This window comes from Dicentrarchus labrax, unplaced genomic scaffold (genome assembly GCF_905237075.1).
Source record: "Dicentrarchus labrax unplaced genomic scaffold, dlabrax2021, whole genome shotgun sequence".
NCBI lineage: Eukaryota > Metazoa > Chordata > Actinopteri > Moronidae > Dicentrarchus > Dicentrarchus labrax.
The window spans coordinates 15,633,644-15,694,591 of NW_026136701.1; the positions used below are offsets into that span (position 1 = coordinate 15,633,644).

The 60,948-nt window shown below is 39.7% G+C and overlaps 2 long non-coding RNA genes across 3 annotated transcripts; one reads left to right on the forward strand and one right to left on the reverse strand.

Annotated features, from left to right (window-relative positions):
* Nucleotides 1-33,530: 33,530 nt before the first annotated feature.
* On the forward strand, nt 33,531-37,457 carry LOC127368198 (uncharacterized). Its single transcript, XR_007885594.1, has 3 exons — nt 33,531-33,761; nt 36,440-36,671; nt 36,865-37,457. It is a non-coding gene; the product is annotated as an uncharacterized LOC127368198 (long non-coding RNA).
* A 2,222-nt stretch (nt 37,458-39,679) lies between these two features.
* LOC127368193 (uncharacterized) lies at nt 39,680-48,237 on the reverse strand. Of its 2 annotated transcripts, XR_007885590.1 has the most exons (3): nt 48,118-48,237; nt 43,382-43,404; nt 39,680-41,224 (listed from the first exon to the last, which is right to left on the reverse strand). It is a non-coding gene; the product is annotated as an uncharacterized LOC127368193 (long non-coding RNA). The 2 variants fall into 2 exon arrangements; XR_007885592.1 differs by lacking the exon at nt 48,118-48,237 and having other exon boundaries at nt 43,382-48,111.
* Between the last annotated feature and the right edge of the window lie 12,711 nt (nt 48,238-60,948).

The following is a 60,948-nucleotide window of genomic DNA, read 5'->3' on the forward strand; positions in this document are numbered from 1 at the left end:
ATTTAGGTAAAATACCATATGTTTGACAATGCGGTCAATCCCAGAATAGTAATATATAATAGTTTTCCTTTGATGGTCTTGTACTGAACAAAAAAAATAAACACTAAAGTTTATAACAAATACTTTCTATATCTTCAATAGTTACTGGTTTTCTTAATATAACCCGTTCAGAATTTGTTTCAGTGACCTTCTGAAATCATTTTATTCCAGCAAGGGCAACAATATTGCAGTTGGCATAGAGGGAGTGCTGTGATTGCAGTTTAATCAGGCCTAATTTAACTAATTCTGGTTGTTTAATCACCATAGGACAGCTCAAAAATGATGCAATTAACAAGCATCTTGCATTGCAGGACATTTTATTCTCTAACCAAACAAACAAGCAGTATTTCAGTCAGATCTCTGTGTGTGACTTTATTTTTAGACCAAATAACTGCCAGCTGACAGGTGATGAACTACAGTGTCCCTTTTACATCAGAAAAACATGCTAATCATCATGGATTTGTTCATTCACACACCACCTCTGTTCATCACACCCTAGTGGTTAGTAGCAGTGGCACAGTCCACAGAGGACAAACTGAACTTGGATCATTCACATAACAACAGCAACAGTATTGAACTGCAAAAGTGAACACTTTCTATTAAATTTGATTAGTAGATGTCTCAATATGGTTCAGCCTTTTGTCCTACAGGCAGGTGAAACAGGTTCACTCTCTGGCTCCTGGCTGCAGGGTCCGTGCATGGTTTTATGTTGTGGACTTTTTTTCTCAGAGAGAGTGACCTCTTGTTAGCCCTCCTTCACTAATGAAGACCAGACATTCACATACAGTACGGTGTGTGCATGAACACACACACACACACACACACACACACACACACACACACACACACACACACACACACACACACACACACACACACACACAAAATACACACATCAAATCTGAGAAAACATATACAGTTTGAATGCATTTCAGAACTTTTGTTCTCAATGCCAAATGTTGAGTTGTTCCTTTGAGAAAACTTTAGAAAACATGTTTAATATTTCGTGCAACAGTGGCGTGTAGTATGACTAGCAATCGCAACCATGGCTGAACAGAAAAAGAATAGAATAACACCTACACAAACTTTAATGTCATGAACTGAAAATCATGTGGAAACTACTACACAGGGATAAAAACATTATAAATATCTGCCATGTTACCAGAGATTTACCAGAATAAAAAACATAGCACTGATTGCTATGAACTTAAACATTTGAACTTATATAGCAGACAAAATGCTCTCACAGAAAGGAAAGGAATGTTTTTTAAGGGTTTGCAACATTACCTAAAAAATAAAAAATAATAATAAAACCATTTGGTTTTCTTTTCTGTAACTGGGTGTTTTTATCAGACTTTTTTTTTTTTTTTTTTTTTTTTACAGCTAATGCCAAGCAGGTCTCCACATAAGAGTGTTTTTATGTGTAATTCGTTTGCATTTGACAGAAATGGCCATATGGAAGACTCCATTTAGTGACTCAAATCACCATTTAGTGGCAGATATCTGTTAAAGACAGCTGATGAGCATTAAAGCCTTCACACATTAATTGTTTAATCCTGCTAAGTACCCAGAGGGGTGCTGGGTAGTTGATGATAATCATGTCCCTGCTGGGTGCTGCTAATGATGAATGGTGTCTGTCAGCAGACTTTAAAGTTAGAGATGCTTCCTAAAGGGATGATAAAGATAAAAAAGACCTATAGAATGGTATGTAGGGTAAAGCGCTTTGGGTGGTTGGAAGACTAGAAAAACGCTATATAAGTACAGTTCGTTAACCGTCATGATTTGGATTAAAATAAGTACGTTATGTGATTTGCATGTCATTTTGCCATTACTGCAGCAACAATTCAGGTATGTTTAATGACTTTTCGTTTCACACGGGACACAAACCTCAGTCTTTTGGGTAAAAAGTCCTGTGTTTGTTTGACCCATTCATCCACCCCAACCACCTCACATGGACTTTCTCGCATTTTACACTACACCAACTGACGCAGATGGGTTACATTGGAGTTACTTGACAGTCCACTGCGTCTCAAACAAACTCTAAATGGTTCCTTGTGAGTGTGTATGGGGACTCCAAGGAGCGTGAAAAAACATTGGTACTGCACTGGGAATGACAACAGGCTGTGTAATAACGTGTAAATAATCCAGTGGCTCTTAAATTAGTTCCATTTCTTTCCATTTTGAGTTTAAAGTGTAAAATTAAAGATGAATTTGGCTGATAGCATTTCTTTTCCAAATTTTAGATATCACAATAATATAGTTATAATGAATTCTTTTGGCCACAATCATTGTAGTGAAAATCTGATATTGTGACAGCCCTATTAAACACTGTTGAAAACCAGTTTCCCACGGCTGTTTATGTCAGAATGTTAAGTGTGTAAAAAATTTGCTCCCATGTGAAACTGCCACTGGAGATATGGAAACTAGAGTAGTTAGATTAAAATGTGAGTGAAATGTAAAAACACTTACCTGCTGTTTTTAACTATTACACATACTTACTGTAATTGCCTGATTGGCCTGATAGTATTTGACAGACTTTCAGTTAGAAAGCTTCTGGTTACACAATCAGTAAAAAACAAGCATCTGTTTTCATCTTACTCTCAGCAGGGAACACCTTAAGCTGCCTAACCTCTCAGCCTATGGTGTTTGTGTGTGTGTGGGAAACTGCTGTCATTACCCCACCTTCTTTTTCCCTCTTTACCCTCCCCTCCCCCAGAGGTAACTTCAGAGAGATGCAGCATCACATCCTCTGAGCTTAGATATGCTCCGTGCTATTCATGGTGTTCTCTCTGATACATTACAGCTATCAGCAGTGTATCTGTTACAGAAAGCGGGGCTTTGTGTCCATGGGGTGCAATGGGGGCTCTTTGCATTTAACTGCACTGCAACTTCATCATCAGTTAAATGCCAATGCTGCAGGGCTACAAGGTTTTGACACTGATTTGCTAATGGGCCACTTGATTGTGCCTGTAATTGCACTATTCTTTTGGAAAACTTTTGGTATTTTTACCCATAACACACACTGGCACATACTGGAAATGATCTGAGTAGAGAGATAATCTAATTTCAGATAGGATGGCATCCAGATGTCACGTGGAAAAAAAAGTTCATGGGAACTTTGATGAAAAACAGGAGATATGATTTGGCAAATCTCCTTATCATTTGCATCTTTTAAAAAATGTGGACTCAAACACACAAATCATAGCCCGGTCAGTTCTATAATCCATGGCTTCAGAATGATGTCACATGTGTTTGTTCTACTCCTTTATCCCCTGCAGGACATGAGCAGAGGGGTCAGGGCTGTAAGGACACACACATACACACTCATGTCTACTATAACTTTGCAGCCAATGTGCAAATCATGGGAGTCGACGTCAACCATCATTTAGTTGTCAGGGGTGGAAACAAAATAGATGAGAAATGAAGTGCTGAGACTGGCCTGACCTTGTGGATGATTGCCGCCTAAATAGCTGGGACTGAAATTGAGCATTTTACACCCTGGCAGCTACCCAAGACACAATTTGTCCCAGTATAGAGGGCAACATGGCCTGAGTAGCATGCCACGTCAAATACCAGTTTCCTGGGAACTCTCAGGTCCTGGTTTGTATAAAACCGTGATTAGAAAAATACAGTGTTCATCAGAAAATTATATCGAATCACCCTCGCTTATACAATCATGGCACAGTGTTTATATTGAAAGCTGGTGGTTAATGCCTACATAGTTTATTTTTTCTATCAGTGTAAAATCTCTTCCAGCACAGGAACATGTAAATACTGACGAAAGGCCTATTACTAAATTTTTGTTTTAAATTTGTACTGCCTAAATGCTACTTCTACCCAATTTCTGAAAATCTATTTGAACGACATTTGTCAAACACGGAGGTTACACTGGAACGCAATATACAGTGTGAATTGAGTTGTAATGCGGTAAACATATAAAAAAGAAAGCACACATGAGCGCATGCTGTTACCAAGTAAGACTTCTGGTGGTACAATAATAATAGCAGTCCTAATCGCCCCTACAGTAAATAGTTCTGGCAAAGATAAAATGGTACGACAAACTTAAGCAGGTTATGTGCAATTTCCTCTCTGTGGCCAATGTTGGTAACTTGTCTATATGTCAGCTCATTTGTTATGTGTTGTAGAATATGAATACTTTTTGTACTGCCAAAAAGGCTTTTAATGGAATAGTTAGACTATTTTGGCAATAATATGGACAGAGCCAGGCTAGCTGTTTCTCCGATTCCAGTTGCTAAGCTACACTAACTAGTGGCTTGTAGTAGCTTAATATTTACCATATAGACATGACAGTGGTAGTGATCTTTTCATCTAACCCCCAGCCAGAAAGTGAATCAGCATATTTCCCAAAATATTGGACTATTCCCTTACACAAAAAAAAAAAAAAAAACTGCTGTTTGTATTTTGCCCTGCAGTATTTTTCTTCTGTATCATGGTTCCAACAATCTCTACCAGTCCAGAAACTGTATCAGCCACAGGTATTTGGGGCTGCTACTGTAAGGCATTCTGTATGTGGCCCTTACCTCAGTTATTTTGTTAGTTTAGGAGCTTAATCCAGAGGTACACCTCAGCAGCATCTGCCTGGGACTGGCGAGCTTAAGACTCTGAGCAGGGATCACTTATAATGGAATCCAATCCCTAGCTGTCTGTTTGAGAGGGCTGGAACTAATCGATCAGAGGGGGAGCATCTGTGAAAGAGATGTTCAGAGAGGCATCTTTGACTGCGCTGGAGCCAGAAGGGCTACTGTCTGATGCCCCGGTTCTGGCATTACAGCGCAGCATTACCACTTGATATGCCGGTCAAGCTGGCTTTGATGATGAGATGAAAATATGGTGAGTTGTGAAATGGTGAAGCTGGCACATTTCTCGCCTGACTTCTAATTTTGTCATCTCTTCTGTCTTAGGAGTGATCATTTCTTGCCTTCTATCTTTAATCCTCTGGCCATGTCCCTCTCCTTTTCGCTCCCTTGCATATTTTCTATCAGTTTCTGCGTTAAGTCGTTCCCCTCTGAACTCAATCCCCAGTCTGGCCCTCTGCTTGAGCCCCTCAGCTGCTGGTCTGCTCTCACACTAACCCCCTTGTTTATATCGGGGACGCAATTAAGTCGAAGCCAAGTAGAGGAGTCCCAGAGAGAGAGGCAAGAGTGCAAGCTTGTGAGTCAAATTTCAACTTCTACTCTCACATACTCCTCCCTCCCTCGCCTATTTCACTCATTTTCTCTTCCCCCCATCCCTCTCACTCTGTCGCTCTTCCTCACTTTAAACATGCAAAGATATCTGTTCCTCTTGAAAACAAAGGAAATAAAAGGTAAAGCATTGCTCAATTAATGCCCAATAAACCTGGTACTTGTTGGATTTATTTGATGGAACTGGAAAAGGCTCACTGGGAGAGAAATATGTGGCTTGAGATAGCCAAATGTAGCAAGACATTACCTCATCTGTGTGTGATGTAATTTCAAATGCAGATTTATTTATTCCAGCAACTTTTTGCACTCTATGTTGTGATTATTGCATACTTTTATGAAATTAAATCATTTTAAGTAGTTGTTTTACTGTCTACCTTTGACTATACAATTTCTTGTTTTTCCCTTTTTTTGTCATGGAGGAACTGGATTCGAGTGCTAAGTTCACGTTCTCCACATGTGTGGTCCATCGGCCCAGGGGACCTATCCCAGAATCCCAGACACACGTGTGCAGGCAGAAAGCAGTAGTGCAATGCAGAGTAGATAAACAGTGCTCTTACTGGCCACTGGGCACACTCCACATCTAAACAATGCCAAGTTAACTACTTTGCAGGAGTATATAGCAAAAGCAAACACAAAAACAAGCAAGTTCATCTCAAGAAAGTCATTTTGGTGACAACTTTTTTATACCACTCACCCACACACTGAATAGGAGTCATACATTGCAGCATACATAGGTTTCACATGTGTAGCCATAAAATATGTTTTAAAACATCACTCCTTCCTCGTTGAATTTAGTGTCAAGCCTCTTGATTGCCCTAATTCAGCATTCCAGCCCAGCAGTGCAAGTGTGCCTCTCTTTCATGGGGGAGATGCAGGAGAAACTCCAGGGATGTGTGCAGCGTTGATGGACAGGGGGATAAACAGAGGGATTGTCCCTGACCTCCCAACACCAGACTGGAGGAAGACGAATAGCCCCCCAATGGGCCCTGAGCAGATAAAATACACCCTACCGTCTTCAACACCAGGTGTGACAGCCATCAGGGGTGGCCTATCAGCAGGAGGTACAGAGAAGGGGAGGTAAGGGTGAGGGGGCACATTAGGAACATATCAGCAATTACTCTCTGGGTTTATTTTTCTTCCTGCTTTAACGCCTGGATACCAAGTTACATTCATCCTGGGTGTTGATTGTATCTTAAGGTCTAAGTGAGAACACTTTGCAGAGTCATTTGTCGATTATCTGATAATACACTCAAACATGTTAATGTTATGTTATAGCAACGTTTTAAAAGCCCTACAGTTTGTTTATTTGTCCGAGTTTTTCTTCAGTGAATTCTGTGGCCTTGGCTTATCAAGCTTTGGGGCTTATCTGGGAAGTTCAGTTCCATCTTTGCTGTTAGTGTACCCAGAGTTGCAAATCAACTTCTTTATGTAATGGAATTCACAGGGTCGAGGACATGTTTACCCCTTTTTCCAGGCCCATTAGGCACCAAGCGGCTATATCATATCTGACACGAGAGAATGGCCTCAATCTGTTTAAGCCATGATCTCTGACTGCATGGGCCCCACATTTTCAGTCTGGCCTCTGCAACCAGAGATATGAAGAAGGATGATAGTCATTTATATGTCCTGAACTTATAACAATAAATGTGTTATGGGTGCAGACATCCCACAGACCAGACAAATAAATGGGCTCCGCTGTGTGTAGTTTGAGCAGTGGAGCAGGACAAAGGTTTTGCAGACACTCATGTGACCCCAAAAATTGCTGGAAAGTAGCTCCAGAGAGGTGAAATTTTAGTCTATAAAATGACATATTTTGTCTCATGAAACAGCATATGCTAATTCTGTGAAAATAGTCTTTTGTGCATTGTGAAGTGTCAAACGGATCTACAAAAATAAAAGAAAGAGGCTGTGTGCAAGAGGAGCTCGTGTGAAAAAGGGAAGCCCAGACCTCTAATTTCCTGTATGAGCATTTGCCGTAGAACGGGAAGGCCAGACCGCTCTGCGGCTATCAGAAATCAACCCAATAGTCCCCCGAGCCACCCCTGCCCTTGCGATACCCTCTCCCACTCACTCCCCTTTCCTCTCAGCCCAGGCCCCAGGGCCACTGTGAGTTAACCTCGCTCAGCCGTGACCAGAAAACAGAGTGATATCTTACTCATCTAATCCCCCTCTCAGTCATCATGCAATAAAGTATGCCTTGCAACCCTTGACCTCACAAGTCAGAACAACCCCTCCACCCTCCAGCAACACCACCCTGCCAACCCCCACCAAGGGACCTAGGAGAAAAGTCAAATAAGTTGGAACCACAATTAACAGCCTCAAGAGCATTGTCATTGCCAAGGTAAAATGAGTAGTAAAGTATAAACTTTTCATCTCTTTTCTAATTTTGTTATGATAGAAATTTGCTTGATACTGTAGAGATGTGAAGAGGCAGGAGGTATTTTTACTATTGTAGATCACATTTGAGCATTTTGTTAAAAAAAAAAGGATAGTTTAACAACCAAGTATACCATAGCTTTAAGTTACAACCTATAGAGTTTTCATTCATTTCTACTTAGTTTCAGAGAAATCTTTTTTTTTTTTTTGTGGAAGTTTTGGCAGATGGCCGTAAATACTACAATACAGTACTACAATACAAATGAGCCATTGTTGTTTTGTAGAAGAAACCAGCCAGTAGCACCAATCAGAGTTTCGGGAAATTCACAATACTGTGTGTTGCAATTTGGAACAAAACTCAGCCACAAAATTGATGAATCCATGAAAAATGTACCCAAAATTGGACTGGTTTCAACAGCTGAATGGTTTAATAGGACTCTACAAAACATTAACTTTAACATCTCTCCACAGTCAGCAGTGCACACAACAAAATTGTTAAGCTTGGTAAATGTTTCTTAACCAAAATGCTCCATGCAAATCAGAGTTGACTTCCCTCCTTATGTAGAGAAGCTTATAACTTTGCATTTTTATCAAAGAATCACATAGTTTCTAATGTGACTGCTCATCTTGATGATTAACCCAGGAGACTTTCATGCTCATTCAAGCCTTGGAAGTGCTCCACCTGATCACCAAACTTTGTGGGAAATGGATGGGACTTAAAATAACTCTTTCCACTTCACTTCTTAGTACCTCCAATTAACTAATGGTGCACATAGATCTCCGACTTCTCCATTAAAATTTGTCATCCTGCCCCTTTTCTCCAGAGGTGCATTCTCCAGCATCTGTGCATTTAGATGCTTTGGACAGATGCACACTCAAGTAGGCAAAAACATACAGCAAATACATCTGCTATGGCTCCACCTCTATCCCGCCTCTACTCACGTTAAGTAGGAATACCACAGGGGGAGGGCAACTTTCTGACAGTGAGGACATGAGTACAGAGGACATGATGAGCAAAATATGACAATTACAAGAAAGACATAGAACCATGTGGAGACCTTTTTTCCACTGTGTCTGTGTGTGTAACTGGCAGCGTGCCTTGGAAGGTGCATGCATGCTCCCTTTGCTTACCTTGTGTGTGCACATAGTACACAGTGCATGCATATGTGCATTGTGTGCATGTGCAGAGAGAGAGAGAGCGAGAGAGAGTGAGAGAGAGAGAGAGAGCCTAAAGCTGCTCATAGAGGTTCAGGGCTCCCTTGCTCCAGCACATCTGGGCTTTATATCAGGCCTTTAATTAATCCTGAGTGAAGGCCAGGCAGTGACAGGCTGACTGGGCAGGCTCCAGTCCAGGACAGGGCCTGATTTATTACAACTGAGCTCCAACCAGCATTGATTTATTTCAGACTCAGGAAAGGGGAGAGTAGAGGGGGTGTGTTTAAGGGGATTGGAGATGGGGGGTGGACACAGAAACAGCAGTGTTACACAGTGAAGGTAGACACTGAGGTTGAGAGTGACTGAAAAAGGTAAGTAACACACTGATAGGCCGGGAGTGAAGACAAGGGGAGGTGGTGGTTCTGTGATGTTTTGTTTTAAGGCAAGCTTTGTGTATAGAGACTCTTTTTTACTGTTGGTAAGCAGTCAAGCAGTGGAGGAAGAGAGAGCCAGGGATGATGAATGTGATGGAGGAAAAGGGATATATTATGAAAGTTGAAAACCTCTTTCCATCAGGTGGGTTATGTTCCCTCCCAGGCATGTGCTGTCAGTCAGAGTGACTCCTCTCGCCTTATCTCCCCGCACAGGGGGACTGTAAATCCTCCTCTGCTCATTTAACTTAATCATGACAGTCATCTGAACTCAGCAAAACACAGGAAAGCATATCCCTTCCCCCTTCTCACCTCCCCCAGGCCTCTTTGCAGGACGGCAGGGGGAGAATGTAAAAAAGGATGTTCTTTTTATTATCTAACACATGCATCAAGTAGCAACAAATGGTCCACATTGTTGTGGAATGTGATAGCTGTGTGTGTTTTGTGTGTTTGTCTCGATCTTATATGCACAAAGTTATATTGCTGACTCAGTAATCCTCATGTGTTGTGGAAAAGAAGTGTGGATGAGTTTTTATGAGCCTCAACATGCTTCCCTCTGATAAGGACTTTATGACAGTCAGACAGCTGAGAAGTTAAAGAGCTTGTTTAAAAGGTATATGAGAAAAATTCACCAGAAGATAATTCTTTCCAAATAAATATTTTTTTCTTTATTGTACACAAATCACCCATAAAATGAGGTTGTACTCATACTGTGTATTTTTTCAAAGGAAAGTTTAGCTTTTAAATCTTGTTAGGTTTCTGTTGTTAACTTAAAGTAAAAAATAAAATGTAAGAAAAGTGGGGTGATACATGAAAACCCATTACACTTGGAAATAAAATAAAAGGCTTAATTTATATTTGTTACATGTAGAACAACAGGTAGCTGGCACCACTTTTAAGAAAATAAAAAGATATTTCACTAGTGGGGTATTGAATCTTCAGTGTAGTGCTGACTTCTAAAACTTGCCCATTTCAAAGCATAATGCTTTTGTAATCAGTAAATCTCCATGTTTCCCTTTGTGTATCTCTGCCTTTGAATGGTGATTGGCTCTGAATCCAACACTCTGCTGTGATTAATGGGCCTTTTAGCACTATCGTCTAGACGTCAAATCCCAAAATACCTTTGGGGCGCGAGGACACATCGTTGTTGTTACAGGGCTGCCACCCCACCCCTCCCCTTGCTTATTTCAGCATTTGTGTTTGCTATTCCTCAGACAAAAAGTAGGGGAGAACTCAGTGAATCTTTGTTATTGGCTGTCATATCAACTTATTATGAGAAGCTGGTGTCTGAATCTTAAACACTGCAGCTGATTCTTACTTGCAGGAAGTCTGTCAAGATGTGTTCACACATACAGCCTCTTCATTAACAGCAGTTTATTCTTAATTTGACGCGTTTGAATACAAGAAAAATGCCAGCAAATCAGTTCAGCCCATGATATTATGATATTTTTACATTTTCTTTACAAACCATACCATTTGTATATGCAAATACCTTTCTTATGACACTGTTATTAATGGATGAACCAGGGTTAAAAAGAATTCAGTTGATACAGTATAATGAAATGTATAACTAATTAAACCATTTAATGGTAATGCCCAAATGTTTTAACTTTTTTGCATTTTGCAGAGGTTTTAAGTGTGAATGAATGATGAAAAGCCAATTCTTCCAAATTAACTGACTGTAATGAATCATGAAGTGGCCTTATCAATAGCTTTTAGCAGTGAAGCTCCCGTCACTGGTTACCAAGCATTGATAAATTGCAGTAGGTTACAACCTCATTAAAGCCTTATTAAAGAGAAATCCACAGAAACAATCAGGATGTGAGCTATCAACTTTATATAGAGCTGCCGGTGTGCCTGAACTGTGATACGAGTGAAAAATGCAGTAACAACAATAAAATTGGAGTGGTCATGAGAATTTAGGGAACCAGAAACAGAGAAACTCGAAGACCGAAACTTTACACCTGACAACAGAGAATTTTCTTGTTTGAGGTTTTTCTGTCTGAATGATAACACGATTTTAAAGATGGTCATACGTTTATTAAGTGAACAAGATAAACTGCTACTTTTACAAGGAAAATAGTGAAGCTGTTTTTAATGCATGAAAGCCTGTAAAGAGCTTAAATCAGTGGGCCAGAAGCTGGTTGGAGAGTGAACTAAGGATTCATGGGAAACAGGAAATACCCTCACTGGAGAGACCAGACATGTTACTGCCAACATCTTTCAGTTTCTGCAGCAGCACTACAATAAAGTGATTATGTCTGACTGGTTAAGGACACTCAGCCTTCAGTGTCAGAATCTGAGGAGGTCACAAATGAAAGAAGAAACTACAACCCAGTGGCCACAACCTGAATTGCTACATTATAAATTTGGTCTAGAAGCCAGCAGGGTTCATGTTGTCCCGAATCTTCCTGCCAGCACTTCACGGTTGCCAGAGGGGAAACAGAGCAACAGAGTTTAAGCTCTTGCCAAGAGTGGAATGAGCCTGGGCTGTTTGTGAGGTCGAGGCTGGGGCTTTTCAGTACCGCAGACTCATATCTCCCTCCCTATCCCCTTCCCTCACATCGGCCAGAGACGGCCACTTTCAGTGCACCCATGGGAAATGGGGAATTCAGTCTGCCACCCCCTAAGAACATATTTTTAAGCAAGACCTCTTTTCATAGACATATAATCGCTAATATTGTGAGGAATGTGCTTTTTAAAATAGAAAATCCTAAAAAAAGAGGGGAAGTTTAAAAAAAAAAAGTTTAATCTTTTGCTCAAATATCTTTGTTTAGATTGTGGGGGTTTGTGACATTAAAGACAGCAAATTGAGACTTAAAAGGTTATTCGGCTGAATTTTAGGGATCCATTTTAAAGTCATTCAGCAAAGTGTATCATGACACCCTAGCAGTGTTGGAGCAAATATTGTAAGACAGCTTGGACTAACAAACCTTTTTTCATTATATTCTAATAATCATAAAAGTGACCAAACCCCGGGCAGCAATTGGCCAATTGTAACTTAACTTTTAGGGAGGCATTTCAAGCTTTGGATTTTATAATTAAATGCTGTGTATGGACAGCCCTATAAATTACATTTGTATACAACACATTTTCTATTAACAATATAGAAATGTTATTAATTAATGTACCTGGTAAGTCACAAAAAAGTTACGTTGTCACCACAATGTAATTCTGAAAACAATTTAGTAATGTATTGTAATTTCTAGGAAATAGGGTTGAAATAAATAATAACACATGCAATTACTGCTTATATTGCCAGGGGCACGGCCAAAGAGAAGAATCTTTGAGATAGTAACTTTATATTTTCATACTACATTCTGCTTGCAAAGTTATAATTTCCACTGAAAAGTCCACCGTTTCTACAAATTAAATTCCTGCTTTTGTTTACTGCTGTGCGACATCTAAGAACCAATGTCCAAAAAAATACTTTGAATTTGGAGTAGCAAATGTGCCATTGTTAGTTAATCTATGAACAGTAAGTTGTGAATTTTACTAGAGGGTAAAGAATGTAAAACACACACAGATCATCATCTTTGTTATCATTGTCATCACCACTGTCTTCATCATCATCAACAACATCATCATCCTTACCATCATTATAATTAGCCGCACTCATCACAGTTATCATTAGTGCGCTCATAGTAGCCTATCTGGTGTTCATTTGGTAACAGGCTACACAAATAGTTGGTCTGTTCCCCTCAAAATTACAGAGATCATATTTCTGTTTAGGTCATTTTTACATGCTTGAGGAATCGTGTAAATCACATTTAAAAGGCATATACACCTCATTATACCACTGAAACTCTAATTCGGCAAAGTGCACTGGAGAATATTCAGACCTCATTTGTGGTGTAAACATGTCTTTACTTATCCAGATTAACTCTGCAGATCAGATTACCCTTCCTTCCCCGACGTCCCTCAACAGCGCAGTTAAGGAAACCAACCCCAGTATCCCAAAGCAACTGGTGGCCCTACAATATTTTCTCTTAATTAGATGTGTTTTAAGTCATCACAATCTATTTCATGCCGTGCTCATGTTACAGCGGTTAAGCATTTTCTTGTGTATGTTATGGTGAAGTGTGCTTGGCCTGCTTGCTGGATGTCTAGTGAAGCCCAAGGCCACAAGCAGCGAGACCCGTCCATCAGTGGCAGTTATTAGGGGAGACCACCGGTGAACCAGGGCCATTTGGTGGGCCTAATAACAACGCGAATGGGAGAGCGGAGGGACAGGAAGTGCAGCCAGACAGGCCGGTGCTGAGAAAAGCACTTTTCAGTGAGGGAGGCCTCCTTGGAAAAAACAATGACAAGGCCTATTTCAGCCTGAAACACTCCCATGGCTTACTTCCAGATGACAACCCAATGCTATCACTTGATGCTTTTTCTCAGAGATTGAAACCGTCTGAGCAATGATGGTGGAAAAAGGCCTGGAACATAATGGCAAATCTATCTCTCTATTTTACAATGATGACCAGAAGCAATCATGAAAACAATTGCCACTACAGCAACAACTAAAATATTTTATCTGTCCTCCTCTCCTGTAATCCAGGTGCTTGGTTAGAACCAAAACCAGTCTGACAGTAAAGATTTGGGACCCCACGTGTTTTAACTGCCCATCAACATGGGAGGCTTTCACTTTACAGCCCGGGGTTTACTGCGCGACAGCTTAAACGTAGCTCAGGTTTCACGCAGGACTGTTTCACTGTTCCGCTTCTCCCCTCTCCTGACTGAAGGATGAATGGAAAAGAGGCATCTTGGCTCAGGGAATATGAATTTAGTGTAAAGACAAAACAATAACCAAGAGTTGACACTTTAAGTGATCTTTGACCTAAAAAATACAATAAACTGTGATAAGCCTGATGATTTCTACAGTCAAGTAGCCGCAAGTGATGTACAACTTCGAGAATCTGATAAAAATAACAGTATATAACAACTTTTACTGCTTAAAAACCCGACTTACTATATAATACCAATGTGACTACAAGATGCAGTGTAAAATACACGTTCTAGGGGTCATCTAAATGAAGTCTAAATACTGTGAAGGGATCAATTCCAGGAAAAAGTCATTCTCATATTTGAAGATATATGAACTGAGCGGTTTTGCACCTTGCAAAAAAAAAAAAAAAAAGAGTGGCCAAGCTATACAAATTAAATATTTTCATTCTATACCAACCTATAAATATCAGTGCTTTGCAGGGTCATTTAACAGTTTGTTTCCTGTGATATGTCTATGTAAAAACACTGAAAGCCAGCAAAGTCATTAGTGGCTCTGACATCAGACTTGTGTGAGGCCTGGAATAACTCCTTATCTGGTTAAATGGACCAATGGCTGAGACAGATTTACTGTTCAGCATAAAGGCAGCCCTGAAACAGGAGACATTACACCAGTGTTTTTCAATCACTTTGAGGACTGTAATTGCACAGAAGGGAACAAGCAGCAAAACGATACTCTAAACTACTGAGGGAGTCACAGTTTAGGAATTCCCAAGCTGTCATTATGAACAAAGGTGCATTCATTTCTTGTATATGTGACACGGCAGCATACTGTTCATTTATTGATTGTAAATATCAAATATTGGTGTGGAATTTCCATTACAGAAGATAATAAAAATCTGTATTGTCAATAATCAGACTGTTTTCATTTTTTATACTTGGTCACTAAGAAACAGGTCTGGTTTGTAGGTATTGCTCCAACTATTTGTTATATCTGGGGAGCTCATTGAGTTGATGTCAAGTCTGCTATGAGAGACTGAGGAAAGATGAAATGAAATGATGCTTGGCCAGACAAAGATCCAAACCAGCAGCCATAACGCTGACCACTACGACCATCTACCATAAAATCAGACACAGGTTTTCATTTACCATGAAACCTGCGAGACAGAGATGCTAAAACAATAACAAACAGGGAGTTTTGCTTGCATGTCAACATTTTGAGTTCCTACTATTAGTCACTTAAAAAGTGTCTGCTTATGACTATAATCTATAATATTTTGTTACTGTACGTTCTGACTTCCTGAGTCTGTGGCACCCAACCCCAAGTCCATTTGTTCCTACTGAAGACTTAAAACTTTAAAAAACTTTTACACCAACAGCAGTAAATTGTACATTTATTGGAGTCTATTTGTGACTATAGATTTGCTGCACCAGTGAGTATTAACAGCAGTGGGATGGTGTATGTGGTATCAACTCAAAATAAAATTCAGTGTCCATGTTCATTGTAATAAAGGAACACTGCAACTGTGTGTCTCATCTGTTTCACACAGTTTCTGGACAACAATGGAGGCCTATGGCACAGAGTATATCAGGCTTTGGCTACACAGACAATACTTGCTAGTAGGATTAATTCATAATTGCTTCTTTATGGGATTTGTTGACAATAAAAAAATGGCATATCAGCCTTATCATGAGATTAATAAGAACAAAAAGATAGAGCAAAAACAAATACAAGCCAGCTGACAATATTTTGCTGTACATTAACGATCCAGCCAACCATAATTCAACAGAATTCAAAGAACAATGAAAACAACAACCGTTGACCTCTCAAAGATAATGGCTTAATTCCGTGCCACACTCTGTGACGTAAACCATCTATTTGTCTGACCATTTTTTGTTTCCTGCGCAGCATTACTATCTGGAACAAAAGTGGGTGTTTTTGGCCCTGCTGAATTCTGGGAATTTTGGAGTTGTTGTCTGAGGGTCTCAGCAGTTCTGTACTCCCTCTTGGCAGAACTTCATAAGAGGACTCATGCAGCTCAAATATTTCGGCTTCAAATGAACTAGAAAAACACATTCCCACTGGGTGGTTAAAAGTGGGCGTGCACTGTATGTGCACTTGTGAAGGATGGGAGTGTGTGTGTCAGTGTGTCAATGTGTGTGTGTTTATGAGCTATTCTGTGTAAGACTTTATTTGTCTATAACTTCTGACTGGAGTGACTCAGAGCGCTTCAGATCCTGCCGATTTCAGATACTCTTCCAAACGATTTATCTATACTGTGATTATTTTCCTGATTAAATGAACCCAAACAAGCCCTTTAGCAAATTAAAATTGAAATATTTCAGAAGGAATGAAATCATAGACAATGAGATTAAAAAGCCCTCACGGCACACATCAGCTATTCCCGGGACCAATCGTGAGAGAAAGTCCAGAGACCTCATCACATAACGTCAAAGCTAGACATTCTCACTTGCATGATTCTCGTCCAACTACACAATACATTTGTGTAAGGTCAGTATCAGCCTTTGGGCTTGTGGCCAAAGAAAATCTGATGGAATTTAAGTTTATCAACAGAAAATGTACAAAGTTACACAAATGGCTTTGTGAGGGGCTGCTGGGTGGTGAGTAAATCAGAGGCTATATTGCTGAAGGCCTGTAAGACCACCCTGGCTTTCAAGCTCCTAAAGCCTACCCACAGGCCAGAAAACAACCAAGCAGCCCGACCGCTGAACACCCCTATTTCTTACTAGAACAAAAAGCAAAAAAGCAAAGTCCATGGGCAGCCCCAGACCAGAAAAACAAGCAGCCTGATCTGCACACTCAGGCTGCTAAAACTAACAGAAGCTCCTTTCTACCAACAAACGCGTAAGAAGACAAACTGTCCTGTGAGGAGGTGACTGTGTCTGATTTGAATGCATGACCGATACCAGAACTAAGGTATTAGTATTAAGGTATTCTATTTGATTTATATTATCATATTTTGCAAAGGGAAAGTATAATGGTATAGTTACGTCGGTAGTCATTCGTTGCAATAAATGCAAGTAATTGAAGTTAAATAAAAGCTAAATGGAAGTTAGATTGTGGAAAAACATGAAAAATGGGTAATATCATCTTTTTATCATGTCCAAAAGCTGTAAATTATTGTCTTTATTATTGAATATTGAATTCTTTTTTATGTATCTGTATCCTTTTTTGATTAGCTATGTTCTTTTTGTAATAAACAAAACTACATTCAGTTTGCATATAACAGGCGCTCACTGATCACTGCTGAGGATTATATTAGCTGTGACAATTATTTATAGTACTATTAGTTTCAAATAGTCATCATTAATTTTTCCCCCTGTTTTGATAGAGGGATACTGGGATACATTATCATTTTTATTATTATACAAGTCTATAGTATTTGTTTGCAGAAAATAAATATTGATTTAGTTTCTTTCTTTATGATTGTCTTTATTTAAAAAGACTTGTCAAAATATGCATGACAAGACCGACACAGACATAATTGAGATATTCATATTTCAGTGTAATTGTGTGGATTCGGTTCAGGACCATTAGATTAGTTCAAAACTATAACATTACATTTTGCATTTATATTCTAAAAAGCTAAATCTGAATGAAGAAAAACTGAAATAAATTGTGTTTGTTTTGTAACAGGGACATGCGGTATCTGTCAGTAGTCAAGCAGATGCAACGTCTATTGGGTAAATGTTCCTTTATGCATTGATGGAGGCTACTAAACATGTGTTTTATATCTAACGACTTGGTTGTCCAGATACAGAAAGAGAGCTGTGGACTCTCATTGCTTTATATTCTGAGCAGCATTCATCCAGACACACACACCAGAGGATATTTTATAACTCTCTGTTGGATTAGAGATAATTATGTGCAGTATGTACTTGGAACCAAAAAATAATTATGCTTCACCGGAGGAGCTTTCTATTACACACACAACACGTGTATGAGTGCACTTGTGTGTCTTTGTTCTTGTCTGCGCCCTGTATCAGTTTCAGTGTACATGTGTGTGAGTGCACATAAGAGTACTTTACAGTATATATGAGTCCTGCTGGAATAAAGAGAAATACTGAAAATGTTATGGCCGGAGATTTGGACTGTAGAAATCCCAAGACATTAGAAAGAAGACACTGATCATTTGCTGTTTTACTCTGCCAAAGCCAACACTACTGAACTTCAGGTAGTCACACAGTAAGGGACCTTTGATTTTCTTTGATTTTAATCGCAGTCAAACACATTTGAATCTCCCACAATTCCAATATAAATATATAGACTTTAGACAAGATAATAATATTAAAATAAAATGTAAATAAAGCCTAAATGTGAACATTTAAGTTCCAAAATGCCCTTTGAAGCAGCATTTCTATGCTAAATGAAACTTAAGCCAACCTTTGTGTGTTTGAGTAATTGACATAAAGTATGTGTTCAATTAACATACAACTTTGTCACCAGTGTTTTTAAAATCCTCACTGTAAATCAGTGTAATTACTCAAAACCTTTGTTGTTTTCTCTGCTGGATGTGGCGCTAATTTGCTTCTTTTAGGGGCCTCAGCTGGTGGCCATATTAATGACCTTATAGACAAGTCTACAGATACTGTAGAAATAATAGTAGTATAGTAATAGTTTTCAATGATAATTAGAAATGTTGATAAAAAAAAAAAAAAAAAGAAAGGCAGAAGTGAAACAGAAGTGACACAAAGTCTAGGTACCTATACAAAATACAGAAAAACTGCCTTTTAAAAACCTGTTTATACAAAGCATTTCCCTAATGTACAGCACATTCACAGTTCCTATAGCAACCAGGTGTTGTAACAAAAATACAGGTGTAGGGACCTGGGAGAGCTCACAAAGTCCTTAGAGGTGTCCTTTACTTATGTTAAATGTCTCGAGCTGTGATTGAATGTGCCAGCCTCACGCTGACCACCTCCCATGGGTAAAACTGGTAAACAGGCCTTGTGCGAAAACTGAGAAGATGAAGTAATTTCCTGATCTGGGCTATGAAGTCTGGCAACTGTGTGGCACCGTACTTCCCCAGCATTTCTGGAGACAATGATGTCATAGCTGTTACCTCAGCCCTACAGGCTAAGTGCTGTAAAGTACCACTGAGGCCACAGGCAGGTGACTTCTAGCATCACTAGTGGCCCCAGCTGGGCTGTAATAATATCCTGACTTTCATAAATACTCTCCCTCCGGACTTGTATTTTCTAGATTGAGACAATTATGTGCTTAAATTTAAAGTTGTGCTGTATTGAGTCTCTTAATCTTCGTGCTGTGACATATTCTGTTTGTGAGCACTAATGGCAGCTCATAATAAAAGTTACTGAATGTTTATGGTGTGAATTAGCATTTAGAGAATATTTTGGATACGTTTAAAATCAACATTTACATTTGAAAATGATTCACTCAACACTTTTTTCAGAAAGATTGCAAAAAAGATTGCGGACTACACTGAAAATCTGAAAGTCGTTCTTGTTCTTGCTTTCTCTTCAGTTCAATGGCAGACTATAAAGTTACTGTTAACCTGATATGGGAAGCGCTGGATGGATAGACTGACAGTCATGCACTCAACTTACTCTTAAGGGTAAAGCTTCACATATGTTTTCTCTTTTTTTGGAAAGAGTCTTCAAGAATCTCCTTCAGTTCAGCTCTGTCTGTGTCAGAAGACGTCACGTGTACCATAATGGGCTCGGACAGCGAGAGATAAACATGTGCACAAGGACTCACAAGAGGGTCCCTCTTCACAACAGACAACAGCGTTAGTAGACCTTCAACAATCATACCAAACCTATTTGGAAGCGAAAACAGAGACGAATGGTAAAATTATCACTCAAATATCCAATGCAGTTCACAAACTTACTGGTTCAACATTGACTTACAGTACGTGCCACAGTTTTTCTGTGCAATAAGGAACTGTTATAATTTTTCTAATTAACTACCAAATATATTGGTTCATACAGTATAATCGGACTTAACTGTTTTTCTTGCCCTTTCAGATTCTCGTTGTTGTTTTTTAAAACTGGAATACATCTTCCTTAACAGCAACAACATTTTTAAAAAGTGTTGCCAGAAATGTCATACACTGGTCATCTGACGGTTTCATTACTTTGTCAAAACTCCATATTTAAGTACTGAGGTCAGAAATGGTCTACTCTGCAATGCATGCACAGGCGTGACTCCTCTCAAAATCCCACAACGAGATGAGTTATCAGGCCGGCCTGATCCAGGCTGGTCTGCTATTGCCATTATTTACAGTGGCTCCACTCTGCTTGAAGGGTGCAAAGTGCTTCTAATAAACGGTTTAGGGTTTCCTCATCTGCTTGCTGCTTGCCAGCCGCTTTACAAAAGACTATCACAGTACTGACAGTAAATGGAGGAGCTGGACCTTTCCCGAAGTAATAGCTGTATGTTGGGTGAAGGTGGGAAGGCGAAAAACTGCCCTATGAAACAGATGCATATACATAAAGAGAGAGAGAGAGAGAGAGAGAGAGAGAGAGAGAGAGAGAGAGAGAGAGAGACAGACAGACAGACAGACAGACATAGAGTATAAATAACAGGCAAGTCATGGCATCCATGAGTGAAACAAGAGAACTATTAGGCCTCGTTGAAAGAGCACTTGTGTGGAGACAAGCCAGGCGATAATATTTCACAGGTAAAAAGATGTCCACATGATGATAACACCCTCTAGCAGAGAGGATGAGTGGGGGATGAGTGAGAGGTCCCAGGCCCTTGGTGCCCCCCCCCCCAACTCATGGTTGAGAGGAGATACCAAAGGAGCAGGGAGGCTGTTATTCTCATGACTGCCTGGTTCATCAGCAGATTCTTATCATGCCTACAGACTCAATGTTAGCTCCAGTTCAATGATATACACCCAGATATTCCTTTAAAATGCTTAAACTGTGACCAGCAATGTCATCCCAGGTCATCTTTAATTAGTGAGGCTGTCATGTATGAGACTGAAGTGAGGGAAGATGGCATATGATCTCTACTGCTGGAAGAGTGGAAATTTTATCTAGCACAGGCTCTTCACTATACTGTAGTCTGGCATGTCTCGTATCGCTGTCGTCATGCACTGCCATTAGTGGTGCATTTAGCCAACAAAGAATATGAAACCTTATCGTCTCCTTGGTTTTATCTCCTTAAAACATCACTTGGCTATGGAATTAGAGGTTTAATATTTGATAGCGCTGGCGTCATTTCCATTCATGAGAACTCTGAACTCATACCATTTAATATTTCTGGACTATGTCCAGAATTTCCACATTTTCTAAATCCCTGTGCCCCTACTCTGGTACTCTTTAGTTAAGTTGTTTAAAAAAATGTAAAACCTATTTAAAAAAACAGCACACTCGTCTTTGAAGGTCTAGTTTGACATCTTGGGAGAAACACTTCGCTTTCTTGCCAAGAGTTGGATGATACAGATCAAAACCCCTTAGTTGGCTGTAGGATAAATATAAAGCTCACGCCAGCAGCCAGTTAGCTTAGCTTAGCCCATAGACTGGAACCAGGGGAAAACAACTAACCTGACTCAATCCAAAGGCAACAAAATCCATGAAGTCTCCACTGGTTGCCTGGCAATGTCATGAAGACAAAGGAAGTTATTGCACCTGGCCAAGAAATAGTCTCTTTTTAATTTTTTGTGTTGGTAAATAGATTTTGTTACCTCTGGATGACCCAGCCTAGTTGTTTCCAGCCTTTATGCTAACTGGCTCCTAGTAATAGCTTCATATTTAGCATAGTGAGAGCAGTATCAATCTTCTAATTCCACTACAGTCTAATTGCAAGTGTTGCCTGTATAGGCCTGTAATTCTGTAGAGAAAAAATAATGAAATTTTGCAATTTTATTCTCTGTAAATGCACATTATGTTAATTGCACAGTACAGTTTTAGTTTGGTGATTTAGTGGTGTAAAGTATCACAGTGGCCTGGGCGTTGGGGAGGTAACATGTGAGCTGGGGGTTTAGTTAAATTGAGTGAGGATGAGATGTCCAGCCATCCTCCCTGCTGCCCTCAGAGAAATGGAGAGGGGGCAGAGCCGCCTATCTGGCTCTGAATTAATCAGCCACATCTCACTGGTCAGTGAACTGTGGTTCATTAGACTGCTGGGAGAAGAAATGAGAGAGCAGGCACAAAGAGGGAGAGTGGAGCAGGGCATGCAAAATGAGTAGGGAGCTAATTCTATTCAAACATACACAGTGTATAAGAATAATCATGATTGGGTTTCTCTTTCACTACCATTATATTCTGTTAATGTAGACAGTTAAACAAATGGATACCAAATGAACTATAAGCATCCCACATGCAATGTTTGAGAAACAATAAAATAGAGGTGGTCCTAATTTGTCTTTTCAGAGGTCCATATCATAAGATGTAATTAGTTGTAATTACAGGAGTCTATGAAGGTACACTATGGCTTAACACCAGAAGATAAAGTACAGCCAAATTTACTGAGTGTATTAATTTTATTTACACATCTCACTGCCATGCCATTAACTTAACAGCTTGTGGTACAGTAGGACTACTGTGGGAACAGTACATCCACAACATACTGTAAAAGCAATTCTACTTTGTCTAGTAAACTACATGATTTTGATATATAACTTAAATGTAGTCCCCTAATACAACTGACCTAAAATCTGACCACAACACAAGCAATTCCATATGAGCCATCAGCTGGTCTACGAAGGTTACTACCCAAGGCATGTTAGCCATGCTCAGTTCAGCGAGGAGGTAAAGCAAATATTATAGTTACTGTGCAACACACCCCTACACAGAACTGATCTTTACTGGAATAAAGTAGCTTAATCACTATAATTTGTAAATAATAACTTTTTTCTGTTACTGGTAAAATGTTCAAATCAGGGGTTCAGTACAGATGTAGTGTGTCTCACTGGCTGTGTCCAAAATCCCGCCCTCGTTCACTCATTTACTACTCCCTTTATAACAGACACTTAAGACTTCACATAAATTAAGCAGTAAGTACAGATTTTAGGCACTCATGATTTATCAATATTTGTTTTGTGTCCTCAATAACAGGTGTAGCGTGTACATGTCATGGAAACTACACTATACATTACTACGCTAGGGCAAATGAAGTGCACTGTATGCTAAATAGAAAAGTGACTTATATAAGAAACTCTTTAGAAGACCCACCAATAATCATGCCACACAAGGCTCACAGCTTCTGCTATTCAGATTCAGATGTTACTAAATAGTTAGAAACATCTTAATTCCAACATGTAGTTAAGTCAGTTTGTTTATAGAACATACTTAATGTTAATCAAAGTGCTCATATCAGATAAAAACACAAAAATAATAATGAAATCAAACAAAACAAAATACAGTACGTTAGCAGCAGCATATTTTCACAAATGAAAATAATAAAGAGACAGATAAAACGGTATGATTGTTAGAGGAATTGTAATATACTTGTGCAACCTTTATATTAAAGTGTAAAAAAGTACTTAATGTTAATTTTAATGCTTATATGCACTGAAATAACACATAGTTTTATTCTGATTGTGGTTTTGAATGTCAGTCTTTTACAGTGTTTTACGTAAGTGACTGATTTGAGCATAATCTAACTTTTTGTGACGTACAGGAAATTATGATGTAATTCCTTCATGTAAAAATGTGTTCCTTCACTGTGTTATTTTAATTAAATATCAATACTTATAGATTCAAATAGGAGAATCTGATTGATATCTACAGAGCACCATGAAGGAAAAGGGTCTGAAATACCACAGAAAAGGTCCTTATATCAAAGCTAAGTAGAACTCTCCTTTATGTTGGCACCCCACTCTCTAGTCAACTCTTTCACCCAGTTCATACCTCCATCCTGCACCTCTCCGTCCTTACAGGAATGTGTAGATATGGCTGATAAAGAAGGCAGTGAGCTAAGCGAGGAGAGGAGGCAGAGCTTAAGCTGCTCCTTGTAATAAGCCGAGCCGTAAAACTGTGTCAGAAAAATGTTGCCCCCTCGTTCTTCTTTTCTCCCCTCCCTTTATTTTTTATGGGTCTGTAACCGCATTTGTTACTCGTTTGATGGGCTGGGGGAGCCGTCCGGGCCCTGGAGTACAAGATATTATTCTTCACTCGCCCCTTCGCCCCTCAGCCCTCCCAAAATAACAGCCTCCAGCCTACTGTTTAAAGTCTCTCACCAGAGGGAGTGAGGGGGAGGAGAGCAGAAGGGGTGAGAGGAGGGGAGCGAGGAGAGGAGCAGAGAGGCTGAAAGATGTCTCCATAGCTCTCCTTTGAGGAGATCAAAGTGGACTGTTCCTTCAACCCCGTGGCACCATAATGGTTTGGTGGAGTCAGAGTGAGAGCTCTCGCTGCTCAAGATGTTGTAACATGGATGATTAGTGACAGTGTAATACTTTGAACATTCTCCGTACAAAGGGAGAACCCAGCTGAGCGAGAGGCTTTAAACTTTTTTGAAGGGGGGGTTGGAAATATGGGGGTTCCTCAGCCACCGGAGAGCATTAAGGACTGAGATGTAAAAAGATATCACATTCATTTTTCCCTTTTTTATACGCGTTGCGGGAATAAAGGACAACAAATAGAGTGTGGGAGGCAGCGTACATGCCTGTCATACTTTCCCTTATTAGAAAAGGGAAGTCTGGGACATGTTTTTCAACGTTTCAATGACACATTTGTACAGAGAAGCAAAGTCATTTGATCCACATGCTTATATCCATTTTACATTATATTCAAAAAGACATTCACATTTGAATTTTGATCTGTAATTAGATGGTGAGGAATCTGATCTTAACCAGTTTAAGAGGATTTTAGATGTTGGGAGGTTAATATGGAAAACTTTTAACGCCTTTTAAGGGTTGTATAATCTTCACAGGTGAGTAAAGTATTCTGCACAAAGGTGTACTGTTATGTTATAATACCAAAGTGGAGGTCAAAGTAGTGATAGATTAGATTACAAAAGTACTAAACAGGGGAGAAATGTTTTTTGGGTTATCAAGATTTTGTATAATAATCAGAAACTTTTAGGTTAAAGATAAAGTGATATAGCAAGAAAAGTTTTTTGTTGAAGTATAATTTGGTGTAATAACGGGAACATGAAGAATATCAATAATTTGAGAAGGATCTCAGTTTTATCCTAATGTAACAGAGACAAAGTAATTATTTTTTCTCCAGAAACTTACTTGAGTCAGAGTCAAACCAGGCCACACGTACAATTTCATGAGTCACTTATGTAAATGTGACAGAGTACATGTAAGGAACTTCTGATAATCAGACCATCATAGAGATTCCTAAAGACTGAATAAATTGGATATGCAAGACGGAGCACAACAAATCTGAGAAAACAGCAATAAGGCCCGATTCTGTCCTTGATTGCTCAGTCCACCCACGTGTCAGTCCAACTGGTGCCTGCCCTGTGACTTTGTGCAGAGTCTTGTCAAAATTCCCAGGTTGTGACTAAAGGAACATGCTTTTTCAGTGATTACTCGCTGAGAGCCTTATATAGCAAAAACAACACACACTGCTCTCACTAATTTATGAAGCCACTGCGGCTCTGTGAATTGTGTAGACAGTGCTAGACAACATTCACTGTTGGATTGTTGGGCATTTGAGTTTGAATTGTTTTATTTCTTTCAGTGAGGGAAACTCAGTGGTCAGTGGATTGAATGTGAAAATCACTTGAATATAATTTCTGTGTAAATATGAGCTCAGTTTGCTCTGTCAATTTTGATGTGGAAGCGATTGTTCGCATTTATTCCCTCTGTACATTCGGTCCATGTTTCACTCCACAAACCCCTTCCCCTTCTCACTTTATCACTTACAGAGAGCCATCAGGGGTTCACAGCTTACTGACTCGATAAATTTAGAGTACCCAGAGAAACCGAAGCAAGAAATCGCTCAGATTTTTGCATTCCACACAATTATGTAGCTATTATTGTGGCAGTGAAAATGATTATTCTGGACTGAGAGTTTGAAGAGGTCTCTTACACTTTCCAAAAACAAACTTCACTGCTTTCCCTTTTCCCCTCGCTCTCTCTGGCTCTGAAAACGCACTTCGGTTGTGCTCTTTATGAAAGCATGTATTAGCAGGTTCGCTAAAGCTATTGAACTATTTTTAACAGTGGTTCAAATGACTATGTATGTGTGAAAGGGGTCGATTATATGATGAACCCACATGAATTGTCACTGGACTCTGCTGTCCCCTGTTACTGTTTTGGTTCACTACTCTCACTGTTCTCATCAGTGTTATTTCCAGCCGTAGCAAGCAGATGTTTTCAACCCACTGTAACCTATCCAGCACTAAACAGCAGACAGATAAAGTTAGCAACTAGCTAGTGAATATGTGGAGCATTTAGCAACATAAGAGCCAGATATTCAATTCAGGTGATCATGGAGACCAAAACAGAGAAAACAGTAGACTGTGTAAGGCAACTGTTTGCTACCATGTTAGCCATAGCAACGTGATATGTCAACATTGTGTTTGCATTTTTTCAGCACTGAATTATGACAAAAACAATATTAGCAACCAGCCTGAATTGAATCTTAAATTACATTGTCTAATATCTGTTGATTAAAATGCTCTGTTGAACCTCCTGCAGTCATCTCCACACAATTTCCCGTACAAAAACATACCCACTGTGTCTGTGCGGCAGACTGATACGGTCACTGAAAGGCTTAAGATACAGGCTATGTAATCCACTTATCTTAAGTGGGATTTGCCTGCCTCACCTGCCCGGCTTTTAAGAAGAACAGGAAAGAGGGAAGGAAATGTTCACCTGGCCTCAGGCAGCCATGACAGAATGAACCACTGCACTCTGCTCCACAGCACATGAAGGGCACTAGAGCTATTATCACATGTTGGATCACTTCACAGGTGGAGGTGTTTTGGTGGTCGCTTTATGGTTGCGAAGTACAAAGCCGGATGTTGTGATATCGCCTTTTGCATGACGCGTAGACAGTTGTAATGTGTGATGCTGTATGTGTGTGCGTGTGCTTGTTTAAAACATCTGCACCTACTCAACAGAATTCCGGCTTTTCAAGCCCATGACACTTTTCATTTAGTCTATAAATATTCTAAATATTCCTCTCAGAAATAAACAAGTTTAAAATAAGACAAGAAATAAGCCTTTTATGGCTCAGAATAGACTTGTCTCTTTCCGTGTGGCTTTCATGTTAGAGGAAGTGCAAAACAATCATATTGTTACATTGTTACATTTCCTTCTCTTGCTGTGAAAGCCTCACATTGATCTTTATGAGGTCACACACAGTCCTTTGGGCTCCCTGCAGACTTTGTTAACACCATATTTATAAATAAGTGTCATTGCTTTTACATGGGTCTTTTTTTTATTTAGTGAGATATATCACAGAAACAACTACTTTCAAAATCCAGTTTAAAAACAAAAGAAGAATGCGCCATACTACGTAAGTATGAGAAAATTAAAGTAATTTATATTATTGCAAGATACAGTTTTTTTTAAAGACTTTTTGTTAACAAAAACTTTGTATCTGTCAATATACGTATAAGGTTAAGACGTGCTAGCCGATTTGTTATATTCTTTTAATGGACCCTTTAACTTACAGTTCCCTGATTACAGCAAACCACATGCACCTATATATGAGTTATATAGCCCATAAATATAAATAAAAACACATGAAATGTTACACGTTACTTTAACGTTATTTTAGATGCACTTTTCTTGTACAGGAAAACATAAACATTTGAAAAAAATCCCTTCATTTTGGTTGTCAAAGAATGTTTGACCGTGAATGTACCCTTGACTTTTCTATACAGCAATTTCATCTTATCAGCAAACATCCTGTTCTTCAATACTGACATTGCTGATAATATCGGCCTGCCAATGTAAAATTGTTTAAAAGAACAACCTTGCAAAACCTACACAATTCCATATTTCTAAATTAAAAACGGATCAAAATGATAATACGTAATGGGAAAGACATCGCTCCACAAAGACTCAGGTCTGTAGTCCCCCTCAGCTCTCTGAAGTTTTTAAGCATCTTTCACCTTCATCGTTTTGGTTTCACAGCCCACAACTTTACTGCTTTACCTTTCACCACTGTCATTGTATACGTTTCCACCCACAGCAGGAAGCTGATAAAAGCTCTGATGAACCAATTGTATGACCTATCCAGAACCAAACGGAAGGAAAAAAAGTTATCTAATAGCTGGAGAACATAGTGGCAACTAAAGAGCTAGATATTTCCCTCAGGACTTTGTGGAGACAAAAACAGAGCTAAAAGGAGAGTTAATATTTGACTGAACACATTAACCATTCAAATTTATGAGGTGATAATGTGTCAATGTTGTATTCACAGCAGTTGGAATGCACCCAAGTGATCAAACAATAATGCAGGTTTTAGGTTAGGGAAAGTTATAGTAATGGTTATAGGAAACTGACATTGTCTGTTGGCAGGAAATGAGATGTGAACACTGCCACAAGAGATCATCATTTTTCTGTTGATGTCAGTCCAGCAATATACTATAGCTACTAAATAAGGTCACTAAAGATGACACACGAGAAACCAAATAGAACTCGTTTTGCTTTTTTATTATCTTGTTAAAATCACTGGCCTTTAAATGGCTGTGCAGCACGACTGTGTAAAAAAAACATATCTGAAAAGCAGAGGGAGTAAAAAGTGACAAGAGCCAGAGAGACAAAAGATGAGCGAGAGCGAGAGAGAGAGAGAGAGAGAGAGAGAGAGACAGAGACAGAGAGACAGAGATACATGATTCATCAGAGATGTCACAATGTTGAGTCATGCACTTAAACTTGGCAGGGAGAGGTGAACAACTTGCTGAGCTCAAATGAAGAAAAAAGAAATCCTTGATTATCTCTTAACAGTCACTGGCTCACTCTGACTGTCAGGACCAATCATCCAGGGGAAGAAAAACAGCATTCTTCTGCTGCAGCTGGGATTAATGAACTGACAAACATGATGGGGCACCTGCGAGGGGCAACCACAGATAATAGCACAAAAGGGAGGTTAAATAGTCAGCTTTTCCCATCAGCACAATTAGCAATCAACCTTTTTGTCTGGCACACATAATACGTCATAGAGATACTGGAGAAACAGACTGAATTCATCTGGTTAGTGTCAACAAGTAAAGTATGAGGTTGTGTTTGAGATATTGTGGAAAGTCCTTTTGTGTAATTGTTCTTTTTGTCCTTTAACGCTCTCCGTGGTGTCTTCCATTGCTTACCTTCTACCTCCTCCTACCCCCACATTGTTGTAGGGCCCAGCTGTTGCTGCTGCTGGTGGCCCATTTGGTGGTAATCAGGTACAAGCCAGAAGGCCCACATCCTCTCCCTGATTAACACTCCTCAAATTCTAACACAGCTCTCGACTCCTCCTCTTCTTGAATATTCGACCACAGGCCACAGATTTGCTCACCTTCTGAAAGATGAATAGCCCTGTTGTTGACATGGAAAACTGCTTCATCTTTGCTACCCTGTACCTTGTGTGTGTCTCTCTCTTGCCTTTGAAGAAAGAAAATGATGTGCCCTCAAGTCTACCCCACATTACATCTGATGTTACAATGCCATATTTGTTTATTTTACTAAGCCAGCAGTGGAAGTGTTCTCCTTTTTTGTAATCATCTGAGTTTCTGAAAGGTTCCTGGCCTCGGGTTTTCTACCTGTAGTGGAATCTGGACCATTCATACGCTCCATTACCAGGGCTGTCAGGCCCAACGAAGTCAAGGCACAACACACAGATTAATCCATGACTGCCTGTTACAGGACATTTGGCGTAGACATTTTTGTCTAGCCAGAAAAGTCTGAAGAGAGGGGGAAAAAACCTCCCTTGAAGCAACTTTGTCCAATTAGGTTTTCCCCTCTGATCTCAGAGTAAATGAGGCAGAATCTGCAAAGTTTCATTTAGAAAACTAAGAACTAACTTTAAAGGTACCCAATGGAGTTTTTGACCACTAGTGATGCTATATGGAGCAATGTTTTGATGAGCAAGACCCCATTTTGTTTGTATCCCATGCTCCACTAGCACGAGGACGAACATGCACACAACAAGAGTTTCCCACTCGTGGTTTACCGCTATTCCATTGATTGACAGTTGGTGGCAGTAACATGTCCACAAAGCATAGCAAAGCATGATGTGAACATAGAAGTAAACCATGCAGTTTTGAAAGTATTTAAAAAAAAATCTGGCTTTGCAAATGTTGTGTAAGGAAGGAAATGCATTCAACGCGTTTGTCAGGCTTCCAGGATACACACAATGACTTCGGTAAGAACACTGAATACCATGTTTGTTTAGAAGAAAACGTAGCGATTCAGGTCCAGTATTGATGTACAGTCAGTGTGTTTCCATCTAGGCAAAACAAAGGAAATTTGGGGGGGAAAAAGTCTGAATATTGCAAAAGACTTGGCTGTCATTACTTGAAGTAATGTGGTAATGCTGAAGTGGAAATGTTGCTAACCAAAAAAGGTACTCAATAATTAAAAAAATTACTTTAAGGGTAATTCATTTCAAAATCCCTCTTAAACACAAAGCTGTTTCCCTCTTGTTCTTTAACCTCTTTTTCCCTCTACTTACATTTTTTCTGTGTATATACTAAATAATGACACTGTAATTTGTGGGCTATAATCTAAATGTAATGCCATTTACAGAATTTCACAGAAATGAAGTTCACAGAGTTGTGTAGATCAGGCATCATTATGATCAAAGGCAGCCTAATCTTGACTCACATTGTTTGAGTGACTCAGTTATTGAGCATGAGGTTCTCTCTGTGTATGAGTGTGTGTTTGTGTGATTTTGTTATTAGGATGCAGCCTGCTACAGAAACTGGAGTAGGCTTTGTGGTTAAATAATCACAGACTGCAGGGGTCTCTTCCCTCCTCGGCTCAGGCTGTAAAGTTTACAACCTCTCCATCCTCCTTTTATTTATCAGTTATATTCTTTTGATACATTCAACATGCCTGACCACATTTCCCTCCGGTGACATGCTTCTTTTCATTCAATCCTAAACATGGTCTTTTGTGGCAAGGCACCCCACTGCCAAATCTACTTAGAAGTTCCTTTGAAGTCTTTTCCCGTCTGTCTTTGCTTTATTAACCCTTGGTCCATGGTGACAACATTTTTAACTTCATAGTTATCTCACCAACTCACAATGCTACTGACTTTCAAATCAAATTCCAGGTGACGGACAAAGACAATGACAACTCTTCCTTCCTTAAATGTTTGCCTGTGGCACTGTGGCACACTTGTATGTGACAGATAAAAAATGAACAGCCTATTCTGAAATCCCATCAGCAGTATTTGATTACAAGGGGATTGTTTGGACATAGTTCTATTTTTAGTTTGGCACGGCATGAAAACGAAGAGACTTAAATTCATTTTGGGCTGATTGGCAGATGCATCTGTTTTGACGCCATTCGTCATTGACTGCAAAAAAAGGCAAATTTATAATTTCTCTTCCTGTAAATGCATTAATTGTGTTTGGATAAGAAAATACGCATAGATTAGAATTCAATATACAGTGTGAAAAAATATAATACAAATAATTTCTGGGCTAGTTTGTTACCAAGTTCTGGATGTTACCTGGACAACTGCTGTCTCTTTTTCTTAAAGACAGCACCACCCATTGGATGCCGGGGGAGGTGCCGCAATGAAACCGCATCGTAACTTCACATACAGGTGACAGCATGTGGTAGAGGTTAGTTACCAGCTCCAAAAGTGTGACCACCTGGCACAAATGAGCTCCCCTGAGAAGATTTACAAACCCCTCATCTGAAACCTCAGCCCCTAAACTAAACTCTTTCTCTCACCCCACTCGCCAATTTTAGCTCTTAAATCTCAACTCTGCTGCAACAAAACACTGACTGACATGCAGAAATACACACCCATTCGCATACGCACAAATGCCAACACTCTCCCCCAGCCCTGCTTGAAGCAAAATGTAGGAGTGTAAAAGTGACAAGGGTGTGCAAGATGAGCTCTTCCAATATCTGTCTAGTGGGGTTGAGGATGAAAAGTTTCCTGTTCCTCTTCATCATATTATTTTGTCCTCAACATTCTTAGCAAATCCTGGGATTATAAAGAAAATCAACAGAATTTTCTACCAGTTACCAGAAGGTCAGAGATCCAGTCTCGCTGAATTTGCTTTGTATTTATTTAAAATTCTGATAATTCGTAAACACCAGAGCAGAGAGTATTAATTGTATATCTTGTTAGAGAACAGAAGTTTGGCAGTGAGTCCTGATGCAATTTTACACTGAATAAAAACCTGTATATTTTAACATAAATTAATGGATGTTTTAGAAATACAAACCCTCTAAACAATTTAATGTAAAATGATTTGTGTATGAATAGTATATGTTGTTTTCAAAACTTCTTGCCTTAACCTGCCCCTTGAGGGATACTTTTAAGTAATTAGAAGTGAACTGAAAACAAGGAGTCCTTCTTTGTGTGAAGTGAGCCACAGAGAGGCAGAGAAAGAGAGAAGGAGAGACTGATTTTTTACACTTTCTGCACAATTTCCTCTCTATTTCCTCCCTGAAGACCCTTGTCTGCAGAATGTGCAGAGTATGCTTTCCATGGACAGGAGGCTATGGAACCTGCCAGAACAAAAAAATATTTTCAAAAAAAGAGGAGAGAGAGAGAGAGAGAGAGAGAGAGAGAGAGAGAGAGAGAGAGAAATGCTCCTCCTCCCTCTTGCACTGCAATACAGAAAGATGGAGTTATTACCCAGAAAACCTCACCGCCTTGTTTTTTCACTTTTTATCCCGGAGTTCCCGGAACGCTGAGCTACTATTACGACCAGAATACTTGGACCGCACACCGGTTACCCGCTCTGACGTTGAGAGAGAAGGAAAAACAAATGCTCCTCGTAGCAAAGTGCATCGGCCTTTATTTCTGTCCTGTATCACGCCTAATTGGTGTTCATGTGAGACAGCCAATGGTAGACTGGGGCTGAGGTTCAACTGTGGTAGAAATATTAGAACAGTGGGATAAAGTTCCCAGCCTGCCCCCTCTTAACCGTCTCAAACATTCGTCTTGGTTTCAGCTAATGACAGTGAGGAGGCTGTTATTAGATAAGCAATTTGACTGTACACTGTAAAAATATCCATGTTAAGTTAAGCTAGCAATGAGTCCTAATGTGGATCCCAATCAAACATTTTGGACCATATAAATATGAGTTACAATCACATAAATGTTTGTGTTTCTCTACTGATAGTGGGTCAAAATATAGGCCTGTGTGCTGATCCTGCCCACGAAGTTCCATGAAGTTCCATACATTTCCTTACTGTATACTTTCCACTTTTTGCCACATTTGGTGCAAAAACAATGTGACATTACTCCCACACACAAAGTTGTTCCTGTTATCTAATGATTTTCCTAAAACAACAAGTTTAGCCTTGTGACAATCAATAAAATAATATTTGCATTCACTAAAACAGCAACATGAACAGTCTTGATCTTCTATCAGTAAGTCATGATCCATTTGGCTCTATTTGGAAGATAACATCAACAAACCAGCCCAACAAGGACACAAGTCTCACTGACTGATGACTAAATTTGAGATTTGTCCTTTAAAGCCATGGTCAATGATAGCTCTTAGCCTGACGTTTTCCCCCTCACAGTGTCATGTCTCAGGACAGGTGGCGGCTGCAGTTAGCAGCCATTTGTCCTGAGCAAATTAAAGCCTAAGTCCAAGGGCCACTTGAAGCACCTACTAATATATGCTTGGAGAACCCGTGAAGCAATGCTTTTGCACAATGGGTGTTACAGAGCAGAGGAAGTTGGAGTCAAAGAAGGAAGGATGCCCTCTTAAAAACCAGGAAATGAGACTCCAGGATGCCAACTGCTCACCACCAAGGATCAGGTCAGACAACGAGATACTTACTCACTCTGCAGCGTCTATTTAACCTTCTGTAGTGGCAACACACCTAATTTCAACATGCGTCAGACACAGTAACAAACCGCAGAAATGTGACGATTAGTCATAGAGGGAAAAAAGGTGCTAAAGCTAATTAATGTTCTTAAAATAGACGGCAATGTTTCATACGTCTGCTCCCATAATAGCTTATTATAGTTCATAATTTAACAAGTTATCACAGGTGTGTTTTTATTTGTATCATATTTGTTTCTCAGACAACATGATGTAGCCTTTGAGTCATCAACCGCTGCTGACACCAGCTGTCAATAAAAGATAACTTCATATGCTCTTAAATCACACTTCACTGCAAATTGTAAGGTGGCTCAGTAATAAAGCAACTCCCATTAGTACAACACACACACACAAATCAGGTCTGGATATTTGAACAGTGGGAGGTTGCAGGAGCAAGGCCAAGGGCTGGGGAAAGGGAGAGGAAGGAGAGGGGAGATGGGTAGATAGACTGAGTCATTAAGATAGCTTGGGTGTCAGTGTAATTCATCAAGCCTGATAAGGCCATGGCCCGCTGCCAAGGAGCAAGGTGTGGCACTTTTCCCTCACCAATCATTGTCAGTGATAGCGTCCCTCGCAGGCAGTTTGTTGTTCTTTCTCCTGCTATTAATATCAGTATTGATGATGTTGAAATGACATGAAAGTTATAAGCCACATCAGGATAAGTCATTTATTACAACTGTTCTCTTCACACTGGAGTGTTCCATACGAATGAGAGAATTTTAAGTCTTTATCACACAGTGCTGTAGTAGGTCCAGGTTAATTTTTAATTTAACTTACTTTTTACCTTTGTTCATCACCTTTTAAACTGTCCGTACCCCACATGCTTGATATCCTTTTCCTCGGCACAAACTCAGTTATAAGTATGACCTATTGTTTTGCTATTTTATCAAAGTATAAAGCTTCTAGAAACCCAAATCTACACACAGGTGCTCATAAAAATGTACAAATATTTATTGATAATCAATCAAAATATTATTATAGAACAATTCCTAGTTTCAGAATATGAGTAATAAAACTGCAATACAGCCCAAATACATGTAAAGGGATCCAACTTATATATGTGTCTTTTCATTGAAAGTTTATATGCCTGTAAATCACTGAAATAATAGTAATTCTGTTTTTAAAAATATGTTTTATGGTCTACAAACACAAATTAGATACTGTGCGACGGCCCCACATCAGCCCTTTAATCAATGGATAGACAGATTCCAGATGTTTTTAAATAAAACGCAAACTTAACAACATAACAATATAACAAAGATAGTAGCTGATAAAACCATAAAGGCAGTAAATAGCAGTATTCACATCAATATTTTGATAGACAGGGTTGCTATCCACTTCTTTTATTTCGTAATGATACATGCAAGGAATTAACTAGGCCTCCGCACGTTCACGCTCCACCCATGACTGTAATTTTTGGAAACCAACGTGCCTTTGTTGCACCTGAAGCAAAATTTGTACTTGCACAATCTGTCAGGTACACACAGACACACACGCACGCCCACACAGTCTAACCCATCCAAAAACTAATCGTTCAAACTGTTATGCACTACAACTTAAAGGATGTAGCTAAACTGAGGGGAGGGCTGAGTGTGTTTTTCCTCTTTAAATTACCCAGAAAAGGATGTGTGAGTACTGTCTCTCCAGGCAATGATGGATGGATCCATCAGTCGTGTTATCTGCCGATTAAGTGGTTGTATCTAAACACAGCCTCCAATTTACCAGATTGACAGTAGCAAACCCCAGTTGATTGGTGTCTTGCATTTTATTTTCTCTCTCTCTTCTTTTCCCCTCTTTCTCTCTCAGCCTGTTCAATCTCCGCCCTGTAAAGCATCACATGACCAAGGCGCACAACTCCCCGAGTTGCCTGGCTCGCAACAAGCTCTGTACAGTGAAAAGCCGCACAAATGGTCATTCATATCAATCACTAAACACCATCAAACAGGGCCTCTGTTTCCAATGGCATTGAGGCAAACACACCCAGTCTTGTTCTGAAATTAAATGTTGCCTATGACCAAAACTCAAGGTGCTAAAACGGTGCTCCAATGTGTTGAAACTCAAAGGCGAGATTCTCTCTGCAGGTTTTTTATCAACGTGGCGGAATTGAAACTCAGGAATGTTTCCGTTTTCAACACCTCCTTGATAAAGTTTGCAAAATATTTCATATGTTCTGTGATGCGTTGATGAAAGAGAGCATTATACTGATATACTCCAGGGGTGTGCTGAAGAGGGAGAGGCGGGGGTGAACATAGAGTCCGAAAAATTAAGTGGAGGAGAAAGCTAAGGCCTCCTGCTGCATTTAGGAGGTGTGAAGGGCTGTCCAGGTTCCAGTGTTCAGCATCTGTCCCCTGAGCAACAAGAGAGGCTGTGTGGGGACCAGCTTACTTTGCTGCATAAAGGATGTCCTGTGTTTTTCAAGCACACACATACACACACACACACACACACACACACACACACAGAAACACATGACCCCTGTAGCTTTTCTCTTTGTCAGAAGGCGCAAGTTTCTGAGCCCCGGCTTACAAATACTTGTTTGCTGACAGCCTGCTGGTTCTCTGAGCTGCAGAGCACAAGAGTGAAGAGCTTTAACCCACATCTTTTCCCCTCAGGCTGATAAAGTGCTCTGATAAGCTGCGAGGTGCTGGTGAAAAGTGGCTAGCCCTCAGCCCCCAGGGCTACAGTATGAAAGAGTGGCTTGTCTGGAGCAAAGCAGAACAGAAGAGATGATGAGGCCAGAAAAAAGCTTGGAAAACTGCAAGAAGAAAAAAAAAGGCCAGAAGAAAGGAACTGGATTAATGATGAAGTGGCCTGGGTGCAGTGTGTGTGTCTGTGTTCGTGCAGGTATGCATGTGTGCATGTGTGTGTGTGTGTGTGTGTGTGTGTGCGCATTGTGAGAACCTACTTTCGCCACCAGCTGTGGGCGGTGAGAGGGGGGCAGGGTGTGTAGAAATGGGGGAGCCATGCCATGTGTTTATGTTGACTAATGAGCTAATTACCCAACCCCTAATCTACCTCAACTTGTGTCATTTCACAGGAATGCTGCAGCAGTCAAACGCTTGCAGATTATGGGTCATTTCCTGACAGTTAAAGGCAAACTACTACAGCAGTAATTCCTCCACACACCAGGCGTTAAACCACAAGTGCTGCAGCTTCTCCATTTGCCTCTTCATGATTTTATTGTCCTAAAATGTGACTGCAGGATTCAAATTTACTCACAGGAAGTTGACTTCAACATATTAGCATTTTATTTGTTAGATGATTTGGCTCGTAATGTATTTTCTTGAGCACATGCAGTTTTCTTATTTGTCATCTCTACTTACTCCCAGTGTATCTTTTGGATTATATTATCAACACTGGCTCAGGTCTGTTTATGGTATATTTACTTTGGTAATCCAGGTGCAAGCTAAAGCATTATATCCAGATTGAACTGCTTACATGTATTTTTAAGATCAGACTGTACATGTTTTTAAAAAAATCTTTTGATATTTTTGTTTTGACTTGTGAAAACAGGGACACACATTTATAATCACTGTCCAATGAAAACCTTTTATCTCCATGTATCTTCAGAGTAATGTATTTATTAATTTTTGTTAATCTGAATCATTTTAGTGTCCTTTATAGTTTTGAGACAATACACCTACTTATTAACCATTTATAAACCATTTAAAACCCTGTTGGTTAAAAAATGTACAGTCATAATGTTAAAAATAGGGCTGTTTTCAGGGAACAGCAACAATAACTTAAAGGGGAACTGCGCTTATTTTACACACAAAAAGTCTGTTGACAGTTCTTGGGGTCAACTACTATATATGTCAGTTGTGGCTGAGTTAGAAAGACGTGAGCTTACCTATCCTCCATCGCCCGCGCTTAACCCTATCAGTTCATAGCTACATTAGCCACTACTAGCGTAACACACCTGAATCTCCAACCGAACTGTCAACGGTCAAGTTGCATTGTGGGTATGAAGGTGCCATGTTTCTGATAAAACATTAAATTAAAGGTTCTGCTGCATCTTTTTGACCGTCTATCATGAGCCACACAGTGTTATAGGAGTGCAATTTTAAACCTGTGCAGTTTTAACCCACATAAGATATCAGACTACAGTAAAGCCATAGCTATTATGTAAACATGGCCATTTAAAGCTCTTCATGACTTCACTATCAATGTCAGGATGTTTCAAGTTTGTGAAAATATGAGGTAACTTGAGATAAGGCAAAAACATAACAAGGCTACATATTGGGATATAAGTTTAGGAATGGCTTTCAGAAGCATCAGGGGAGTCTTGACTAATCTGTTCAGCACTACATCGCTTGAAATATTGCTTGCTTTCATCTATGAAGTATTTAGAAAAACATAAAATTGCTACTGCTGTACACTGGAGCCCTCAGCAGTAAAGTAATTAAATGTAATTCATACACATTAACTATCTCTTGGTTGTACATATTCTTCAAATCAAACAATGTAGATGAAAGTAAAAGATTTGAGGAAAAACAGGCAAAAGTTTAAAATGCTTCAGAGGATTTAATCAATCAAATTTCTAAGTCAGACAGCATGGGAGGTCTGCATCCCTTCCACCCACAGCGAGAGGTGTGAGTGGGGATTTAGTGAACTCTCCCCTGCCCACCCCCACTTGTTCATCATCCCCCTCCCCTGGGGTGTATGCTGGTCTGCTCCCCCTCAACAAGCTCCCATCCATCACTCCTAAAATTTCACTTTAATAGGTGGTCCTCTTCCTCCTTTCACACACCCTTACGGGAGAATTTGGCAAAGGAGAACAAGACAGCAAAGGGTGAAAAGTAGGACTGGGTATTGTTTAAAATGTTTTGCTACCAATAATGTTTAATGCCAGTATAAGACCTTAATTACTGTACAGCTAAAACAATGGAACTTACTGTCACTATTTCTGCTGCCATTTTTATATATTTTTTCTTCCTGATGCGGCCATTATTGTTATTTTTTATTTATAAAATATGTATTCATTAAACATTTTACTGATTTTAATGAAAACGAGACACAATCCTTATATGTATGTATCATTAATTGCACTGGGAACTGCCACCTCTGGTGACCATGGTCAAACCCACAACTGAGGTCACAAAGGTATGAGCCTTTGCGTTTTTTCCAAGGGCTATCCAGAAAAGTCATGAAATAATAGCCTAAAAATAACTTAATGCATGCCCCCAAACCCCCCTAGCAAGTTCAGTTTTTGGACCTCTGTATTTCTGCGTACAGGAATGTGTATCTGCGTATCTGCGTAACTGTATAACTGCGTCTCTATGTAAACACATAGCTAGTTTAATGCTAAGAAAACAGCACTGAAAATGTCCTTGTCAACATGGATTATAAATTGCAAAAAAATTAGGGTTAAGGATATGTTGTGTTTAGGGTTGTGCTGAATTAGGGTACTACTGGAACCTTTTTTGGTCCAATTCAGGCACTGTATTAAACAATGATTGCTTAACACTATTACTTTATTATTTACTTCATTGCTTTTGTTATTATATTCTAGTTTTTATTGCATTTGTTCCTATTGTGTACACGGTAGCATATACTGAGTAATGTACATAGAGAGGACGACAGTAAATTGCACCTTGAAGTATGAACAATACTTTTTTGATCAATCAAGGAATATAAAGAAAAAAATACTTTTTTTTATTTAACAAAATGAGCTACATTGTCCAATGTGTCGATGTTTTTTGCCTTAACACAAACTTTGCTGTAGGAAAATCAGGAAATATTGAATTAAAAAGTAAGTAAAGAAGAATAACAAATTTGACCAAGCATTCAGTGCAAACTTTTGACACTTGACAGTTGTTAGACGCATTTTGGTCAGGAGTGAAGAGGCAACATTTGGGCATGGTTTTCTCTTTATTTATACTGCATATAAATAGTATATTTAACATCACAGTATACCTGCAGAAATGACCACCACAGTGCTTGGTTTTGCTGTTATTCCCCAGTTTGGGTCCACATCCATGGTTAAAAGGGCTGAGCACGTAACACCAGCATGCTGGACGAGCCTGGGCCGAGCTGTGCAGTAGCTACTCCATTCAAACAGAAGGCAGGTTGGTTGATATTTAAATTGCCTCTGTTTGTTTTTCTTCTGGTCCCGTGTGTGCATGTGAGCCTAGTATAAAGGGCCGTGTCCTTTTGAAGGGGATAGCACCAGGAAAGTGAGGGGGAAGGAAACTTTGCTTTGGTGTTTTATATATCAACGGAATGACTTCCCTCAAATAAAGACGTGCTCCATTCTGCCGGTCGGGCTGGAACAAGCTGCTCGTTTCCTGTCCTGAAAACTTGCAGCATGTTCGAACAATGCGCCCGGCCAGAATAGAGGAGGTGTCACGTCTTGAAGATCTGGTGCTTTTGTTTGACCGCAGGTTGAGACTGAATCATATGTTTATAGTATTTGTGACATTTGAATGAACCAACACAATTGTGCCATTTGAATTAATATAAATGCTGAAACAATAGATAGCAGTGTTTGAACTGTCATCTGGAACAAAAGGCAAAGATGAAAGTGTTTCCTTTGGGGCTGTAAAGTCTCTTTAAACTCACTTTTCAGCCATAAACGGTAGACGATGGCAATGGGGATAAAGAGAACTCTAATTAATGAATCCCAGTTGAATTAATCTTCCTCTGAACATTAACATTTCTGCCAACTGCCATGTCCATGCTACGGACAAAGACTTCTCTTTGACTCTCTCCGCTGGGAGACAGCCATGCAGAGTTTCTCACTCACGCTGCCCCCTCATCAAATTACAGCCCTGCTCCCTCCTGTCATGTTGGCAAACAAAGGTCTTAAAGCGCACTCCCAGTGTAATTGCCTCTAATCTCAGACATAATGTGGTCTTTCATGTCAACTGGTCGGAGAGAAAAGGGAGCTGTTGTTCTCTCTGCCTTTTTTTCACCCCTTGTGCTCTCCCACTTTCACTTTGAGGAGCACAGTTTAACAGTCTTGCTGCCCTGTTTTTCCATTCTGAGGAAGAAGGGGACTTATTGTGACACAGTGTAAACATTTTGACAGTACAAAAGCTTGTTTAAAATGACTTTAGGAATTTAAAGACGAACAAAGGCTTAGTACCGAGATTAAAATAAACATGAAATTCAGAGAAATGTATATGGCAGTGCAGTAGTTCTTGGTGAGCTCCTCCACCTTTGGCCTGGATTCTCTCAGTGGTGAGCATCAGGCAGTCTGCAGCTGGAAGTGTTTCTGTGGTTTGGCCAGGTGTCTCTCTGCCCTGCCTGGGACAAGGCCTCAGCGGGGCCTGGGACTGGAGTCTGGGAGCAGGCTGGAGGCGCTGAGCGAGCTGGCTGCCCCTCCGTGATCAAAAATGTCCCGCAGACCCACCTGACTGGTGGTCAGTTGTAATTGATACAACACGATAGCAGCGCTGGAGGGGAAAAAGGGAAAATTAAGATGTGTGTGAGCATGTGGGGAAGAGACAGGGAAACATAGAGCTGTGGAGAAAAGAGAGAGAAGAGGAAAGAGAATGAGAGAGGGGATAATGGAAATTTTGGACAAATTCTTCAACTGAAGAGGCCTTTTGGTTAAAAATATGGAACGTAGACTTTAATACGGTTTCCAGGGGCTTTGGCAAGCAAAGATGAACATATCAAATAAAAAACACAGTATCTGATATCTGTGTTGTGCTAGATTGAGAGCGAGCGGGGAGAGAGTGCAGGGTAAGAGGAGATGCAGTGTTTCTAAAACCATTCAGCTGGGGCTTTTTTTAAGGGACCCAGCTGTGCACCCTGGAGGTCCTGAGCTCTAACTGTGGCAAAGTCAGCGCAGTGAGGCCAGGCTGCAGCTTCAGAGCCAGGGTTAGCCATGACCTGATGTTCCAGGAGCCTCTGTGAATTGATGGGCCCCAAGGGAGTCGTCACAAGGGCCCTCGAACAATCACCCATTCATCCCCGCAGCCACAGCAAGAGGGCAAACACTCTCACAAATGTTGAAAAAGCTGTTTTAAAAAAGTGATATGAAAATTGTAGATACTTTAAATGTTACAAGATGTAATTTTCCCCACATGATTTTCTTTTTTTTTTTTTTTTTAAGTTTGGAAATTTAAAATAAGATATTAAGATTTTGCAAGATGTTGGCATGTGAAAGCCTGGATATTATACATAATTTCTGGCAAGCAAACTCTCATTTTGAATTGTGAAATTTTAAGAAGGACATTAAATAAGTGTATACTCCCCTGTGAATATGGCCAGTATATTTTTGGATAATGTGGCTAAACTGGCTCAAGCCCATCACGCCTCATCTGCCAGGACTACACACTGCTGTTGCATAAGGCAGTTGAGCCAGTCCAGACATCAAAACTAGTCCTTATGTGGACAAAAATGGGTGTGTTCACTGGGTCCCCTTGCCCAAATCCATTTACCATGACTGTATCAACCAACTTTTCTCCCGAGTGTCCTCTTTTTCAAAGTCCCTTTCACTCTCAAAGATTAGAGGCCTGGAGGTCAGCTGCACATCAGTTAAATTTTTCTGTGAGTTACCGGCCAGTTATTTATAGAGCAAGAACAAATATACAATGGAAGGAGGGTAGTGGTTTGGGTAGGAGGCAGGTTAAGGCCAGGAACATCTGTCCTTTCAAAGGCATCTCTTCCTTGGTATGCTCAGAATCCACTCCAGGGGTGTCGGCGCTTCACTGGTAGTCACAGAGCTGGCATGTTAGTCAAAACAGAGCTGAAGAGGGGGGGGTGAAGAGCTGAAGAGGGGGGGAGTGAAGAGCCTCATCCAAGCCCTGTCTCACATATCACCAAGCACAGTGCATGTTCCCAAAGACACCTGACTCCTGACGATACTTAGGTTGGTCACACTGAACATCACCTTTGTCTGGGCAGGGAGGAAACAGAGCAAATACTTTGCTGAGGTGCAAGAGGAGAAAGAAACCTGAAGTATCCTTTATAACAATGTCTTGAATCATAGATTGTAATGGGCAACAATTTTGATGTTATTCATATATTTTTACACTCCAGCTACCAAAACTTGTCTGATTGTCCACATAATTTTACTTGTTTGTTCTATTCTGTACACAACATGTATCACAAGCTCATGCTGGAAGAGGGATCTCTCCTTAGAGGTGTCTTCCATGTTTTTTACTGAATAAAGATTTTATTTTTGGTGGACATTTTCCCTCATTCTTACCTAGGATAAATGTTGTCATGTGCTATATAAATAAAATTCACCTGACTTTTGCTTTGTCTGTTATTATTTATCTGACTTCTACATGAGTTTGCCTTTTTATTATTTTTCCTTTGGACACTGACATGAAGTCTTCTCGAGGCCGGAACAGGACAGACCTGAAGACGTGTGTGTGTGTGTGTGTGTGTGTGTGTGTGTGTGTGTGTGAGGCTGACACAGTCTCTGTTTAGTCTGTCTGCGTCAGAGATGCTTCATTACACACTCATAAATTCAAACTCGTCAACATGCAGTCCGACTTCTCTGTTCCTCTGATTCTTACCGACATGCAGGTTAATATACATACACACAAAGCGTACACACAAGCAAATGGTAGGATGAAGTCAAAAGTTTTATTTACCTTTATTTACCTCTTCTTTTCCACTGAAAAAGTGACATTTCTGGTATTAAAAAACATCATAATGTTAATAATTGAACAGTCCTTTTTTTGTAAGAGGACAGTCAGATTAATATACTTATAGGACAATTCAAACATTCTCCAGCATATCAAGATAACATCGTTTTTATAGAAATATTAAATAATTCTTCTCATAAATTTACAAATTTCAACTTGTCATTGTTTCAGGTTACATTTAGTTCCCAAACTTAATTCAAACCTAGTTTTCAAATTCCTGCTGTGCCCATACACAATAATACTGTAACATTTATATTACTATCTAAATCATCACTGAATACAATTACTTTTATATTGTCTGTGATTTATATTTATATATGATAAACATGTATCGTCGCTGCTTTGTGTGGGTTTCTTTCGTGTGGGAATCGGCTGACAATGAGCAGAAAAGAATTAATTGAATGAGAAGATTTTTTTTTTCTTTTCCTGTGGTGTGTTTTACTTCCTCAGCCATGCGTTGCAGAACAAGTAAGGAAACTTTGAGGATGAACAGCAGACTAAATAAACTCACTGAAAGCAGAAATATCACATACTTGCACTAGCTGAGAGATGTTTTATTTCTGAAACTGCAAGCTGTTTTTGAAACTTTTCTAGGTTTCTGGGTACAAAATGTTCTCTCTGATTTTGCTCAGTAGCCTGTTTCTATTGATATCAAATGTTTATTTTATTCTTTTATGTAGCAGATGGGTTGCTAATATACTATATTCTAAAAAACATAACAAATAATTTTCTAGCCCTTTTCCAGCTCTTTACATACAACCATTACATTATCATCCACCACAAACACAGGACAAAGACTCTTCAAACCAACATCATTTTCTTTAACAACTTTAATAAATCCCACATTGTGAAAAAAAATCCTAACTATTTCTGTTTTATAAAAATATTTTATAATTAATGCACAAGACGTCAGAATATTTCTATTTGTTTTAATGGAAATAGAAATATCCTAGAAAATATTTCAGTCGAATTTTCTAACTCTGGGGGAATTGTAAGAGGAAAACCGAATCGTTATTTATGTTTCAGCCATCTGAATAACGTTTGAACTCTCTGCTTGGTTCGTTTTATTTTTCTGACTGATAGTTAATTGGTCGAAATTTCACAAAGGTTCAAATCAGCAACTGACGTCTCCACATAACGTCACAAAACATCATATTAATATTTTTTGATGATTTTATTTTGATTGATGAAATAATGATTGGTTTACTTTTTCCTTATAGTGTACTCTTGTTATTAGTTAATCTAAATAACTTGTACCCCGATTCACCGCATTTGATTTTATGCATGTTGATGCGTGTTGTCATATTTTCCCCAGTAAGAAATTGAATTGTGAGTTTCTTTTAAAGACCTTTTGTTCCTGAGGCCTTGCAAAACATGCACCCTTCGATGCTTGATGATGAGGTGGCAGCTGCGAGGTGAGATGAATCCATTATAGACAGATACTGTATCTATCCCCGGGGGGATCGATTATAGATCGAATAAAATCCTGACAGGATGAACTCCGCTGGGTCAGCTGCAGCAGGTCCCTAAAATATCCACACACACGTTCAACATTCAGGTCTGATCCTAATGGAGAGAGAGAGCCTCGCTAAATGCGTCTAATCCATATTTCTTACTGACACTGAGGTTTACAATTACAAAACAAAATGAAGGGGAAAGAACTTAAACGTAATTTAGAATTAAAAAAAAATAAAGAAATAACAAAAAGACAAAGAAATAAAAATAGATGTTTTTTTTAGAAACTACACGTTTTCTGGATTAGGCCACGATGGTGTTACATTCAAATATCTCAATTATCCAAAGAAAGAGAGAAATGAGAGAAATTTATGTAATACAATAATATATTTGTTCACTGTGGGAGGTGTTTTTGGTAGAATGCGCACAGTTCAACCACTTTCCAGTATTATATAGTCTTTTATTGTCTATTATGGAGGAGGAAATTCGTTTTAATTGTTCTTGTACAGTAAACTAACCCCCAGCTACGTCATGGTTATAATAATATTCGTTATTTCCCATCACAGACTGATTTCATATACAGTACATCCTGTAACTCTTCAGGCAAAAATTATAAAAAGGTTTCTGTGGGGTCACAAATGCAGTGCATGCTGGGAAGTCTACAGTGTCTCTCCTTCAGTTGTTTTTAGTTTGTGGGCTTAAACCTTCACTTTGTAATTTGATTTTACAAAATATATTCACTTTATTAGTATCCGTTTATTGGCTGTTTAAAAATTAGTATTTGCTCAGGTTTTATATGATAATAACCTTGGTAAAACATGACGTTAAAACTTAAGAAACAAAAGGAAGAAATAGCTAATAATTTCACCAGGAACAAATGCAGTGCATGCTGGGAAGTCTGTTTCTCCTTCAGTTTGTTGGCTTCAACCTTCAATTAGTAATTTGATTTTACAAAACATTTTCATATCATATAATTTATATAGTTTCACTTTATCAATTTATTATTGGCTATTTATAAATGGCAATATATATTTGCTTTGGTTCTATATGATAACCTGCACAAAATATGACATTAAAATGTCAGAAACAAAAGGAAAAAATGGTTAATAATTTATACCAGGAACAATGTTAAAGATTAGGTTAAACTAGGTAGGTATTTACAACGCATCGTGAATCAGCGTATCATGAAAAGTTCAACAGAGTTGTCAAACGCCTGTGCAGGAAAGGAATCCCCCTATAATTACATTTTAAGAGCAGAGGAAGCTGTAGGCCCGAACCCCGTCATTTAGTCTGCATTAAATAAACACAAGCCCCATCAGCGTCAGATATGCCCTCACACAGTTGCACAGTAAATAATGACTTTCATGGCCCTGAACAAAAAAAAAAATCTAGGGTCATGATCAGGGTACGTGAAGAACAACCGTGCTATTGAAAGCTGATATTTGAAATGTGGGCGAATAGTTAAATCAACATGTTATCACTTTATTGTATCACCAACCCATATTCAGCCCTTCTAGAAAAAATGTAAAATGACACTGTCAATAAAAGATGCAAATGATGTAGCATGAGGAAAGATCAGGAAGCAACATGTCGTTACTTGTCCGGTAACACAACATCAGCAGGCTGTGAATGATGACTGCTTTCTTATAACAGATTGTACGGTCCCATGGTGTTACATTTGGGTACGAAATATTGTTACTGATACGAAGCAACGGCAATAATTGGAGAGAGTAATGTGTTGTTCGCGCAGAGGTTTGCTGGATTTCCATAGAACTGAAATTTGATATCTAGCACATGTCATGGAATTTCTATTCTTCATCTGCCCCGGCTCGCCTCTGATGCCGTGCCAAAACCGTCAGCGCAATAAACCTCTAAGAACCTATGAAGACATGCATTACCCAGGGATTACACTGATTCAATGACAACAACAATTATTGGGAGTGAATTTAAGATCAAAAGCTTAAATTTGTTCAACAATGAAATTATAGTGTCAGTCTGTGATTTCTGTCTCAAAAGTGTAAACAATTTATTCATTTTCATGGATTATGTTGTTTTCATACGGTTTGATCATTATTTACTATTAATCTATTTCACTTTTTAATTTCTAATGGTTAAATAAAGATTGAAGGTTGAAATCATCAACAATTTATATTAGTATGAAGAGTGGTGATTAAACAAAAAAATCTAAAGTACACATTTAAAACAGTAAGTTTAGAACAGGGAGAATAACCTTTAATGTATATATTTTTCCAATCCTTATTTTTGATGTACAGCTCAGTCACACAGACATTAGACGCCCCCGTTGAGCTCTGTCCCTCTCCAGTTGTAGCTTAGTGATTTAGGCTGACCTTTATATCCCTAAGGTCAACATCAACATTGTTTCAAGGTGTCCTTGTGTGGGCGAGCAGTGTCGATGCTCTGTGACACAATAAAGCATTTATAAATTGGAAATAAGAAAAGTGATGCCTTCAAAAAAACCTCTCACAAAAATATTTCTTCTTCTACTTCTTCTTATCATAAATTATATTTTTTTCTACAATAATGCCACTGCAAAAACCCTCTTTCACATGTTGGAAAAAACAAAAACTCCCAATAATAAAAGGAATAACACAAAATATTTGCAGTATAGATTTTGTTAAATTGTTAACCTACAATACACATTAACAACAAGTACACTGTGACTTGTTTTCAATTTTCCACCCACTAATGTGCCTCCAGAGATCCCACGCTTATGGTTTCAACTGTGCAACGTACCAAATATTTAGAGTAATAGCTGGTTACTGTGCTATCTCTACCACTACAAGCTGTCAATCTCTGCCCTGGAGCTAATTAAAAAGGCCCCGGCGCTTTATTTGTTTGCACACACTCTGAGGGCAGACTGGAACAGTCAGGCGTGGGGGCATGACAAGCACGCCATGCCCCCTTAAATCACTCCCCTGTGCCAAAATGCTGACACCACACAAGAATCTTGACAAAACATTTGCTGTGTCCCCAGTGTGGGCGAGACACAGAGAGAGAACAGGGATGATTTATAGGCAGTTGGTTCAACAAGCAAGAAATTATTACCAAAATTCTGTCTTTCTTTATAATTCCCTTTTCCTCTCAACTCCAATCTTACCCATTTTTTGTCCTTTTTTCATGTGTAATATTCATACCTTGCCTGTATTCCCTTTCCACAAAGTGCAGGAGACTTTTGCAAAGTAGAAATGATATAAAACATGCTCTACCGTATTATCCCAGGCCTGCATCCCGTCACCTCATCCCGGTGTCCTCCTGCATTTCTTTTTCTTTATGTGTCACCACTGCTTTTGCTGCAGTGGTTTTGTTATCCTCTGAAATCTGGACTCCCGAGATGGAGCTGGCATGGAATAAAAGACACATACATTTTAATTGTGTTGCAGTGGACCCTGGGGCATCAGCTGCTGTGGCCTCATGGCTCTCTGCTGCCACCTGTCTGTCTGTTAAGGAGCATGTTAGGACCTGATCTGAGGATGGACTTGCAGAGTGTGCTGAGTACTGCTCAGGGATTGGGTTAGAATAGCTTCATTTCTGTTGGGACCCTTTTGTTAAACATTTTTGAGGTTTCATCATTTTTTAAAAAAAAAGGCACAAAGCTTTATTATATTAGAAGTTCATCTCATTCACCCTGTACGAACTTGGTGTAAAATATTCATCTTTCCTGGAAAATACCAGCATTAAAGTTATAATGTTGAGTGACTAGACTTCCTTGAGATAAATAATGTGATTGACTCTCTAGAGGGCAGCAGTAAAATTGGCTTGATCCTGATCAAATCCCCGTAAACGAGTGTTTGGAGAGCAAACCCCTGTTTTGCATGACTTTATAGCCCAACAGGAAGCCATTGAAACTGTAACATAAATAGCAATCAGGCCATGAGTAAACCAATCAGCAGCTTTGTTTCAAAATATGCACCAATCAATTAGCAAATGGATTTCCTTCCAAATTAACAGACCGAATCAAAGCATCTCAGGAAACACGTTACGGACAATCTACAGTGTGTTTTGCTTAATTGAGGACCTTGTGGCAATTTGTTGTCTAAACTTTCTAGATTTGTATTCATTTAAATGTGTTTTTAAATGTGTGCAGAAGTTTTAATTATTTGGTTGACCATCCAGCTATTGTGTGTGACTGTTCATAATGCAAGTATCTTGATTTTTTTTGCGGTCACTACCTGTTGAGCTCATTTTGAGTTGCCATTTTATCTCATGGTCTTCTTGTGCACAGTGCACTGTACACAGATTGCAAACAAAAGCTGACTGTTTCCTGTTAATTACCACTCTTAAGATTTAAAAACCATTCACTTTCCTTACAGGGTTTCCTTACGGGCTTGTTGGCCTCATATGTACTCCCGTCCCACTCACACAGCTGTCTCCCAGGCTACAGGCGGAGCTCCATCACCTGCATCCAGCTGCAAACCACAAACAGATTGAAGTATTCCCCTGGAGGGGGATTTTGGGCAGTCAGGCCATCATCGGCACGGAAGATGAAAAGGCAACGCATTAAGTAAAACCGGCCTCACTGCCCATCAATAAAGGACAGTTAGCACGACTCTATGTTTTTGTGCCAGTGAGGGCTGATACAGTAGTAGCTAGGAATGTTTTCTGAGCATGTGACAACATTTCCCAGACCACTAAACATTGAAAGCAGACCAACGAGGCAACATATTGCATTGATTTAGTCATTTGACAAATAGCTTTGGAATGAGTATCCACGTCCAGTCGTTTGTAAGCGGCTGCCTTATAAGTAGTGGATAAAAGGAAACATGGTCTCTTATTTTAAGAACAGGAAATGAGACAATGACAGGAGACAAACTTATCACATATTGAGATGATTGTGGTAACGGTGGTGAGAAATGCTGTCTGGATGGTGTCTTTATTGTCTCTCCATGCTGAAGTCCTGATGTTGTCATCCAATTCACAAGATTTTTATTGCATCTGGTAAACCGCTGCAGCTCATGTCCACATGCTTACAGTGCAGGTTCATATTATTCATTGTAATTTTACCAAGGAATTTTGTAATAACCAATCTGAAATGTAATAATAATAATAATTTTCTGCCACATTTGTTCGTGAGTATGAGACCATTGTTTTGTTCAGTCTGTGTTTCCATCAACTGAAAGACTAAAAGGCAGAATCTGAACTCCTGAAGTATCCCTGAGTTTTGGATCCTTGTACCAGTAGCTGGGTGTGGTGTGTAGCCTAACCTGTACCCTTTACCGTGTTAGAAGTAGGCAATGGAACAAGAATGTGGTTGGATTTGGATTAAAAATTAGGGTTGGATTAAAATATTGTGTTATTTTACCATCACAGCTATTAACATCCCATATTTTATGGACTGGACAAAACTATATATTACACCTTATACACCTGACCTACAGTATGTATGAACACAAGATAAGCTCTTACATTCTGTGTCTGAGCAATCAGCACCAAAAAACCATTGAGGCTTGCAGAGTTTGGCTTGTCAAAACACAGTGATTGCCCTCCATTTGATTTTCCTAAACCCTGCAAACTCCAATGTGGAACTTCTGTCAGCAAGAGCAGCACAGTTGAGAAAACAGGATTACTCGCTATGGCAACACCTGGAAGCAGCACGTGCAAGCAGGACAGAAAAATGATCCTGGTTAACTGCCGCAGATAATGACTCTGCTATATTTATATTTGTCTTTGGCAAGGAACAATTCAGTCATTCCACTACTAACCACAGCCAGCTTTTTTTGTCTAAACAGTGCCAGTGTGACTCTTAACTCAATGTTGGAGTGAAGTGTAACACAAGAGATTCCAAATACTAACAGGGTCAATGGTGTCAAGTGACTTAGAGCCCTCAGAGTTTCTAATTACTGGAAGTAGGGGTTGTGTTCTACAGCATGTCAGTGAGTCAGTGCAATAATGTGGTTGACAAAGAAAGAGTGAAGACAATAGAGGGTGTTTCATTATTAAAGTAACATGGTGATTAGTCCACGTGTTCTCCTGGGGTAACACATTAAAGACACATTCGTTGATTGCACTATAGCACCTGCAGAACATCATGTTTCTGCCGGAGATCGCTGTTTATGTTTTGAAACTGACTGACATTAACTTCAGTTTGATTTGTTAGGTTTGTCTGATATACTGACACTTTCCTGGGTAAGGACCCAGCTTGAGAAAAGCTCAGGGGTGTGGGAATTAGTTAAGTGTGTGGTTTGCAAAGAGGGAACACAGCCCAGAGAGGTGTGCCGTCCTATTTTCACCAAATCACTTTGCACCGTGCATTGTGCACCTTGAAATCAAGGTAGAAATGTATCCCCTCCAAACATGTTTTATGACATATAAATACTCTACTTTTAATAATAACCAGTTTTTTCCACAGAAAGATTTTATTTAACTAGTTAAACATTCTTTAAACCACATCTACTGCTCCTCATTGAAAATGACAGATAAATATTTAAATATTTTTTGTTTACATACTTTCACTGCTGGACACAATATGTCTCCTGCTTCACTGCAAAAAGTCCATTCTCAGTGGTGCGTCCATGTGCAAAGGAGGTTTCAAGTGTCCACATCACTTGTGTATTGTAAAGGTTGTATAAGCTACTACGTACTGGACAACTTTTGGCTTTCAAAATGTCACAAAATCCTGATCATATGTACACATGTTTAACTCAGATTTAAGATGAGCACAGGGAAACTTTGCCTCTTTTAACAGATGAATGTGAAAACAGGCCTCTAGTATCAGACTCTACACATAGATCATTCTGCACCTGTGGACATCCAAGTGAAGTAACAATAAGCAAAACATATTTTGGAGTTACTTTAAAGTAAAAAAAAAAAAAAAGCATGCTCAGCACTCAAAAACACACCTAATCTTTTAAGTCCTATGTGGGTGTCTTTTGACCAGATTTGATTTGCAGTGGCATTTTTGTTACAACACCCATAAACAGCCCAACAATCGTTCTTCAGATTTAGATTTTTATAGTGACCAATTCTGATTGGTCTGTTGAAATTCCTGACATCACCACTTCTGTGGTGTGTACAATGAGGAGGTGATGAGATTTAAAAAGGTTATCAGGTCCTCAGAGATAAAAGTTGGGATTTTACAGCTGTTCGATTTGTTGCTGCATATTAAATAGTAGTAGAAAACCCTATAGTTGTCTAAACAAGGTTAGTGGAAAATCACAGAAGTATCACACATTTCAGAGATTTATTCATCCCTCCCAATCAGTGCTACTGATAATGCCTGCCACTACCCTCCCAGGCCCAGGTCACATTCAGGTGGAGCTTCTGTTTGACGCCACAGGGCCAACCTGACAGACCTCTTTTTTAAATGTTTTAAATAACTCTGTCACACACAGGCCCCAGACAGTGCGCCAGGCTTTTCCGGTCCATCACTGTACGCATTGTGCCAAAAAGATGGCAAAATATCAAAAGAGACGGAGAACCTGAGGTGAGAAAGGGCAAAGAGATGTACAAACAAAGCGAGCGAACGAGAGATAAGGTGTCAGACAAAGAGATAGTGAGTGTATTGGAGTGAAAAATGTGTTATCGCCTGGCCTGTTCGTCACAGACTCAGGTCAGAGGGGTGTGAGACCTGAGTTGGCAGAGCTAAGAGCAGGAGCTTGTTGGAATATGTGTGGGGCCATAGGAAGTGCTGTGAGGAGAAGATAACAGTGTGTGAGTGTGTGTGAGGAGGCAGTGGAGGGGGGTGGTGGTTGAGAGAGTAACAGTGTCCTCAGCCCTGCCCTGCTTTCCTCTATTCACTGCCCGCATCCTGTCTGTGTGCTGCTCCCTAATGGCTTTTAATGAGCCACCGGTGAATCCCTCTCCTTCCTGCCTTCACACAACATGCCAGGCAAGAGCGAGTGAAAGGAAGAGAGTGAGAGAGAGAGAGAATTAACGAGGTTGAAATACTGACATCACTGCCTCTAGTGGTGGTCCCTTCTTTTCTTCCACAGGTTTGCAAGGAAATATAGTCACCCGTTAAGGTACCAAGCACCTATTTCCCATACAAATCAAAGTGTTTCAGTCATTTTTAATGCACAGTAGTTTACCCTGCCTTGTTTAAGGACAAAGCTACTCATTCTTGAAATATATAAAGTAAACATCTAATATTTAAAGGCATGTGTTGCAAGTTTAACTAAGATAAACTGTTAACACTTTGCAAAATGGTGCATAATATTTTAAGCAGTTGGAAGTGTACAAGTAAGTAATGGTCTGGTAAAGACGCATTTTCCAGTAAATCAGTACCTAAAGATTTGGTATTTTTTGGCGCCCCCAGTTTCAGAATGCAGTTCACGTATACACCACTGTCATAAATATGGACAGCTAAAAAAAAAAAGTGAGTCAACAATTTTGTGAACACAGCCAAACATCAAGCAAGCTTGTAAGTGCAACAATGTAATACATAACAAGCCAGCTTCATCAAAACAATTCTGATGCTGTTATTTTAAGGTAAAACTTACATAATGTTGCTTTAAACTTTAATGTTCCCCCTAAAGTTTGAGGGGACACATCAGCAACTAAGCAATCTTTTGTGCACTGTATTTTTAGGTGTCACAGATTGTTATTCAGAGCGTTTGACTGGAGAAGAATCAACACAGAAATGAGCGAGCCGACTGATACAACAGACCAACGCTGTACAGGTTGAACATTTGTAATTGCTCACTCACCTAGAAACTACCGTTCTTCACGCTCGCTTAAATGTCTCTCTCTCATCTGATGTCTTCTTCTCGTGGCTGGCAGGAATCCATGGCTCAGAGTTGTGTCTCGCCAATGTGATGGATGACAGGTGAGAGAGTCTCTCTGATCCCTCTGACACTCTGTAAGCCAGTTAAGAAGGCTGGATTAGAGGATCCTTTTGAAAAGGGCTGAGGTCAGCTCTCTATTCTGCCTGATACATAGCTTCAGAGAGCGAGAAAAGGCCTGACATTGATTGCAGGAATGTGTGTGCATGAGAGACAGAGATAGAGGGGAAGAGAAAGGGGGAGACAGTGACAGTGCTTGCATGGAGATTGTGTGGGGCCTTGAGGGTGCTCTTAGGTTTGGACTGAAAATGAAGCTTGTTAACAGACCCGCGTCCTTAAGTTACTGTTGCTACACCTGTCAAGCTTTCATTCTCATAAGCAGACTTACAGATCGAAATATTATCAAAACAATTTGACACAATTATGTCTGATATTTTACAAAGAAGTAAACAAAAACAGGCCTCTCTTTTTGACTGTGGATTTTGTCAACTAAAATTATGTCTGTTGCGACCCGACATTGCTAGCTAGTGTACCTAATGTTAATGCAAGAAATCATGTGTTGAGTGAAAACTGAGTTTTTAATGTTTCAAGTGTTACATATGCCCTGATGGCTGCTGTAAAGCTAAAAGGCTTAAGCTACATGTCCCAGGCAAAAAGTCAGCATCATCACCAGACGGTTACAGGTAGCACTTGTTAATGTTAGTCTTATATTAAAGTAAAATAAATTTAAAAAAAGTATAATAATGTTATTTGTGATAAAACCCTGATTAGATTTATGCTATCAATTTATCCCACTTGCTGACTTATACAAGAGAAAAGGATGATGAAATGATAAATGATTTTTATCAGGAGCGTAACCAAAAGTCAAATATTTAGTCTTCAGTTTTAGATTTTTAAAATAATATTGTGTACCAGCTTAAAATGAATAAATTAAATCTGCATTTTTTTCACGGTTCTTCCTGACTATACACTTTTCTCTTGGTTCCTTGCCTTGTGTTTCTGTTATACCATCATTGTTTTGAATATGACAACATAGCTGCAGAGCAGTTAGGGAGTTGCAAAATGTGCAGCAGTAATTCATCCTTAACTACAACAGAAAGTCCTCATTTGTTAAGGGTTAACAATCGGGTAGTGACAGCAAAGGTCTTCCCGACAGTCCAGCCCTCGCTTTCACTGTGGGAGGTAGAAACAGGCCAAACAGGGCGATGTATGGCGGGATGTTTACTGCTCAGACTGCTACATTTGCCATGAAGCGCTAGTTTGGTGCACTCAACAAACCTGGTGAAGCTGGGTGGGCCAAACCCCGGCTAAGTTGAAAAAGGTGAACATCTACAGTGCCCACAGAAATGGAAAAGCATTGCACTGTAGATGACTTGTGATTTGAAATGACAGAGAGGGTTTAAGTCATTCCAAGTAAGTCAGCGACAACAAATATATAGCACACTGTTGTATGACAGCCTACTAAAATCCATCCACACGGCTTCTGCTTCCGTCAACCACAGTTGACTAATAGAAGGAACAGTTGTCTTTTCATTCCTTAAAAATCACCCATCATTTCTTTGGGAAGAGCTTGAAAACAAATGGAGCGGACTTCCAGCCAAGTCAGTGCTGTAGTGGTGACAGCACCCAACAGATGGTGGTTAGGTTAACATTAGTCATAATAGTCATGATGGCGATGATGATGACAATAATAGCTCCAGCAGCAGACGACGACTACAGTTGCAGGTGGGGGGATACAAGGAGGAGGAAATGTGTATATGTGTATGTCTGTGTGTGTCCATGCAAACACCTGAATGTCTTGGCAACCCTCAGAGGAAGGGTCCCGGTCATCGGACATCCCTGTTGCAGGGCCCACTCCCTGCAGCAGACCCCCTAATCAGTGGAAACAAAGGGGGGAGGGCGTCTAACAGCTCCAAAATAGCACAAGGAGTAGGAGGAGTGGAAGGATAGGGAATCTGATGCAATGCCTCATAGTGCACGTATTAGTTATGTTCAAAGTCGACTAAAGTAACAGTCCACCTAGATAAAGGTCCAGTGTGTAACATTTAGGAGGTTCTATTTGCAGAAATTGAATCTAATATAGTTATGTTTTTTAGTGTATCCAAGAGAGTAAAGGGGAGAACAAAAAGTGTGGCTGTAGAAATGAGTGGAAGGATTTACTGTTGTTTGCCTAGCTGTCTTTATCATGCGTTTGGATAATGTGAATCTTGTGGATAATTGTGTCAGTGTATGTGTGCATGTGGATGTATGTGACTTCCTCAGCTGTTCATTATGAAGTGACAGCTTGACAAACTGTGGCTCTAGTGGTTGCATCAACTTCCTGACCCCACAAGCCACAGTGATTGACTTTTCCTCTCAGACGCCACACAAGATGGGAAAAGAGTGTACAGTCATTTCTGGGGAAGATTACATCACTAATCTTGACACAAATCAGTCGTGTTAACTACAGTAAATATACAATTAATTTGTACGTCAGCATGTGTCGGCACGGATGCATATTTGCAGCCTAGATTGTGACAGTCATGTCAGAATATTTTCATGCATGTTTCACAAAAATCTGATTGGATGACACGTGCAAGCTTCCCTGTAAGCAGCCCTGGCTGTCTCCTGTGGCTCTTTTTCATGATAAGTCCCTGTCCATATGGAGAAAAGCCCATCAAAAGCAAGAGATGATAAAATGGACAATAAGCGGGGGCCACCAGGTCCCCCTCCTCTGGGGGCCACAGATTAGGCCTCCTGCACTTCCTTTGGAAAACAGGCACCGGACCCAGAGGAAGCTCCTGTCAGCTGCGCTCCCTCACCTCCCTGGCCTCTCTTGCTCTAACTTCTAACTCCCTCTCTCTTCTCCACCACTCTCTATCTCGCTCTTTCTTTCTCCCCCTCTCTCTCTTTCTCTCTTAGTCTCTCTGTCTAGGAGATTAAACGCAGGCCTTTCCATCCACAACTTGCCACCGTACTCCACCCGGATACTACAGGCCAAGCCTCATCACGCTACTGCAGCATGTCACACTGACACTCTCTCTTTTTTTCTCTTCTGTATTGCCACATGTAATGGTGACTGAATTTCAAAACGAAATCTTTTTTGTGGATAGTCTTCATCAGTAAACTATACCATGTGTGTGGAGGGAGTGTAATTACAGAGGAACACAAATCTGTGAATAGAACAGCGAAGCTCCTGCTGAGAATATCCTGCGTTCTGCTGCCAGGGCCGGACAGTCAGACAGTGGAAGGTGGAGGAGGGGGGGTCAGGTGGTCAGTATTGAGTATGGACACTCCCTTGACTGCGGAGCCAAATCGCTGTTTAAGTCATCACACAGATAGTCCTCTGCTGCCTCCACCCTACTGTCTTGAAGATGATCCAGACAACTGTATTAGGACTAGGAGGTTCTTCTTCAACATCTTCTTTAACACACTCAGGGGTTTTGCACCACAGCTATAACTTGTATAACTAGTCACTTGTGGGGGCTAAAATATCAGTTTTCTCAATCAAATCACTCATAGTCAGGTCCACTAATGATAAAGTCTTAAAAGTAAATTACTCGAGCAGTGTTAATATTGTCAACAAAAAGGTCTACAACCTTTTTTTATGACAAAAACAAGACTAAAACTAAAAACTTAAACTTTCAAAACTAAAACTTTGATAAAACATATTCTGTTTTTGTTGGAAAATAAATGATATTGTGAAAGATGAATAAATTGACAAATTAACCAATAACTGTTATAATGCAATGCATATCCAACTATCAGTATGCATCTGTGGAATCACACATTGTACTCTCTTGACCATACTCAAAAATCTCTCCTATTCAGAAGTTTATTTAGCTGCTCAACCTGTGGTACTAATAAGCAGCATGTCAGCAACATTATATCTTAATGTTCTTAATAAATAATGTTAGCAGATATGACTGGCACAGATAGATCAAAGCAGATCATTTATCGTGTTGCTCCGCATTGAAGTGAATAGGGAGTGAGCAGCTCTGTTAAAACAGCCTGAATGGATTTACTGAGGAGAGTCAGTCTGTTGTGAGTAGCAGAGTGAAATGACCACTGAGTATGTCAACCATACCACAGTCAGGTAAACAGTACTTCTTCTGCCAACCTTGTGATTGATGAGAACAACAATGTTGAATTGAGTTGAATGTGTCATTAATTGCTTACAGGTTGTAAATAATGTCAACAGGTTAGTCAGACTTGTTTGAAAGGTAAAACCTGAGGTGCATGTACAATTTTCATGTCCAATTGTAAACATATTACATATTTACTTTTTCGTTGAACTTTCCTAGCATACTTGCTGTAGTTGTACACATTGACAGTTTTCCTGTGCATTAAAGGATTGTTACTCACATCTTAGATGTGCTCATTTCAGTTTTACCTCCAATTAACGTGGTTTAGATAATCTACTTAATCTTAACTGTTGGCTTGTTTACAAGTCTTATTGTCTGACCGCTTGTGTTTGTTGGCCCAATTAAACAATGTTATCAGAATTGATACAACAGATGGCCCAAGCCAGAAAAGCAAAACCTAACTTGTAATAAACTGTATTCTGCAGAATATTCAACCTTACTCATGAACAGACTTTCACTGAACCTTGTGGTTGTAGTTGAGGCTATATCCTGTCTGGCACACACAATGCCAAAAATCATGCTGAAGTCACAGATCCTGATGATTGACATGTTTAGTGTCACATGTATGGTTATTATTCCATCCAGGAGTTGAGTTCTGTTCTTTGTAGACATGACAGGCATTTTAGAAGACTGCAGTACTGTAGGTTCTATTTCCAGTAGAACAGCCACAGGCAATTTGGATCTCTTGCTGGCCAAGTAGTGCGCCTGGTGTGGGCGCACATGGAAAGCCTAAGTAGGTAACTCTGTCAGGTTTCCCTGCAGGCCCAGTGGCCACTAAAGGCTGGCACACAGTGCCCTCTTCACCACAAACACTGCCACAGGTAATGTTTTCCTGAAGTCATGCCAGTGCTTTAAGAATTTCCATGCATTGAGGAAAAAGACCCAGACCTACCTCCTGAAATACAAGCGGTCTTTTCAGCCAAGACCGGCACTAATGTAGTCTACCTTCACAGACAACGAGCAGACTAAAGCTCTCTTGTCTTAGAACCAAAGAGGTGAGAGGATTAGGGCTTGCCACAACATTTAACGACACTGAACCTTGTTTGATTCAATCAAGTGTGGTAAAAAGCAGGCACAGACGAAGCTGACCTAAACCTCCTGTTTTTGACCCTGCCATGCAATGTGTGATTGTGTACATGTGTCCGGGCTTGCATGCATGTGTCTGCTGAGTGGCAGACTTCTGGCACTTTGCCACACCATCAGTGAGTGGAGAGGACAGATTGATCTTGAAGCAAATTTCATCATGTTTTCCCCTGACAAATGTGACAGATTCACAGGAAAATCCCATCGCTGGTAATCAACATGAACCTCTGATGAGATTAAAGGTGAGACACTGGTCCTTTCAGTGAAGCACTTACTTAATGTCTGAATGCTGAACAAGCCTTTACTTACATATATACATGAGTCATTTTTAGTCTGAGAAAAAAAGACTTTTACTGTTCAATGTGTCAACGGTATAAATGTCGGATCAACATTTTCTAAAACTACGTTTCTAAAATGTTTCTCACTCTTTCCCTCAAGTTTATGAGCCAAATGCCAACCTCGCCACCCCAGTACTCTTTCTGCATTAATTTCCTGTCTATGCCTAATGAAGTGAATAAAAAATGACCCCCAAACATCAAACGTGCCAACTGAATTTTACTTTAACGTTTTCAAAGTAAGAGCTCAGCTCCTGACTGAGATGCATCTTGCTATCATTCCTTCCATTTCATATGAGCCAAAAGCCAGACCTCCGCCAGACACCAATACACCCTATTTCTCTGGAGACAGGTTCTGTGATTTGACAGGGTCTGGGCCTCAATCTGGTCGGGCCAGAGCGGAGCAAGCCGCAGAGGAACGACATGTGATAAATGGGTCTTATCTGGAGGTTGTGGCGTTGGGAAGCTGACTCTGTTTCCCTCCGATTACATTAGCAGGCAGGAAAACGGGACGCGGGGGGAATGGCTGGAATTCCATAGAACGAGGGGCAGACACTCGTTTTCACTTGTTTGCCGACTGATAAAGAGACAAGGAGGAGGCATGGAGGAGGTGTGCCGGACACGGTCTGAGTACATATGAGGTACCCAGACCGTGTCCAGCACAGTGTTTTGACGATGAATAGTATACACTGTGTTGTGAAGATGGGAAATTAAATTAATTTGAAAACGCAAACACAACCCCCTCACTTTCATTTGCAGGAGCTGGGTTTTTTGAAGGTGGACACCATATGCACTGATCTCTGCTGACCTTAGCCCTTGGAATAACACTGTTTAGAGCCAATATCCTGGTGACTGCATACTGGGTAATTCATTACTAGGTACCAAAGTGACACCTGTGCCACTTGACTGCACTTGACTGGATTGTTTCCCAGCCACAGACCTCCATAGTGGTGCATAGTTTGGTTTAACACAGGCGTCACAAGGTCATGTATCAGCAACATATCGTTCACAGAGTAACCTGATGACAACTTTAGTAGTTTTGGCTAGGTATATCGTGATAGAAAACACATAGACTTTGAATCTGACACTCATTATAGAAATGGTCAGTTGTGGTAATTCTTCATTATTAATGAATTATTTATAGGTTTTATTTGTTTGCATATTTTTAATCCATGTTTATTTAAATTTTAAAAGTAGAACACTCCAAAACTAGCAACAAGGTATTGACATTACTGGTTTAAGTAATTCCGTTCTTGTTAATTGTTTATTTAAAGGAAATTTCATTTTGTGATGATTCTAGCGGCCCCTGCGGACAAAAGCAATAGTATTTCCACCACCTCGTTTCATTGATTTCAAGGGGAATCCGACCAAATACGACCCTGTGCTTCCTACATCTCGGTCAAATCATCCCCAGGGGGGATGTATTGGTTGAAACCTGGGTATTGTGCTCTGCATAAAAAAGCAATTGTTATGTACCTAGAACATCTTTGAGACTTTGAGATCATAACGGTCTGGAAGCACTACTTTACAAATTATTAAACACAACCAGTAGTCTGCACCAAAACATCAAGCAGGATGGACATTCTGGATTGCTCTCTACGTCAAACCGTGATTTAGTTTTGAGCATGTTAATTCGTAACACTGGAAGTTTGATCAAGTCTAATAAAATAATCTTATTTCAAGGCATACGTAGATTTTTCACTTGATATTTGTTTTCATGGCAACAATTTTCTGTAAAATGCGAGACAAAGTGGAGGCAAAATCCAACATGTGCAGCT